At 43.0% G+C, this 65,207-nt stretch overlaps 1 protein-coding gene across 1 annotated transcript; it reads left to right on the top strand.

The window, feature by feature from the left end:
* Positions 1-4,602: 4,602 nt before the first annotated feature.
* LOC125888362 (gap junction delta-2 protein) lies at positions 4,603-41,192 on the top strand. The gene is made up of 2 exons (XM_049575676.1): positions 4,603-5,708; positions 39,993-41,192. Exons 1-2 carry the CDS (start codon positions 5,638-5,640, stop codon positions 40,840-40,842), a joined length of 921 nt encoding a protein of 306 aa, XP_049431633.1. The 5' UTR covers positions 4,603-5,637; the 3' UTR covers positions 40,843-41,192.
* The last annotated feature ends 24,015 nt before the right edge of the window (positions 41,193-65,207 follow it).

The following is a 65,207-nucleotide window of genomic DNA, read 5'->3' as shown; positions in this document are numbered from 1 at the left end:
GCGTGAAAATGTAATCTTTTACCTTCAGAATCTGCAGGAGCCCCCACCCATCCTCCCACCCACCTAGCCACCTCAATCAGTTGATCTGCCTCCTGCCCTCGTCACAAGACAAAGTGTGCAGTGAACCCTGGAGCACCTCCCATTTCAGCGGCTTATCAATGTTTTAATGCCAACTACCCGCTGATGAATTAACCTGCAGCCTCATAAAACCAGTTTGTCTCTAAGGAACCCAATTCATTACTTTCCTACTTAAAGGATTTAGTGCAGAATATACATGACGTTGAGGCTATCATCAGCCCTTTACAACAGCCACCACACTATTTTATAGTAAATGAAGTAATAATGAGACGCTATTCGTATTATTGATTCAAACTCACTGGAAGTCCAGTAATGTACCCTTGGATAAAATACGTATTTTTGTAAATTTGTAACCCCCAATACCAGCTCACTTTTATGGATGTCTGATTTCCACTTCCTTATCTCTGCACAATCTCTGCAGGCCCTGGATGTCAGATTGATGTCAGACAGATGTTACATTTTGATTGGAATGAAAATCATATAAATGTCTCTTGACGTTAGAATTTCAGGTTGTGTGGATGTTGTAATGTTTTGCAGACATTGGGTATCATTCATGAAACGCAAGCAGAATGAATTTGTGTATAAACTGTTGGTAGAAGGAAATGTTCGTAGTTACTAACAAAATCTACACCGGCTTCTGGCTGCTCGTAGTGTCTGTGTAAATAAGAAATTGCACATATGTCATTGCCCTCTTTACGCACTGCAGCCCCAAACTGCATGTCATTTTGTTTAATTATCAGAGAATATCAACAACACACCAAATATCAATGTGTTGGCAAGCTGGGATGGGCTTTATACAAAAAGAAATAACCACAAAATCTTCATTATGTGGCAAGCAACTGCAATTCTATGTGATACCATGATAAAATGTGTTAAAGTGTTCATATTTGTGCTTTGTGACAGGATAAAGCCACAGCTGTGCCAGCAGATCAGAGGCTTTACTCGCTAATGTTGGCATGATAGCATGCTCACAGTAACAAAGCAAACACTGATGTTTAACAAGTATAATATTCACCATCTTAGTTTAGCTTGTTGCATACTAACGTGTTGATAAAAGGAGAAAAAGGACTGACTAAGGCTCATGGAAATATTGTGAGTGTTCAGATATCTGATCCTAAACCAAAGCATTGGGACAAATATAAATCTTAACATGATGACAACAAATGAAAAGTCAGGGGATCACGAAAACTAGTAGGGTCCATCCTCTGGATCCTGATGCTAAGTCTGTGCAAGATTTAATGACAATCTAATCAATAGTTGAGATATTTTCAGTCTGGCCTAAATCCGTCACCTGAACATTCAGTAATAATTCAGAAATGATATATTTTGAGAGTTCTCAAGAAGAACAGAAAGTGACTTTATATCTTTCAAGGATATCAGGAGGTTAAAGAAATATGTTAGTGTCTTCTGTATGCTCATGCCAGACGGAGGCAGACTGCACCCCCCCCCTCTTTCCCTACTCTCTTCACGTGTGAGACACGGTGCTGCCAGATTGTCTTGGCATGGGGTAGGAAGGATTTTGTGTGTGTGTGTGCGCAGTCACTCCTTACCTCCTTAAGAATAGATTACTACTCTTCCAGTCTTTGGGATCCTGGGAGTGACAGAGAAGCCACTAAAACACTTATCCACACTACATGGAGATGGTGCTCTGTGTGTGTGTGTGTGTGTGTGTGTGTGTGTGTGTGTGTGTGTGTGTGTGTGTGTTTGAGTATTGTCATGTGATCTAATGCTTGTTTGCTGTAAAGTGACGTGCATTTGCCTGGCGGCCCAGTGCTCCCCTGCCTGTCTCTCATAGATGCTTTAGTTGGGCACAGGTAGAGGCACGTGGTCTCACTCAAGTTTGGGCTGCAAGCTAGCTGAGGGCACATCCCAGCATGGTTCACCTTAAAGGTGACATTCATACATAAAAATAAGACGATGGGTATAAAAAATAGTCTACAACAGATTTTTTTAGCCACCCGGGGGCAGTGGGAAAGAAAAAAAAGGAGTGTCTGTTTGCGCCTGTGTGAGAATAGGCACAGTGCAGCTATTAGACTATTTACACCCATACCTATGATGAGTTATGATGGATCCCATTGTGTGCTGTGACACCCAGTACTCATCACCTTGACGTTCTGAGGTTGGAGGTTAGGGCAATGAGTTCGTGGTTAGGGCTAACACTATCCAATCTTGGATATTCTCTGAGAATAAAGTGGTGAATTTTCGAGAGAAATCTGACAAATGTACTCCCAGAAGGTCAGGTGACTTGGTATAGAAAGTGACAATCCACAGAGGGAGTAAGACATAGTGGATGAATGGACCAAACACAGGACTTTCTCCAGGAGACTGGGGTTTGTGTCTTGTGTGACACTTTCCTGGGATCTCATTTATAAAACAGTGCGTAGGATCCATACTTACATACAGATGGGGCGCTCACTAGCTCACCTGGTAGAGCAGGCTTTGTTCAAAGGCTGTGTCTTTGCCGCAGCGGCTGCAGGTTCAAGGTCCTTTGCTGCATGTCATCCCCCACCTCTCCCCCTTTCATGCTATAGCTGTCCTGTCAAATAAAGGCAAAAAGCCCCCAAAAATATCTAAAATATATGTATAATGTATACATATTGACAAGAGCCAAAATATATTCGACAATTTCTACAATCAGGCTTCTACTTTACCATCTGCGTGGCCAATTTCCCGTCTTCAAAATGTTCCTAAGCATGGGTCAAGTCTTCTCCCATCAAGTCTAGCTTTATAGATCACAACATTTCCATGGGAGGTGGCGTGCGCCTCTTACAAGCTTCGTTTTGTGTGTACACATATTTATAAATGAAACATATTTCGATGTTGTGAGGACACTCAGTAATACATACACCTGGGTGTATACAGCATTGTTGGTGACTGACACCTGGGTGCTACCAGTATCTGTCAAAACAACCTGTTGACATAACATATAGATATTATCACCATATGTTAACTTAATAGATTTAGACATCCAGCAGACACAAAACAGAGTTGATCTGTAGTAATTCACCTGGTGAATATAATTAACCAGCTGTTGGCAGATTGGCTGCAAAAGCGCCTTCGCTGGCTATTACAGTATAAAAAATAAAATTCCAATATTAACACTTAATACAAGTGATGAAGCTAATGTTGTAGCAGCTATAGTCTGTGTGCGGTTTCACTTGGTAACCAACTGCAACAAGTAGTCTACGTACCTCCTGTCAAAGTTTACATGAATGCAGAATTAGTCGAATTCACTCCCCTTTAACCAAACTGTTGCACCACTGAAATCATTTGTATCTGAGTTTCTTCTACAAGTTGTGTTCTGCTCGTCCCTCCCCCTATGCACCTGTTTGGAAATAGATGGCAGAGTATTTCTTTGTTTCTGAGCTTTTTGGTCTCCACTAACTCCTGAGGGAAATATCTGACTCTTAAGTCACTAAATGCTCCGCTATGTTCCCCAGTTAGTCTGCGTGCTGTTTAGTGTTACGCAGGTAGTGCACAGTTTTCTCTGAAAACAGCTTCCTGCTGTGGCTGAAAACAATGCTATAAGGAAGACAAAAAATACATAAAAAGAAAGAGGAACCATCAAGTCGAATGAAATTCTTAACGTATCATTCATTCATAATATACAAAAATAACATGTATTATAGCTGTTTCAATTCAGTTATCAAGTAAACATACCAAACATTTGCTGATTCCAGCTCCTCCGATCTGAGTATTTGCACATTTTCTGTTTTTAATTTCACTGCAAACTGAACATAATTTGGGTTTAGTTCGCACAAAACATGCTGAAGACCCCATTGTTAGTAACGTAGCCTGTCGTTTTAGAGGAGTCCTCCAACCACCCCACCCCATGGGATTTGCCAAATATATTTTGGGCCTAAAAAAGTCCAATTTAAGAGTCTAGACTCTTCTTAATCAGGTGTAATCAGTCTGTAACAGTAGCTGTCCTCGAGTGGCCCTATGCAAGATTTTAAATAAATAATCCAAAAATAATCAACAGATTAATCGATGAAAGTAATCTGGCCCTCAGTGATACCTTGTAATTATTGTTCATCTCTAGAAAAAATGACTTGTGATTACAGTGTGTGTGTGTGTGTGTGTGTGTGTGTGTGTGTGAGTGAGTGAGTGCATCCAACCCATCCCACAAATTGCTCTAAATCTTGATGACTGTCACTAATTCCATTTCCATCTCTCCCTCTCGTACACACACTCACTCATGCTATGCATAGCCTCTGCATAGCAATGCCTTACATGTCTGGGTGTGTGTGTGTGTGTGTGTGTGTGTGTGTGTGTGTGTGTGTGTGTGTTAACAGCAAAGATCATCCTTGCTACAGTAGGTATCAGTGCACACAGACATGGAGATGATAAAAACACAGATGAAAGACAAAATGATGAGCAATGTGCTGAGGGAGAGAAGAGTAGAAAATGGTTTGTGTTGTTGGTGGTGGAGCAGTAAGAGATGAAGAGGAGGAGGAGGAGAAGGGGGGATAAACACAGTGATGGAGAGTGAGTGAGAGGGGGGAGGAGCAGAGAGATGATTCCTCTCTAATCCTCTAGACACACGCTCGGTCTGGCTGCCTACTGGCTCAGAGAGAGAGACGGAGGCAGGTGGAGGGCGCAAACGGAGAGAGAAAGAGAGAGAAACCAAGTGGGAAGGGAAAAACAAGATGAAGGGAAGAGAGGAAAGGAGAGCTGCCTCTCGTAAACCACGCTGACAGAAACGCGGAGAGAAGGAGGGAGGCAGTGAGGACGAGGAGGACTGGAGAAGCCAGTGACTCTCGCACGGTTTCAAGCAGAGGGAAGGAGACGGTGGAAGAGGAGGAAGAGGAGTGCGATGCTTCAGTCCAGCGCTGCCTGAACCAAACCAGAAGAGAAGGAGAGGAGCAACAGAGAGGAGGAGAAGGAATCCATTGGGTGGAAGAAATGAAGAGAATGGAGGAGCAGAGAACGAGCAGAGACACAGATCCCCGGTTACTCAGGCTCACATGAGTGTACGGACCTGAGCCTGCCCAGAGTTACTACAAGATGCTGTCAAAGAACCAGTGTGTGAGGGCGGAGTGATGGATGCCTGTTTGCACAAACTACCTTGAAACTCAGTAGAAGTAGATGAGCGCTGGTGTGTCTGCATGCTGGAGCAGGTGTGTGTGTCAGTGCGAGAACATATGACAGAGCAGCTGTTGTAGGAGGTGACAGGGTCCGGTGCACCCAGAGAAGGGACACAAGGAGGGAGGCAGGAAGACAGACACATGGACGAAGAATAACACACTCAACGATGAGTGTGTGTGCAGCGAGCAAGTAGACGAGCTTCAGTCCAACCATCTCAGGTGCAGTTAAGGGCGTGTGCGTACTTTGGGACAGCACCTAAAGAAAAGAAGCTCACAATGAGGTGTCACTGAGCTCCTTCGAGGTTGACTCCTCTTTAAACACCGGACAAGCCACCTGACGCCGCTCCCTACCTCATTGCAACCCAACAAGTGGACTTGAAGACTCAGAAGAAGGGACCAGCTCCGGTGCCCTGCTGACTGGAAAACCCCCAGCTGATTTCCTGTGCCCAGTGGATGCCTCCTGACTCCAACCATGGGAGAATGGACCATCCTAGAGCGCCTCCTAGAGGCCGCTGTGCAGCAGCACTCTACTATGATCGGAAGGTGAGTTCTTGTCAGAGTGCAGTGTTCGATTGCTGTCATGTGCATGTGTCCTTATGTTTCTGCTGTACGTCCATGCATGCATACAGTATTCAAAATACAAGTATGCCAATGCATGTGCAGGATATGAATCCTTCCCCGCACCACTCTCAGTCATTAATCCCTCTGACTGACAGTGACGGGAGGGTTAAGCGACCAGGAGGGACACTGTGTGCACACAAAGGCTTTGGACATCCAAAGCAGTGTGACGATACCTCACCTTAAAGTCTACAATGCCTTTATTGCTGTCATTCATTTTCTGCTGCACCTCGCCACGCTGATGTCTTCTTTCTCCCTCCTTTTTCCTCTCGTCAACTCTGCTTCAGATGCCATCCCAAGCCTCATTTCAGCTTTCCCACAATCCAACCCCTCCCTCCCGCCTTCCCTCTTATCTTTCGCTTTCTTTCTCTGTCAAGTATGAAGTCATTCCGCAACCTAAAAAAACTAGTCACGAGCGCAAGGTCAGGGCAGTTATGATTTATGCATCACTATACATGCCGGGATGTCTTGTATTTTAGTTTGAATAACTCATTCCCGTTGGCCGCAGGACGAGCAATTATTGATGAGCGTTTTAGCCACAGAGGCGCATCAGCTTTGGAGATGGTATTAAACATGATTTCACATCTAGTAAAGGACACATTTCTGAGTTTGGGGTTTTCTTGGGACATGTTTGAAAACCACAGGTTCAGCATGGGTTCATTAGAGACTGTCTGAATTAGCAGTTTAAGCCAATCCCCTGTAGCCACTGACTCACTCGCACTAGTGGTACTCTTGAATTATTGAGTGAATAAATGTCAGCCAGTTAACGAAGTGACTGATGTGGAGAAACATCCTTTTTTTGGCAGGAAATGAGTCTTCTTCTGCTGACAAAGCTCTGAGTGTGAATTTTGCCAGTTTATGAAACTGAAGTGATTTGGAGTGCTGCTCTGAGAGCATTCTGTGTCGGCTGGATGGTTAGATAGACTTGTTTCCTTTTGGTGTTATGATGGGATGATGGGTCAGCATTTGCTTCCCCTCATTCATGACACACTGGAGGAGCAGTGTCGCTCATCAACTGGACTAGTCATCCTGGCTGCAGGGTCTCAGCGGCAGCGAGAAAGAGACGAGAGCAGAAACAGAGGGTTTTTAAGGAGGATGAAGAGAAATAAAATCCCCAAAGGAAACTGAGGAAAAGATGGGGAAAGAAGGAGTTTGGTTGCAAAGTAGAGAAGCGATGAACTGAAATCCACAGAGTGCGAGATGTGAGAGACAGAGAGCAGATGATGGAGAAAGAGTAAAAAGACAGAGCGAAGGCGAGGGGCGGCGAGGAGCAGTTATTCACAGACAAGCGAGCAGACACATGGCCTCAGTCTGTAGGACGTTGGTAGGAAGCCAAGAGGACTGTCTCGTCACGAGATGGTGCTGCATGTCATGACCTAAGCAGGGCAACCAGGACACCCGGCGGCAAAAAGTCTCAGATCATCTTCACGCAGAATATATCTGTTGTCCAGACAGTTGAAATGTTCAGATGACGGGAGGAACTTTTTCAAAATACCAAAATTTACATGCAAGGTTTCCAGCAGCCCTGCACAGTGTAACATTTGTTTAGGCTCAATACATTTGGTTTCCATTCCCACTCACTGTCCAGCAATACCTCAGCTTTTATAATGTACACAGTGTTTCAGTAAACCAGTGAATTACAGCTTTTGAAATGCTTCCATCGTTCTGTGTAAAGTATCTGTCTGAGCAAACTCAGGTGGTGCATTTTTCCGGCAATATAAAACTGATTTTATGTGTGCAGGAAGTTCAGAGGTCAGGACAATATCAACAGCATCTCTTCAGCTAATAGGAAGCTATTCAGTGGTCGGCTCAAGGACACTTCAGCAGGGTGGATCCTCGCTGTCGAGTGGTTTGAGCTCAGGTTGACATGGTGAAGGATGTAGTGATAGCTGTAGCCTCTCAGTGCACAACAGTCAGACAGTATAACAGCCATTTAAAGTGCTTTTACAGGTAGTTGTTATTTAAGCTGTAAGTGAAACTCTTTTAGCAGCTGTAAACTGATTATTGATTAACTGTCCAATTGGCCAACTGATTGAGGACAGGCTTTCCTTTCTTTACTAACTCGACTAAGAGAATTATTGTAGTGGTTTCCATGGTAAAATAGCAAAGATAGGACCAAGTCATTGTTTTGCAAGGGTGCTTTCACACCTGCCCTGTTTGGTCTGGTTACAAACGAACTCTGGTGCGGTTCATTTGTGGTGAGAATGTGTTCCGACCTGGATCTGAACCAACTGCAGTCACGTGACACATTGTTTGGGTTAAACATGAGCATGTTACAGTCCTGGAGGATTATTAATGTGCACCTCCTCCTGTACTGCCTTAATATGCACATTCAGCACATCCAATGCATCAAAACATTGTTTTCTAGTTGGAGCCGCGCCTCATTTTCAAACTGTATGGTTTGACTAAAATGAACAATGACAGCAATATAGTCCACGATGAGCAGCGCTAAAATCAACCTGCATAATTGTCCCTCCATTGTGACATTAGAAAGTGTCACATTTATCTTGCAAGTGTAGTCTTCTTCTACGTTTGCTTTACTTCCTGGATTTTTCCCACATGGAAATTCTGACCAATCAAGAGCAGCTTTCTTGCACAAGGCATTTGATCTGGTCTGCTTGTAAATGCTGCCGTGAGAACATGAACCAACTCTAGGTAATAACGCAACTCTGGAACAAAATGAGTCCCTGATTCAGATTAAAGCAAGACAACTCTAGGTCTCAAGTCTCAAGTCTTTACACTCAAGTCCCAAGTTGAGTCCCAAGTCCTAAACATTGAGTCTGAAGTCCTGAACAAGTCATAATGTACTCGTCACCAAATGTAATGCCTTTTTAACAACAGGGTAATAATGTATTCAATTTAGAAAATGTAAGCTGATTCAAGAAATGAGGGGCATTAAGTTGTGGCACACTTTTCAAATTGCATACTTTTTAATCTTTGGGTATGGGGGAAGGTTTCAAGTATTTTCAAGTCAAAAGGCTCAAGTCTAAGTGAGGTCATGGGTCACTGGTGTAGAGGCCAAAGCTGAGTTGCAAGTCTTTTTAGATTTTTTTTTAAATTGAATGTAATTATCAAATTTGTGACTCGAGTTCATGTAATTTGACTCGAGTCTACACCTCTGTAAATTAGGCTGGTTGTTTGTTGGATGTTACCTTCACAACACAGCCCTGGGTATGCACAGGTATGTTTACTGGAAGTCTAAAAGGTGTTGCTGCTTGGACATACATGTGACATTTTACTAACTTAAAACACGGACAAACAGAGGGAGGATTTCATTCATGATATTTATTTATCCCTTGAAATGTGTTAATCAGAAGCTTTCCTATTCACTTAGTGCTCTTACTGATGATATGAAAAGAGCCAGTTGACCATTTTTAGCTTTAGTTTCTGTGTGACAGCCTGTACGTTCCCTCAGTAAAGTGCCTTCCCTGCATCTGGCTTTTCTACAGCTCAAAACCATCTAATCTGGGACATCACTGCTGACATGAATTTTTATAAACGCACGCTAATACTCCCTCAATCCTAAAACCTATTGGTCCCCCCGCTGGGATTTCACGCATTTCATTGGTCAGCGCAGGTGCCGTCCTGCCGGAGAAAGCGTTGGACAGGTTGCTGTCCGTGAGGTGATGCCAGCGTGTGTTCTCATGAGCCCACCATGACAACAGCCTGCAGCCCTGAGTGGATTCGTCATACATGAGTCACACACACATTAGGGGGAATGTAACACTTGTTTGTGTAAGATTACGAACAGCTCTAGAGATTCCCTTCTACGGTCAGGGTTGTGTGTGTGTGTGTGTGCAGAAACACTCCTGCTCCTGTGTACTGTCTTATTATCACACGTGCTTGGATGGGTTTCGGTCCTATCTGTGAGTGTGTGTTTGTGTATTCACCTGCTACCTGTGATTAATTCCTGCCATTACGGGCAGTGGGGCAGGTGTAAATCGACGGGGACCATCTGATGGACCGTGGGACCCCAGCGCCTGTTGGTACACACGGCCTCTGATGAGAAACCGTGATGAAGCACTCTCTACCTAACTACTGTCAACACATCACTCATGCTGTCTCTGTGGTCCAGCTCCCATAGGCTACAGTCCCATATGTGAGCTGCCATTGGTCGGCGTGGGCCCGCTAAACATGCAGGCGCATCCTCCCACAATCTGATATTGATCTCCAATAATGGAATAGGAAGTGGAGCTTGATAGAAGACAGGGCACTTAATGAAACAGTCTTTAGGCTTGTCCATTTGCAGTACAAATGGACTCATGGGTTGCAGCGACTGGAATGTTAAGTGAGTGATTAAAGCTGTAAGTACATCATTGACTTTTCTGCCTGTTAAAATAAAACATAAGAGTAATTAGCAGACCAAATATTTATACTGGCAATACCTTTCTTGACAAGTGAGCAGTGGTTAAACATCTTCAAGATGGATAAAAGTTACCCCTCAAAACTATTTGTCCAAGGATAACATACTGTTGATCATTAAAGCCTTTTTCTTGTAAAAGGGAATGGCAAAATACTTCCATAAAAAGCAGAGCATAAATTCTACGTTTGTGTTGCTCATCTATCAGTCACTCTCCTGTTGGGGACTGCACACTGCTCCAATGACCCAAAATTCTGAAACCCTATTTTGCCTATTTCACTTCTCCAACAGCAAGTAATGTTTCCCAGAAAATACACACTCCCTGCAATAAGACTGTCCAATTGCCAGAAAAAAATGTTCTCATTGTGCATTTCTCTAAACCAGGGACGGTTTTTGCTATGGGCAATGTGGGCGACCGCCCAGGGCGCAATCTATGTGAGGGCGCACGAGCGCCCTCCAAAAAAACCCCCCAAAAAACCCCAAAACTTGCCAGTTTTCTAGACTACTGCTCATTTCCACGTCAAGTTAGTGGAGTGGACGCTGGGGCGCCTCTATTATCACGTTTCAACCAGCAGCAGAAAGGAAAGGCGAATCCTGGCTTTTGTGGATTGAATGGGGGTCACAGACAGGAATATGGCAGAGGCTCATTGTGCTCTGTGGTGCAAGATAACAGCTTACCGGCAACAGAGAAGTCCGACTCCAGGTCCAGTAATTTCCTCTTTCGTTGGTGTCATGACTGCCCAGTAGTACCTGGACAACCGAGCCGTGGTGGCACACAGGTATGTGGTGTGTCAGAGGAGAAACGAGCCGTTCACATTTCTCTCTTTGTGGCAGGTAACGGCCCACACATCTCACCGCACTTTAGGGACTGTTCTTTACTTATGGAGGGACTGTTCTTTACTTGTCAGGGGAGGAGGGTGGCTGGCGCTGAGGGATGGTTCGCCCAGGGTGTAAAACTAGCCAGGACCGCTTCTGCTCTAAAGTATGGATACGTTAGATTTGTGCATTATTTTTAGCGGACATGTTGAAATTCCACGTCAACATCCCAGTATGTGAAGGTGTGGTAAGGTATAAGCATTAGCGTTAGCCTCCGACTTGTTGCTTCCTTGGCGACTTTTTGGCATTTTTCTCTCAGCAATTGAAAAGTTGTCGACTTAACTTACCTATAAAAACATGTAGGGTTGTAGAGAGTGGTTTAAAAAGAATAAATATATTGGTAGTCCCATGAGGAGCTCAACCAAACTCCATCTTCACATGGCGCTGCCCACACTGGAGGTCGTGGTAAGGTATAAGAATGAAAACCACTTGGTTATGGTTAGGAAAATATCACCTTTTGGCTTAAAACATCCACATTCGGTGGCTCAAACTCCGCTGGAAAATCGTAACTAACTGCAGAAAGTGTATTTTCAGAGAAATGAGACTTGGGAGCAATTGGCGGCTGTTTTTGGGATAACGGGCTGACACAGAAATGGGCTGTTAGTCCAGCAGGACATTTCTGGACTAATGGGGCTTCAGAATTTTGGGCTATTGGTATAGTGACATGGCACCTTCCCGTCAGATTCTAAGAGCAGTCAGAATGATTTTCTCTGGCTTTTTTGTCAGACTTCTTTTTGTCTTTTTGAATCATGACATCGCTGATTTTTGGCTGCTTGACAGATAATTTTGTTGCCAGTGTATTTTCTGCAGTAAAGACATCAAGAAAAAGGAATTTATTTCCTCCATGGCAGGAAAAAACAGACGTAGAGAAACTTGTTAGCTTAGCAACATCAAGGCTGCAAACAACCCTTAATGCAACACTTCATTCTCTCTACTAAAAAACGACATAGACTATGATATGTTCCTTTTTCTTCCACATAAATTTTCCAGAAAAAAATATATTACTTGGGCCAAAACGCTACTATAAAGGTCTCAGTATTCTACAGCTGAACTAGGCTGAAAGTTGGATAGCATTTTGTCTGACCATTCTGACAGCACAGATGTTTTTAAGCTGTTCTGAGTGGCCACATTCAAAATTACAGTTTTTTTTCTATACATTTAATGTCTCTGCTGAATGAATGTACAAATGGAGATAACATAACACACTCTCAAACCTTCTTCCCTCTGAAGCATTCATGGTGTTATACTCACTCACATACACAAAAAGTGATGGATGATCAAGAGAGTCGAACTTTGCCTATTGTCGCACGTCTTTGTACCTCTTCATACCTGGCCCACAGCTGCAGAAAGTGGGCAGAATTGTTGAAATGTGTGTTTTGGAAAGTTAACACCTACCTTATATCAGACAAAACTGTCATTTTTTCTTGACCAGTCACTAGAGACTAGAGACATATGCGCTTGAATCTAACATCATTTTAAGTCCACACTGATGCGTAGTCATGCCAACATATCTGTTTTTACCAGTTTTAAGAGCAGAGTATCGTCATTGTTGGTATTACTACCCATTGGTTCCAGCACACAGCTTGACAACTGCGTTCGACCTGCTGGTGGTGCTGATTGGCTAATCTCTAGTCCCCTCGTGGTGCTCATTGGATTGTTTCTGACTTTAAGCAACTGCTGCTTCATGTCATGATGCCAGATTAATCAGTCAACTTAGTGTAATGGGCGGATTCCAAGGTCTGGACCCAGTAAACGTCTGCAAAGGGGGTTTCTGACGCTGCGACGTGACCTGACATGCACTGTGTTTGAAGCATACTGAGGCCTTAAAACTGCTTTGAAGTACTAGGTGGGTGTTTTAAAATACTGTCCTTGCAGCTGTAGTTCATGTGGAGAGCTACACAGAACCCCTGAAGAAGAGATGGTTGAAGGTTTGCTTGTCTCTCAGCATGCTTTGCATATGTGCACTTTACAGGAGGCAATCAAGAGCGTGTGCAGGTGTGTTTCTGCAGGAGAGCTACAACTCATTCTTGACATAGGCCAGCTCGCTCAGCATGACTCCTCAGCACGGTTCCCCTGAGTCAAATAAGTGTCGTCACTCAGGAGCCATCAGCTTATCCGTCTCAGCATGTGCGTGTGTGTGTGTGTTTATGTCACATGCACTCTTTCAGCACAGCACAATGTACACACCAAGTCAAAACCAATATGTATTGGTGAGCAGTGTGTTCACGCGACTCCACGTGCCTGTGTTTGTCGACAGGTTACAGCTCTGTCGTCACATGACCTTTAGATCATCGCACTTTTATTTAGCGAGTCCCCGCGGAGCGCTCACAACCCCCACGGAGGTGATGGGTGATTTTGTTTGCACAGAATGAGGCTTATCTGGCAAATGTGTGCTATATTGCAGAAAAAAAGAAAGCGAGAAAGAGGCTGTGATATCGCCTCGCCTGCGGCAGATTCCCCAGAGAGATTGTTAAAAAGAGACACTTACAGAAGGCCATGCGAGACCTCAGACATCTATTCTCTCCATCCCTCTCAGTCTCTGCTTTCACACTTCCTCTATCCATATGTAATGGCCCCCGGGATGCTGTCGGATCTAGTGTCAGAGACTTCTCTGCGCTGCCATAAGAAACAGGTTATTAAAATGACCTCACATTTTCTATAATGAGATTATGAATCATATGAATGGGAGGTAGATGTAATTCCTGCTGCATCTCAGACTTTCAGAGCATACACTTGCTGATAAAACCTCAATTTATGGACTCTATCTGGCAAAATACTCATAATGTCAAGTTTATTATTAACGATGCTCCTCAAGTGTGCTTTAGAGTTCATGTCAGTGCTGATAGTGGGATTGATCTACTCTAGCTGCGTGCTAGAAAAACAGGCATCCTGGGAATGAGCCTCGAGAGCAGGAAAGAGCTGTTCTGTAGTTGCCTGCAGCCTTTCATGACTGGAGTACTACAACCAGCCTCCATAGGGACTGATGGAGAGCTGTAGCTGGGGGAGAAAGAGAGAGCAACCGCACATAATTATGCAGCTTGTGTTCTCATTTCTTTTTTGCTTACACCTCATATACACTTCCACTTATTCTCTCTCTGTTTCTCAGCTGCTTTTTCTCCTTCTCTTGAGCATCACAGTCCACATATGCTAAGATCAAGGCTGTCGTGGTGTAATCGATTCCTGTTGCAAATGTGTGTTAATTCAGGCCAATCACCAGCATAAATGTTGGCAATTATGTTTCTGCAAACCATGGATATGTAACATTTGCATCCTGTTATGTAGCAGCTATAGGTGCAAAAACCATGTGGTTAAGGTTAGGAAAAGATCATATTTTGGCTTAAAATACCCAGTTTTGGGGCCACAATCTCAGCTGGAAATGCAGAGGGACCAGTTTCGAAGCACGATCCTCGCTAGAAATGCAGCCATGGCTTGCTAAAAACAAGCAGTGTTGTTGTTTGTTGGTCTCAGACATTGGCAGCTGTCTCACTGAGTCAGCTTATACATGTAATCAGAACTAAGTCACTTTAGCAAACCTTGATATGACACGTATGAATGTACAAATGTAATGTATCCGTGGTTTACAGAAACGTACAATGCCAACATTTTTTCCTGGTGACTGGGCTGCTTCATCTGACACGTTGGAAGATAAACCTCCATCTTGATCCTGTGTTAACGCAGTCTTACATCAGCTGTATCATGATACAATTGCAGGGAAACACTGGCAGATAAACAGACTCAGGCGAGACCTAACCACACTACAATAACGTGATGGTCACGGAGAAGAAAAGAGAGGTAGAGGGATGAATGGATAAAGATAGGGAGATTAGGTTCAGGTGAAGGGGTTCGAGTTCAGGCAGATTTCACCTTGCAGGGCCTCGGGGAGAAACTGTCTCTGGCAGGGTGACTCAGTAAGGCTTACAGGTTTAGCGTTAGCACCTCTCTGGAGGACAGAGCAGGTCAGTGTTGGAATGATACCGGGGGGTTGGTTTAACCCGGACATTACCTTACACACACAAACACAGGAGATCAACCCTGTAAAAAATAGCCACCTGAGCCAGCCATGTAGTCATTTATGAAATATGTTTTCATTTTTAAGCATCAATGTAGAATTGAAACAGAGCCCTTGGAATGATTTTGAGTCTAGTGCAGTGAAACTTGCACTACACAACTGATATATTCTTAAGCCATCACTTTGATCATTCTGTTGACTTTTAAGTAGAAGTCACGTTTTTGTGAAGTGGTTGAAAGCAGGATCCAATTTGAAACCTCTCACCTGCTGGTGCATTCAGGGACCTGTTATCAGATCTGACATCCAAGGTATGAAAATCACCCGCCAAGGTCTGCAGTATGCTGTTAGAAAATCAATACCTGAACACACCAACATGAAAAGCACATCCTTGTACTCATCTGCATTACCACATGATGACAGCGGTGACGGGATGAATTATTAATCTCAGGCAGGTTTTACACCACCGCAAGATTATTTTCATACCTTGTTGACGCGAGCTGTATGGAAGGCAGACATACGGTAAATATATTGGCTGTTGGAGGTTGTGTTATACCAGCATATATATGGATATGTTAATGAAATATTAGTCATATAAATATTAAATGCCATCTTTATTAGAAAGTTGTCAGTTCTCATAAGGTCTAATAAGGCGAGGGATTTAATGTCAAGTAGTGTATAAATGAATTCCTAATGGGGTAGTGTAGTCACTGTGCTGAGGGTAATACAGTTTCTCTGAGGGCTCATTTATGTACGTCCGTTTCAAATATTGTAAATGTCACTGCCCTCATACTTCCATGCCTCATTTATGATTGCATAGATACAGCCTATAGATAGCACTAGAGGGCAGAGTCAAATGTTTCACAACAAACAACACATGATGAACGGTGGAGGTTGTAATAATGTACTTTTTGATGTAGTTGGTGGTGGTCTCTGAAGCCGTGTAAGACATAGCGCCTCTGGAAGGAGAATTCTTTTCACTATATTAATGATTCCCTCCATTTTTGAATTGTCATCGTAGTCTCCTACATTTGTATCTTGCTTAAACCTGGTGACACTGCCCCCATGATCTCCAGTGGTACTACTGCATTTCATCCGTATCTGTAAGCTTTCAGAAAACGTGCACAAGTACGGACAAAATGAACGCAGAGTAAAGAGAGAAGGCGTATCCAATGTGGAGCATAAGGCCCCAATCACACAGAACGTGTTTTAGCAGCTGGAGGCGGCTCTCTGTTATTGTTTATAATGAGAATGAAGCTTATTGCTCACTTTTTTGTGTTGCCATGTACCTTGCATTTCTGTGTTCTAGGCACCTTTTTTGCAGAAGTGTTCTGAACTTGAGTTGAAAAAACTCAGAGCGGAAAACACCCAGCGTCATCTCTGCTTTTATTCCCCATTGTTCAATCGGATGATTTGAGAGGCGGGCCTTCTATGGTGGTCACGACAACAAGTTTACATCTGGTAAACAACATTTTTGTAATGCTAGGCCTGACAACAGACAGCAGGTTGTCAGACTGCCCATGAGTCCTCCTAAAATATGCCTGTAAATGGCCATCATTGAGGAGAAGCTCCTGGACCAACTGGTGGTTCTCCCTGTGACTCACCCTCTTTTTTAGGGTCTCATGTACCCCCACAGATCTCTGTTTCCCTGTGCCCAACAAACCATTTGCAAGTAACCTCTGCTCTGCCTGTTCATTTTATTACCTAGCTCCTAATTACTGTGAAAGAAAAGGAAGACACAGGGATGCTAGGGTACGGAGGTGATGGAGTGGTTGCCAGGCAACAATAAAAAGGCACATCAAGCATTTTTGCCTCGTGTTTTGCAACCTGTGAAACGCTCTCTGTGATCGGGGCCTTAATGAACCTGTAGGATTAATATTCTCTAATCAATACCAACATGACAATGACTAACTTCACTCTTGTTTTTTACGTTAGACTCTTGACTTGTTCCCCCATTGCTGTTAGAGTCACAACTGTTGCCCTAAAATAACCCAACCAATAATTACGCTGAAGCAGTAACTAGCCTAAAGTGCACACATAATAATACACTGCGTGTGAAATTGCAAACTATGCACTACATACCCAACATGTGTGCTGTGTTCAACATATTTTTCATTTCATTTTACGTAACCACTCATCCTGTTGGAGGGTTGAAGGGGGCTGGAGCCTATCCCAGCTGACATTGGGTGAAAGGCAGGGTACACCCTGGACAGGTCATCAGACTATCACAGGGCTGACACATAGAGACAGACCATTCACACTCACATTCACACCTACGGACAATTTAGAGTCACCAATTAACCTGCATGTCTTTGGACTGTGGGAGGAAGCTGGAGCACCTGGAGGAAACCCACGCTGACACGGGGAGAACATGCAAACTTCATACAGAAGTAGCCTAGTATCTTTTTCATCACACTGAGCTGTAATTACCACATCACTTCATGAGAGCCTTGTTGCCTGTCTCCAGTAGTGCTATGGCAGAAGATGTGAGAAAGTGAGACTGTGGTGTAATGGTAAGTACGTGTCATTAGACTCATGCTGAAGTGGCTGTGCTCACTGGGAGAAAAATGTCTGACCCTCTTATAAAGTCAGTTAGAAATAAAGATAAAATACGAGCAATGACATTAAAACACATAACCAACTTTGATCTTTGTTTCATACAAAGCAACGCTGCAGCTCAAGTTTTCTCAGTCTATTTGTGTGAGCTCATGGCTGTGAGATCGCTGCCTTATTTATAAAATCTACTTCTATTATGCATGACCAACAGCATTTCAACACAGGCATCGTAAAGCTGACATTCTCCTTTTGTTTGATTGATGATTGTTTGTCCGCTGATGTTCTGATACAAGCCACTCCACCACATATCTCCATGCATGTCTCTTCTGTTCTTTTTCACTCTGCCTCCTCACTTTATCTCCCTCCATCTCGTTGTTTGAAGATGAAAAGGGCCCTCTTCTGCCATTGATTTATCCTCCTTATCCCCACCCGCCCAGACTCCCATCATCGGCTGCATCTTCACACTTTACTGCGGTCTCTAATGAACAAGCTGACGGTGTAAGAGTCACTTAGACAACAGTGCATTCATCTCTTTCAGCATGTTTAAGTGTGTGTGTTTGTGACGACTCTTCCTCGGAGGCAGTATCAGCTTGTGCACAGTGTGATCGACTCAACATGAATAAAAAATCGTGAGCACACCGAGTCACACCTTGCTAAAATGCACAACATCTTCACCAGGACCAACACGCGATAATGAGACATCTGATTCACTGCCCTCTCACAAGTGTACACGCACACACACACACACACACACACACACACACACACACACTCTTTACCAGATGGTCATCCAAATATACAAACATGTGCGTAAGCAAACTTGCAGCATGGTTAATATATTTATACTCATTACTGAGGGCGGAAACATACACATAGACACGCTTCCTCACACATACGCACACATACTGCCAAAGCTGTCACAGCACTCGTCTTTGCATATGAGCATCCAGATAGAGTGTGACAATGCATTCACACCTCACACACACACACACACACACACAATCCCATTCGCAGATTCTTCAATTAAGCAGTGAAGTCACGCTGCAGGGTGTGTGTCTGACTCTCGGCAATATGCTGCACTCACACCGCTCTCTTAGCTAATTATGAACAAGCTACTTGGTAGACAAACAGATAAATTTAGCCTTCACAGCCTGTAGAATGACAGCAGCACGACTTGTAGGTTGGCGGCTATTTACCAGAGGAAGCTATACGTCCCAACAGGCATAAGTGTCACATTATGATGCTGCAGTCTTGTTATAGCAGATAGATGATGAGCACCACAGATAGGGCCTGACATAAAAATATTACTCACTTCAAGAAAGAGTTCCATGGTAATGTCTGTCCATCAAATATTAAGAGGAGCCAGGAGAAATGCTGCTTAGCGTAGCACTTAGCATGAAAACAGGGGAAACAGCTAACGGCTCCAAGTAACTGCGCTTGGCTAAGAAACAGTTGAGCACCAAATTCCCCTGTAAAACCTCAACTTTTTTATGTAACAGTTTGAAAACTGAATAAACAGATGATATATATTGCCTCACAGTGAACTTCATAGGTGCTGCTGTGTGGATTTTGCCACCAGGCTAGCTGTTCCCCTCCTTTTCCAGTTTAGTTTCAAGCTTTTAGGTGTCAAATGCTGCAGGGGAAACTCAGGATTTGATGTGCATGATCCAAAGGAGTTTCACAAGGGTCATTAAAGGAATACTTCACCCACAAAATGACCACTTGCATATCAAATACTCACCCTGTGTCATATTCAATTCCTAAAAAAGTTTCTCGAATGCCTTCACGGTGAACGAAGAATCCAAAAACAGAGAATATTCTTGATGAATTGCAAAAAAGCAACAACAAAACTATTTCAAAACATCTGTTACAACTCGACAACTAAAATCCAAGTCTCATTTATCCAGTCGTACGATCACAACTTCCCAAGCACATGAATTTCCACTTAAATCTAACTGTTTAAAACACTTCAGCTCATGCACAGATGAGTAGCGCACCTGGACGTTTAAACTCTGCTCAGTGGAATACACGTGCAGAGTTCGAATGCACCTGGTTGCCCATTCCTGCAACTCAGTAAATGAGATTTGGGTTACACCAGTGGTTCCCAAAATGTAGGTTGTGGGTACATTCTGAATGAACCACAAGTGACTTGCAAACTAGTCAAGTTTGTAAAAAACACACCTTATTTTGAAGTACAGTGCATTTCCAGCACACAGCTTTCATTTTGAAGTGCCATTTCCTGTTGTAGAGTGAGTGAGACAGCAATCTAACTCAACAACATGGACAAACACAAGCATGACACTGTACGTATTAAACTGTGTGGACCTTGAACTAATGATTACAAAGAAATCTGGACCCTGTGGCTGGACCAGTTGGGAACCTCTGGGTTATATTACATGATTTGTGTGAGTGTTTGTTAATGGATAATGGTTACATGGGGTAAATAACTGATATACAAGTGATCATTTTGAGGGTGAAGTATAAAGAATTATTATTCTAATTTGAAAGAAAACCAACAGAATGTTTGTGATTATAACTTCAAGTCTTGATACACTGATTATCTACATGCTGGATTTGTCAGACAGTGAAGTTTTTGGTCGCACACAACATGAACCCAAATTAACTGGCGAAGCAATGGCACCACAAGGTCCACTACGTAGCTTTTCTGGAGCTTTTGATCATATCACATGATTTCTTCAACAGATGGAGCTTGGCCAGTTGTTATGGAGCTGTAGAGGTTTAAGCAAAGGTGTAGGATTTTCCATTTTTTTGGAGCACTTTGTGATGGCTTTAGAGTTGAGATTGAAAGCTGTAGATATTAGCACCGTTACTGAGTGGACCTTATGGTGAGACTGTTCTGGAAATTTCTGGACATGTCCTAAAAATGGAAATACCCAAGTGAGGTACAAATGTCTCATAACCCTACTGAAATACAGTACTTAATCTACTAAATTACATTCCCTCACTTCCCATTCTGGACATGAGACCTGTGTAAAATGTTTTTTTATGTGAGATCAGAAACACTGTATAAAAATAGGAGGCCTATAGATGTGTTTTCTGTTGGTTTGGGATGTTCCCTGCACAGCCATGTGCTGTCTGCTTGTGTGTCATGGAGGCTCCCTGCATGTGCCAGAGCGGCTGATTTGGGTTGGAGCTTGGCACGGGGAGAGTCGCAGTGGGTGGGGAGTTGGCATGGATGCGGCGGGCCTAACTCGGGATTGTCCAAAACCCAACGTTTTAATCCGGATTACCGCCATCATTTCTCCCTCTCTCACTCTCTTTCTGTATTTCCCTCCGTTGACCCCCCTCCATCCCTCCTTTTCCCGCCCACGCATTCGCTCTCTTCCTCTCTCCTGCTGCTCTTTCTCCTGCTCACGCCTCACCCCTACATCACAACCTTACAACCTGCCCAAAAAACCAATAACGCGCCACACTGGTTGCCATGGTGACCACTCATGCCAATTCTTTTCACTCCTGCCAATGATCCGCTCTGAATGATCACTCAGAGAGTAGATTTTTAGAAAGTCTATTTTTAATGTCTGGGCTCCCATTTAACTCTTACTTGATTGCCTTGTCTGTTGCCAAGGTAACTGCCACAGTTATTATCGTCCTTATGGAGACCCTTGCATTCAGTGCACTTGTGCACCAGTGCTCTGGTAGGAAAATGGGATACATTTAACCTCTCTCCGGATCAGGCTCTTCAAAAAGATTGTATTTTATAGTCATTAGGTAGGGGTGTAATGGGTATACATCATGTGGCTTTACAGATTACAGATGATGAATACACAACTGGACATTTGCATGTGTGTGTGTGTGTGTGTGTGTGTGTGTGTGTGTGTGTGTGTGTGTGTGCACATGTGTGCATAAGATACTGTTTTAACTTTGAATGAATCACTGCCTCAGTAGGGCTATGATTTTCATCAATGTATCTCCAGAGCCCTTCAGCTCACATTCATCAACACGACACTTAAATACCTCTGTGTGCATGTGTGTGTGCGTGTGTGTGTGTCTGAGAGAGGGAGAGGGATGGGGAGATGGAGAGATAAGTGAACAGTATTAGAATATGCTATTATTAGATTTCCATTTTAGGAGCTTACAGACCCAGGATTACACATGGAGGCTATACCATTATTAAAGAATACTGTCTTTAACCACTGTATTATTCAGCAGAAATACACAGTACAGTGTAGCAGTGCATGGAGAAGATACATTACTAACATGTACTATATTGGTACTTAAGTAAAAATACAGAAGTATTATCATCTATCAGTCTACATAAAGCTTTCTTACTTAAATCAAAAATGAAAGTACCTCTTTCTTGAGGAGATTGGCCCCTGTGACTACCATAGCCATTAACCATTAGGCTACATATTACGTTATTAGATGATTATTCAGCCTCTCTAGGATGTTGCAATCACCAATACCTGTGAATTCTGCACAACCTAGCAATTTTGTCAAATCACTGCAACTTTACTTTGATTATTTAAAACGGGCAAGCGTAACCGTTATTGTAGAGCTGCGCAGAATGTCTTGATTGGCTCAGCACCCTCTTGCTCCGGTCTCTGTGTCTCTCTGTTTATCATGAGACTACTGCTGTCGTTAAATGGCCAGTGTGTAATATTTGGCATGGTTTATTGTCAATCTGAATCTGAATCTGAATCTGAATATTCTACCCATGAATCTGAATATTCTATGTTTATACAAGTGTATGATCGCTATAAAATAAAATTCGTTTGGTTTTCGTAGCCTTATAATTATGCTTTTATATATATATATAGCAAGGGCCTTGCTTTAGAGAGATCGCCATCTTGCGCCGCCACGTATGTACGGCAGACCGAGCGGACAATCCAGCCAGCCAGAGAACGCGTTTCGCGTATATAAATGAACCAACGAAGACAGCGGAAGGAAGGAAGAAGGAGGAGGAAACAGCAGAGAGTGTTAGTAGTTCGTCGATAGAGAGTAGTGAAAAGTTTTTTTAGTTATAAAGTTTGCGAATGGACCACACTTACCACGCAGCAGGAGAGAATGAACCCGAACCGTCATCTGCGAGGAAAAGAAGATGCAACTTCACTCCTTATGATGCACTCTCTGCGGCGATTTTCTCCTGGTGATATATCTCCCCAACGATGGTAGCAGTAGCACCGAATCCCATTCTGCGCATTCAGCCTGTCTTCTCGCCCGCTCAGCATCAAACACATGGAGTTCCTCATCTGTATGCTCCGGCTCAAACAGGTATGGCTCTGGGTCTGTGTCCGCTACAAGAAACTCAAAATCACGTTCAAAGTCGTCCATTGCAGCTACTATAGTCCGGAGATATCGCTAGGCTAAATAAACAGCTGAGCTCTGTTTACCGGCTACGCTGTCAGTCAGTGTGCGGGCTGGAGATTGGCGGAGCAGAGAGGGGAGGGGGTCCCCACTCGGTATGGTAAACGAGTATGTGTGTAAAGTTATGAAGTGTGTTTGTTACGCTAGAAGAGTCAGAGTTTGGGACGGAGTGGAGTGTTACCGGAGTTTCTGGACTGCCCAAATAAACTGGCCTTTTTCCCGAACGCTCCTCTGGTCTCCTGCTTGTGAGGGATTCATTACAATATCGTAACATGGTTTAGATTTCTAAATAAACATTCACCTCGTTGCAAGATAGACCTACTCCTGAAAAACTCATGCGCAAGGCTTTTTGTCCCTACGAGGCCACCGTCATTTACATGATGGGAGGGGTGAGCGAGTGAGCCCTGCAATCTAGAATTTGACCACTGATGTCAGTGTTTTCAACCCATTTTACACACTGGCCCTTTAAACTACTGGTTAACGAGTCGAGACGTTTTGGTGTCATTGTGAGATTAACTGCTCAGTGTCGGATGTTAACCGCTGCTTCTATGTTATGTCAAGCTAACTGGGCAGAGAGAGTAGGAGGAGAGCGACTCACAGGGACAGTCCTAACATCACTTCGAGCATCAACAGCTGATCGTCGGCGGGTCTCGGTGCCGCCCCATATCGTATCCAGAAATAAAAATCTTGTCAGCCCAATCAGGGATCTGCAGCAGAGCTGAAAACGTAAGCATTCAATCAGGGACTGCGTCATAGTTTATGACGTAAAATGCGTGCCGCAGTTTGCTGAACAATAATGGTGGCTCCCGAAGCAACAAGCGCTAACTCCAACAAAAGTAGATTAAACACCACAATAAATGAAGTCATTGCAGAAATATTGTCAAAAACAACAAAAACAAGAACAAGAATCCACTTGCAGAGTTTAACAGATTAAAAGACATTCTTTACCATTCTGCCAACTGGATTTGCAAAAGCTTAATTCATCAACTGGCTCTGCTGGTGATGAAATAGATGTTCCCCACTGTTTTGTTACAGTGATTGTCTGAAGCAGTTTGTCTGTCAAGGCGAGTACCCCCGCCCACTGAAAGTGTTTGGAGTGGCAGTCCAGACTGATACAGAGAGCGAAACAGAATGTTGAGCTCATGTCATCAGGATGGTCTTACCAGGCTACATCCCCCCTATGAGCACAAATAGATTCTAATTCTGTGGTAAACTTCAAATACTTAATAAAGTCTCTAAATCCAAGACAGTATTGCAACTATTCAGTTATCACTTGCCTCTGCAGTTTAATCTCAAAAATCTCAAAAAAAAGGTGTAAAACTTTGCAATATTTGCATTTTAGAAAAGCTGACGTGCACTCAGGTATTTCAGGCTGCAACACTGTGAAGGCGCTGATTATTAATGTTGCATCCGTGCACACATGGCATTTTACTGTTGCAGTTGGTCAGTGTGGAGGTTTAACTGCTTTATATACCGAAGCTTAGTCCAGTGTTTTCCAACCTGAGGGTCGAGCCCCTTCCAAAGGGTCAATCTGAGGGGGCGTGAGATGATTAAACGGTGAAACTCGTAGACATCTGAAACATGACAAGAGGCCCCTGAAATAACAAGCGACCAAAGCTGTCAAATGAATAAGAGGAGTAAGTTGTTGAGTAGATGTAGCATAAAATGGAAATACCTGAATTAAATCCAAATACTTTAAAATTGTTCTTCAATACAGTACTGCAGTTGCACATGAACGTACTGCACATTTTCCAAATTTATCTTCCTGGCTTTCTGGCTCCATAAATATTTCTGGTTCAATCTGTCACTGAACCAAATTTAACCTGCAGCCACCTGCTCGGAGTTCAAAGGCTCGCGGGCTACACAATGGTAAAAGCATTATTACTGGTTGGTATGATAGAAATTCATCTTCATCTCCTGAGAGGATGGAACTAACACCCGGCAATGTCAGACACAATCGGCTTTGTGACGCCCTGCAACAGCTGGAAGAATGTGTGTGTCTGTGATTAAAATGTGTGTGTGTGTGTGTGTGTGTGCGTGTGCATGGAGAGGTGTCCTTAGAGATTTCATTCTCTGATTCTGTCTAAATCTGTGTATATTTTTGGTATTAGCATGTGAGTGTGATAGTGAGTGTCTGTTTGTGTGTGTGTGTGTGTGTGTGTGTGTGTGTCAGTGCCTGTGTATGTGTGTTGGGTGGCCATGCAGGATAAAGGTCTGTCAGCGGGGGAGAGTGCAGCCCCCTCGCTCCTTCTGTCACTGGCTTGAGGCACCGGAACATCCCTTCTGGGTGTGTGTATTTGTGCGTGTGTGTTTCTCTGAGGGCTCCTGTGTGAGGTCGGATAAAACTCGGTGCCAGATGACCCGCCGTGAACTACGCGCTATTGATAAACCTTGGCAATGGATCACAGACTGGGAGAGAGAGAGAGTATGACAAGTGTCCATCCATATTTGATGTGACAGGATTGGATTTTATCAGAGCTGCTGGTGTGTTGTATTTAGGTTACCACCTGGCAGCCTTAAGACACGAGAGAGAGAGACAGAAGGTCAAAACACTGTGAGGGGAAAAGAGAAATAATAAGAAGAGAAGGAGGATAAAGGTTGGAGTAAACAGAAAGATGGATGAACTGAGGAGGGATTTTCCCAAACCGCTGCTAACACTGATGTGAAAAACATTGCTGTAAATCCCAAATCTCCACTACGCTGTCGTGTGGGCAGCTGACTTGTGCGCCAAGCAAGATGCTGGGTTGATTCAACTTCTGTCAGGAGGCGGGCTCAAAACAGACAGACTAAAATTACTGCCTCGCAGATGTGTGCCTCCTCCAGCCAGTGCCTCCTCCAAGTTGCAGTTTACATCCATGTCTGTCCAGACTCATATCATATTAAAAAAACATATATATTAAATGAAAGTTATCACTATATTGACATGTATGATTCCAGTGAATAATTTGCAGGGAAAAACACTAAAGATTATTTTTACAGAGGAGGACTGATGGAGAGCTTTCCCAGCTGGCACCAGACGTCAATATGACGTTGGACTGTTACAGTGGACAGATGTTACATTTTAGGTGAATGAAAATCCGATGGACAATATTCTAAATGTCTAATGATTAGAATTTCACATCGTGTAGACGTTAACATTGTGTTTTCCAGACAGTTGGTTCTGTTCTCCATAGTTTAGGACTAAATGTCTGTATTCCACGTCAAGATGACGTTGGCGTCAGATGATTGGAAGTTACTGGATTTTTGTAACTTAACAATGTAACTTAAATCCAACAAAATATCATCTTCATCCGTCTTCAGTATTCTACATCAAATTGCATTAGGTGTTGTCCTGACACTAAATTCAGTCACCTGATGTCACAACCTAAATTCAAATCCAAATATCCACATCTACTGACATTGGTGGCCAGCTAGGTTGTCACACAGTGCAACGACGATCACCTGAAGCTCAGTGTCAGCAAAAGCTCATAGTAGACGACCGGAGGAACAGGACAGAACACAAAGTTGTAGCCATGAAAGTTGACTTTAAATGTGCATGTTGCTGGAAAGAAGTTACAAATGTTAAAACATGGATGCTTCAAATACATCTTTAACTATGTTCTTGAAATATGTTGACGAGAATGGGCAAGCCAGAGTGCTGACCAGAATAAATGTTGGCATTTGATGTTTCTACAAACCATGGATATGTGACATTTATACATTAATATGTAGCGGATGTTGTCAAACTTTGTTTAGGCACAAAACCCACTTGGTTATGGTTAGGAAAAGATCATGTTTTATAAATGCCACCAAACACTTGGGTAACTGTATTGCCACACCAGCCACCATTTCCCTGATCTCCCGATGATCAAGTCAGCTTACATTCATGTGATCAGAACTTCATCACTTTAGAAATGTTGATATGAAATGTATGGAATGCAAAATCAGCGCTAACATTTTCCTCTGCTGACTGGGTTGGGCCATGGCAGTTACTGACATGGAGGCATAAAAACTTATGTATGTATGTATGTGTAAACTTATGTAAAATGTATGTGACATTTGCCTACATGCAGCCCAGAGAAGCGTAATTCCATTTTAAGAGGTTTTGCCATTGTAACAGTGCTGCCCTGATGTCAGCAAAATGTCAATAAAGTTTCATTTTAAAGGAATAGTTTTACATTTTTGGAAATTTGTTTATTTCTTGGAGAGAGTTAGATGAGAAGATTGGCCTCATATCTGATCTTAAAATATGAACCTGGAGCCAGGAGAAGGTAACCTTAGCTTAGCACAAAGACTGGAAGTTTGGGGAAACTGTAGGCTCTGTCTAAATGTAAAAAAAATCAACTCATCTTCCACCTCTGAAGCTCAATAATTGACATGTTATATTCTGTTATTTAATGCATATTAAAAACTAGTTAGTTGTTTCCTCATGTGTCCAGTCATTGTGCTAAGCGACCCATCTCCTGCCTTCATATTTAGCAAACATGTGATAATGAGTGGTATCTTCTCATCTAACCGTGGCAAGACATATGAGTGTATTTACCAAAAATTTAAACTGTTCTTTCAAGTGTTTGAGGAAGCAGCCGAAGTTGTTGTTCTAGTGAGGTTAGCCTTGCATTATCTTTGAGCCTTGAACAGCGGCTCATTTCATGTTTTCTGATTTGGCATGTTTCACATTTCATGATTTTATTCATCATGTTCTGCTTTAGCTTGCCAGCTACCTCAGTGTTTACAACCATTGGGATATCATGAGATACTAGTCAGATGCTAAAAAATTTATAGACACATCAAGTAATATTCCTCACCTGACGACCAACAGTCTTCCTTTTTGCCTTCTCTAATTCATACATGTTTATGTGGTGACTGGCCCAATAATCTGAAAGTCAGTTTAAGGAAGAGCAATCCTGCGTAATTGCATTCCATTACTTTGGCTAACATTTGCATTTACTGCAACATTTTACATTGCCCATCTGGCTCACATGGCCTTCACAATCCCATGGTGTCGTGCTCACAGTTAAATGTGCTGAGCCTCTGAAAAAGTGAGAAACTGCTCCCTTTAAGAAATTGCGTCTTGTGTGTTACAACAATCAGATGCTTGATTTCAAACCTCTGACTTTAAAAATGAAGTGAAATGAAAAGCAATCTTAGATTATCAGACTAAGTAAGCATCATACGTCGGAGCCTGCCTGGTGACATTTATGAAGAAAAAAAAATATTGCATGGCTAATGCATGGAGAGGAGATCCTATTCAGTGGCCATGACCTTTTTAATGCGAGATCATTAAGTCGTGGCCACGCTTTAATAAGATGTGGAAACCAGATAATTCAAGTTCCAGATGTGATGTGATGTTTCGTTAACCACAAAAAACACTCACACTGGAGAGGCATGAGCCATTGGTGCGAGTTGTGAGCTGTAATCCAGCAGTATACAATCAGCCGTGTGTGTCTGACTGTGGATGGTGGAAGTGGTGGATGCATTTGTGGAGTTTGTTATGTGCAGCAGTGGCTGTTAGCAGCTCTGCTTATTAGCAGCTGAACAGCAGCAAATCCATCTCAGGTCTCAGGAAGGTTGATAGCTTTGATTACTGATTGACAGGCAGGCAGAAAGCTCAATTATCTGTGAATGTAGCTGTACTATAAAACAGTCTGAAAGACATACAAGTTTGTAAGTGTGCAGAAATTATTGGTTGTTGTAAAAAAAAAAAAATGCCTAACTGGGTTAGTGTAAAGATAAAAAAAACATATAGACTAAAATGTTTTGAATTTTCGTTGACTAAAACTAAAAACTATGCAGGATAAAAATGACTAAACTGTGACTAAAACTATTAGCATTTTCATCACAAAACAGAGACTAAATCTAAAATAGCTGTCAAAATTAACACTGGAATAAAGTGTCTCTTGCTGAGAATGACTCCAACCTTCCTGCAAGTGACTTGAGTGTGTCATTCTAATTTGTTCCTAGATTGAAAACAAATGAAACCAGTTCAAATTCACCCATGTTTTCAGGCAGCTAAAGCTAGTTAATCAACGAACAACAAAAATTTTCTTGTGGCAATGCAAAATTATTTAATTAAAGCTTGGCAGCTTAATGATCTTGTTCCCACACATAATTAATTTGTGGCCACACATTTTTTTTTTTCAGTCACAAATGTCCCCAGGCGGGCTCCGTAGCAAATAGTTCAGAGGTAGTAAAACACAAGATGGTGAATATTTTAGAGACAGGAACTGGGATGTAAATTAACTAGAGATGCAGGTTGTAGATGTGAGTTGTAGTGAAAACAGAGGTGCAGCAGGTATGGAAGTAGTAGTAGTAGTGTAGAAAGGGGGGGGAAGGGAGCTGTGCAGAGAAAAAGCAGAGCTTAACAGTGAAGGGACAGGTATTGATGGAGGCTAAAGGTGAGGCTCTGAAAAGGATTAGCAGGTCAGCCATAACATTGGACTTGTTTACATCACTGTCAGGAGCAGTGAACAGACTTCTGAGCCTGCAGGAAGCTAAGAGGTGTGCTTTTTACTGATTATCCCTCATACAAACATCATCCAACATCCAAAAAATGGAAAATCAGCATTTCAAAAACACAAATTTTAGATGATGTATCCATATTTCAAAATGGTTCCTGTGTCTCATTTGGAAAATAACCTAGATGCTGAGTTTCTTTTCTCTTAAAGGGAGCCAACATGTTGTGGTTTTCTTCACGGCATTATCTTCTAAGTAACTTACACACAGTAGCATCATTTGGCTTGCTGGCATAATTTGCTGTGAACTCCTCTTCAGGCTTTCACATAAAGTAAACAAGCACTGAGCTCTTTGAGGCACCTAAGCCACGCTCTAACTGCTGCAACAAATCTGCAGAAACATGCTGCTTCTTTAGTTGACTTAGCTGCTAGTCGGCACACTTCTCGCTCCCTTCATCTCCCTTCGTTTTCTGCCCCCTCGCCTGTTGCCGTGGTAACCAGCGAAGGGGAGTTGAGCGGAGGGGAGATTGAAGGGAGAGAGGGAGGAGAGATGAGAGGAATGGAGATGGGGGGGTGGGAGGGGGGTTGTTTCGGGTTTCTGGGTAAAGGAACCACGGCCGCTCTTCCTCCACCCTTCTTCCCTTCCTCCCTCCCTCTTATCTCTTCTGACACATCTTCCAATCTCTCCAAAAACCTTACGCTCCTTATCGATCCCTCGACAATTATTTCCTGTCCTTTGCCTCCTCTTCCTCATTATCCTCACCAGTGTTGCCTGCTTCTGGTTTAAATTCTTCTTCTGTTATCTTCCTCCTTGAATGTTGTGCTTTTCCACGTGATCTCAAACACTGTCCTCGTCTCTGTGGCATATCAGTGGAGAACAACATATGTGCTCTGTGTGCTTTGCAGTGGACACGATACTTTAAAGTGCCTAACAACACTACAAGTGTGTGCACTCTCCATATGCTTTGCGCAACTCAACTTCAGCTCTTCCTACTGAGCTACACACAACTCTTACCTCAGCTCTGCTATTTTTATGGAGCTCATCCTCTCCACTTACCATGTAAACACTGCTGAGGGTTTCATTAAAAGAGAGTGACATTAAACACATAATGTAAGATCTGCAGTGATATCAGGGAAAGCTGCTCTGTGAATGGCATTTCATTTTCTCTGGAAGTCGAATAATGCAGACCGCTGGAGCAGCAACACCAACGTGCATGTATGTGCATGCATACGGAGGGGGCAGATGGAGCCAGTTATCTCCTGTCACATGCGGAACCTATGATTATTTTTTCACATTACTGTACACGATTAATTTCTTCAGTTAATCTCATGTCCATAATGACAGGTTTGAACATGACAAATGCCTCCTCAGTGCAAGGTATCCGCCGTCAGATAATGAGGAGGACAAATAGAAAAAGGCAGCGGGTCGGGGACACACAATTGCTGCAGGAGAAGAGGCGTTTTGGACTTGGGCTGGCATAATATTTTCTGCATAATCACCACCGTCTGTGTGATAACAGGCAACATATTAGTCAAAGGGAACAACAAACAGTGTCTGCTGTGAGTGCTAATACGTCTGCCATGTTTGATACAGTGGCCGACGAAGGCAGATGCTCAACGGCCTAAAAATGAAAAAAACATAAAATACAGAAATGATGCAAAGTCAAGCATAGCTAATCTTTTACAATATGAAAAAAAGAACAAATTTAAGTAGCTAGCGTTAGTATGCTAGAGATGCTATGTTTATATGTCAGGTCAAATGTATAAAAGAACACATACCTTTTATGTTTCCCCTTCACTCAACTTCTCTTCCCGCTGCAAACTCAAACACAATCTCTCGTCTGATGTTTCTCTTTCGGGTCAAACATCAAGCTGTTCCTGAGAGGCTAGAGAACTTACATTGTGTTGACTGGAGGTGCACTGTGTCTCTATTCTTTTACCTTTATTTAACCAGGAAGTCCCATTGACATTGGAAATCTCTCTTACAAGAGAGACCTGGCTGAGGTAGCAGCCAATCAAAACATATTAAAATGCAACAAATACAACATAAAATACAAAAATCCACCATGAAACAACAACTACTCAAACATTCTCTGTTGTTTTTCTTTTGGTAGTTTGCGTGTTTTGATTCTGACTCACTGAAAGTAGTCTGTGGCTATAAACCTGCCACTGGGTGCTGATTTCAGTCGGCATTCTCCCTTCCTTCCACTATGAGCATGTTACCATTTCTAAATTCCCTTCGGAAAGCAAAAATTACCTCCGAGCTAACAACTTATACAGGCTTAAAGTGGCACGTTTTGATGAAGATTCGGATCATGCAATACGGCATGCCTGCTTTGTTCTTGCAGTGAATTGTTGTAAAGATCTACAATGAGTAAAATGACTTGTAACTACACGTTGGAAAAGCCCAGACTCCATCTCGCAGGAGTCTCCTGTCTGATGTTGATCCAATTTGTGACACGTCCAATCAGAGTTGATTTGCCACATTTTTTAAGTCAGCAGGAGCAGCAGCAGTGGCAATGATTTCAGTGTCACGATCTGTTCCACTTCACGTTAGCTTCTGTGATATCGTCGTAATAATGATCTACTAGAGCCATGTACAGCCAGCAAATCCTCTGTGGTTTTAACGGGTCCAGTGAGTTCCATCAGAGCTAAACTATAGTCAGACTTGACCTCTCAGGCACCGATTATCAAATTATATTTGTCTGTTTTTTTTATCACTAAATGTGGAATCACACAGTGGTGACTGTTACTTCTTTTGTGGGGCCATTTTAATGACAGTGCTCGCCTCCTCACGTGCAAATGTTCCACCAAAACAAGTTCACCCCCGACACCATTTTGCAGGAGCACCATTGCTGCACCAGGGTTCAGTGGCGGCCAAGATGATTGTGATTGGTTTAAAGAAACAAAAACAAACCTTAGCTTTTTTCCCCTATAGCAGAAAGATGTTCAGTGATCTCAGACCTTTCTGTAGCACAGACAGCACTGGGGAGATGGACCGGTGTGTTTCTGACTTTGTATTGCTTCCCTACTATTTGCGTTTGCTGCTTATGTTTTTGTTTTGGCTTCCTGCAGCACATTTCCTTTGTTTTTTAAAATTTGAACTTTTCGTATGTGTTTTTGAATTGGCAACAGTTTTGAGGCTGCAGCATGTTTCTTCTGATGGAAATGTATTGGGCATTTGTAGGAGACATCTATAGCTACAGCCACATTCTTTTTGATGCCATATGACACACCCCTACAAACTGCGCCCACAGTATAAGACAAACCCTCCATTGCGACGGTTATTTGAACCAGGCAACAACACGGTGTTGTAGTAAATACTTAGGCTGAACATAGCATTAATCCGCTTAATTCATTACACATGAAGATGTGATTCACTTAAGGTAACAAGATCTAACCCTAACCCTAACCCTTACCTCAACTGCCTCTCTTTTAACCCGTCACTTCATAGCTGCCTAGATGTGATGAAATATTGCGTTTTCTTCAGGGCTCCTGCTTCCAGACCAAAGAGTGAAGAGGGCTGATCGTGTAGATATGGTGGGCAAATCATGTAACTGCTCCGGCTGCAGCTATAGCTTGTGTTGTAGCCCATATGCCCTTGTTGACCACTGTAGGTTGAAGTATACATTTTCAACATAGAGCTGTGCCAGTGATTTTTGGTTCTTTTTTGTTTGTTTGTTATTTTGTAGATGAATTCATGACAAATTGAATCAATAAAATGTGAAAATTCACAACACTGCCATCAACCAATCCAGCAGGGACCAATGTGTTGTTAATGGTGTAGGTTTCCACAAGAGTACGAGTGTGCCGACACAATTAGAGAGTGCATTAGACAGACTTTGGTGTGGTGTTTTCCGTATTAGCGGGAGGCCACTGGCAATTTAAATGTCTCCCGAGTGCTCTCAGAGAAAGGAGGCTCTTCATAGAAAACTACAGACACAAGCTGGAGATTATTCCTGACAGAAAGAGGGGGTGGGGGGGTCACAGAGAGAGAGAGAGAGAGAGAGAGTGAGTGAGAGAGAGAGAGAAAGGGCCATGGCGGGAGCTGTGGGAGTGCAAATGAATGAAAGAAAAAACAGGAAGATGCTCTAGAGAGGAGAGAAAAAACAGGTGGGGGTTTGCTGCGTGGCGTACGATAATCTAAAGCTATTCGATGGCATTAACAACAAAAAAAAAACCTAATGCAAGAATCCTCCCTTGGCCCAGCCACAGATTACAGCAGTGGGTTTGCGTGTGGAAGCTATTATATAATTCATTCTCTATGATGAGATTTTCCTCCATTGCTGGTTTTCCTTTCTCGCACTCCGTCCCAGCACTGGCAGGTTTCTCTTTTAATTTAAGGCAGAGATGTCCGAGCCACACTGTTTTTCTGTGACTTTATAATCTTTTTATCCCTGTCTGGAACTAATTCATCTTAAACAGCAATTTGATGTCTTTCAGTGCTCAGTTAAATTTAAACGCTCACTGTCTGGATGGTGTTTTGTTGCATGGATATGTGCGCGAGCGTGCATGTGTGTGGCCGCACAGAATACATGTACTGTATGTGTGTTTGTGTGCACACGTGCGCCCATTTAGTGCAATACCCTCTTGCTCTGGTATTGTGAATTCTCTGCTCACTAAGCTCCTTAATGGAGTCACTACAAGGGCAAAAGCACTTTCATTTTTTTCCTATTTATTTTTTCCTCTCTCCCTTCTTCCCTCCCTCTCCGCATGCCAGCTGATCACAGGTGGGCAGATTGGCATTAAGTCCTTTATTTTTCATTTTGGAGGTCATCAATGATGACCTGCAGTTTTGATGAGAGGTACATGTGAACCACACGCCGTCAGACTCTGGAAAGGATTAACTCTGCCCTTCGACTCCACATCTGCGCCATGCAAGACTGGCAAAGCTACTGTGTGATTGGTAGATTACCCTTCACACAGCCAAATGCCATCTAATGATTATCTGGCAGCGTCTAAGGTGCAGTGCGGTGGGCCTCCCCCTCTGGATCTACTATACAGTCACAATGGTGTCCACATAAACACATCTTCTAACTGAGTTTGATAAATCTATACTGTGCACAAATAGTACTCTCTCTATGAAATGCAGTGGATCGACCTGAGGTGAATTCAGGTGACAGCTTTGATCTCTCGTTGATTTTGTGTAATAAATCCGGACTTATCTTGAGGGAGAGCTGCTGGTGAAGTGGAGGAAAGAGGTTAAGGTGGGATTTGAAATGGAAAGCTGCCTGCTGAGGCTGCTGTCAGAGGAGAAAGGGGATGAGAAATGTCTCTGTATAAATATTGATCGATCTTGCAAGAAGCTTGAGGGACTCAGAACCGATGTTTGAAGTTTTTAGATCGCTAAATCAGAAATAGAACATAGAAATAGAAAGCCTTTATTGTCATTGTACAAAGACTATATGACAAGAATAGGAGTACTACATCTGATCAGGTGCCAACTAGTCATTAAAACAAGCAAGTAAAAAATAGACATACATCATCATCACCATTCATAAAATTGGAAATAAATAGTGTAAAATAAAATAAAATAAAGAGACTGTAACAAGCTGTTACACATTTAAAATAAATAGGGGATTGCACTTTTTAATAAATAGTTTTTTAGTCTATTTGTGCTTGACTTTAAGCTCCTGTATTTCCTACCAGAGGGTAGGAGAGAGCACAGTTTGTGACCCGGGTATTTTATTATGAAACCCTACATTGTCAGATACAATCTTTATCCAGCCGTTTATCTACTGACATAATAAAAATACACCATCAGACAAAATAAGCTAAATGCTCATGTGTGTGCCCTCGAGATCCAGTGATGTATCTGACCTTAAGTGGCAATGTTTCCTCGTTATTCGTACTTGAGCTGTGTAGAAAATGTCTTACACTTACGCGGACCTGGAGTCCTTTCAGACGCCAGTACATGTTATATGTGTAAAATTGGTGTGGCAGTTCTATCTCACACAGCTGCCCTTTACTGGACTCTATGGGTAATACTCTCCTTTAATCACAAGCATTCATTCACCCACCGAAATTTGCATAAATGCAGCCAATCAGGATGTGCCTACTCTAATATGTGCGGAGCCCACAGTACATACAGCAACCTTCCTGTCAGGCTCCTTTTCATGTCTGTGCTCACTAGAATGACACAGGACTAGTGGCAGTGGTTGGGTGTATGTCAGCTGTGTTGCACCTGACTCAACTCTGAGCGTGATACATCAACGTTTAGGGTTGAGCCAAATACTCGGATGAAATGAGTATCCAGTACAGATAATGTACTTTTTATGAGTACGAGTATCATAGGAATAGAATGTGTCATTATCTGTACTCATGATAAATGAAAATCCTCATTTGAGTAACTTTGTTTAATCTGTTAGTCTTGTGATAAAAAAAAAAAAAATGTCTAGAGATCTTATTTTTGAGGCTGTTCTGTAAATACTTTTCTAGTAGGTAGTAAATATTGCAACTTCTAATTCATTCATATAAATTTCAGGTTTAAACTCTGCCCATTCTGACTGAGTACAGATACACATGGTGTACTCACTCCTCCCTACCAACATGTTCCTGTGCTCCCTCATGACATGTGATATGTGGTGTGCAGGGTGTCTATTGCTTGTCTTTCGACCCCTGCAAAGTTAGGCCAACTCCACCCAGTTTGGTTGCTCACCACCTGGGTTGGCTGGGACCCACTATGTCTCCACTGTGGCGGCCTAAGTTGTAAAGAAGTAGGCAGGCTACAGTGACTAACCTTTAGCTGGTTAGGATCAGTGTGGCTGGGTCGATGTTATATTACAATAGGGTGTTCATTTATTGGGCTCCACCCACTGTGCCCATAGAGTCTAGTAGAGGGCGGAGCCTGTGTGAGATAGAACAAATGTTATGATATTGTAACCCTAGCTCTATTAGCACAGACAATCCCTCTACCTAGGGCCCCTGTCGCTCCTACGCCACTTGCTGAAGAGGGTGTAGCATGCTGATGCTGTCATATGGCTCCTTCATATCATGTGGGCTCCGCATATATTGTGTATTATGATTAGCCAGCTGTGTGTATGCAAATTTTAGTGGGTGAATGCACACTTGTGATTGGAAGATTTACCCATAGAGTCCAGGATAGTGAAGGAATGGTGCACCTTACTCTGCCTCTGACACTTTACCCCAACCCTAACCAGTTTTACTCCTTTTGACTAAACCTACTAACCAATCCAACCATCGAAGGCAACAAGTACTAGCTAGTCATAAGGAGAGTAGGGCAGATGATTTCCTTGTTATCCTAGGAAATGCAAATTCACATCCAGTAGAGGGCTCTGCCTGTGCTAGTAGAACTGGGGTTACAATATCATAACCTTTGTTATGTTTTACCACTGAAATCGGAGAGGCGCTTACAGTATGTTTAAATTGAAATGACATTTTCTAAGGAATTAGTGACTCTTCCTGCAGCACGCTGTACTGCCCATTAACACTGCCTCCAAAGCCATTTTTATACGTCACAATCTATTGACTTGCATGCTCTTGTATAAAAGCCCATAAATCCGTGATGAATGTAATGAGGTCAGCTTTTGATGCGCTACCGTAATGGTGTCTACTGTGGGTTCACGAGAAGCAAGGACAGCGATTTATCATAGCGTTATTTATGGGATTATCGTTATTATAAATGGCGGTGATTAGTGAGAGCTGATCTTACAGTATGCAGAACTCGTTATCTATGGGACTGAACTAAAAGGCAGCAATCAATCAACAGATTAACAATGTCCAGGCCTGTCTGCGCTCTGCAGCCGCGTTCCAGACTTGAGTCACAGATTACAGCGTGAGACAGCCAACAGGCTGGCACACACGGCGAAAGGCAAAAAGCCTGCTATCTAAAGTGCTTGCTTGGTCTCTGATCTGAAAAATAAATGAGGGATGAGTAAAGTAAGAATAGAACAAAGAGAGGGATGTCTGAAAGAAAGGAGGGGGGAGGAACTGGAACGTGTGAGTCCAACTCATGAAGCACACAGACACACGAAGAGTACAGAAATGCCAAGTCAGCGCATCTGTACGCTTAAATAGACGCACGTTAGCATGCACACACACACACAAAGAGAATTGAAGTGAACCCAATTTCAGCAACAATAATCTCTCTGTCTCACCACACGCAGAAATAACACCTAATCTGCAAACAGCCTTCATCTCAGTGTCACCTGTTGCCAGGGCGGTGAAAGTAGAGTACATCTGTGCTAATAACAAAGTTAACAACTGACAGATTACACTGTACGATCGTGTGTGTGTGTGTGTAGAAACTGATCACAGCTCCAATTTAAGTGAGTCTAATCCAAGGTTGCCATGGTAACTGTGCCTAATGATGCAGAAGACACTAAAATTAGACCAGATCTCACCTCCTTTTACCTGTAAACACCCTCACAACACACACTTACTGCGTCTCGAACCGCTGATGACAGGCCGTGAGTTATGGGCGCTGACGACACATCGAGGCTCCGCTCACAACCGTTCTTCTTCTTCTGGAGTGTTTACTCTGGCTGATAAATGGGATTTTGAGCACTCTTCTTCTCTGGCTCTTATCAGGAGGAACAGTGACTTAACAGTGACACAATGTCCCTCTCCATCATTAGTGCAGTCTTCTCTCTTTTCTCTGCCTCTGCAGCTTCTCTCTCACCTCTCTTTTCTAATTAAGGAGTTCAAAGTCCTTCGTGAGGCTCCCTGCTGTGATTACAACTTCAAATCCCTCCACTCGACCTTGATTCTGACTTTTTTTATTCATGCTTTGTATCCTGTCTTGAATTTCCTTCCTAATTCTCCAGCCCTTTCATGTACAGTTTTTAAGGCGAGTCGAGAGGTGCAATTTGCTTCGCCTTCCTTTTAACTCTTGCCTACATTCCACTTCTCTGTTTAGTTCTCATATTAGTCGCATGTTTAACATATTTAAACATATTTCTCATAAAAGAATGATGGAGGGCAAATAAATTCTACTGTGATACATTTGTGATGTTGCTCATAAATAGGCCCACACATACCAGTGGTAAGTGGTACGGTTAATTTCATCCGTGCATCTTTGTGACATAGGCAAGCAGCTAACATGATAGCACGCTTTAAATAACATTGTTTACAGTAACTTCTGTGTAGAAAATCCCAGCATCACATACATAAAATGAAATGTCGCAGAGCAGATGCGCCCTCAGTTGGGTAGTTTTTAGCCACCTAAGAAAGGTCCACCAGACTCCACTGACAAAAACCGTCATTTAAGAACGCAGGAGTTGCTGATCTACCTCTGCCTCGATCAGTTAAGCCCAGTTCAGACCAATGATTTGCAAAAAGGCGATGCAAAGAAAAGTTGCAGTGGTGTGAACTGGCTGACTTATGCCATCAAAACACCAGCAGTTGGTTTTAGAACAAAAAGCTCATCACCTGTTTCACCATCCAATCAACTTTTAGTGAAGTCCAACGGTCAAGTCAAAATGACCGCAGATGGTGTGTTCGCTTGGTGCGGCAGGTGCTCCGTCCCCGCCCTCTGTTTCCATCCCCACAGTGTGCCGATGTCGGACGGTGGGCCGCTGCTGCTGCTCGCTGTATGTGCTTATGCCCAACCACACACACATTCTCATTGACTGATTAATTGGCGCTGCTTACTTTTGTTTTTGTGGCATATTAATTATAAATACAGTCCATCTGTTGCTCATTTTGTTCCTGTTTTTTTTTCGTCACTACAAATGCATCTGTAGCCAGTATCTCACTATCACTATCCTCATTCATATTTTAAGAAGCTAGAGATTATATTCAGCAACAAAATAAGCCCGAAAAGCTGCAAACAGAGCAGAAGTACAGAGAGTTGTTGCATAGAGATGATACACCATTTCATCTAGTTGCATTGGTGTGAACTGGCAGGTTTTAGAACGTTGCAGAACAGCATGTTGCAATTAATTGCATGTCTCAGCTTTGGTCTGAACTGGGCTTTAGTGTGTGAGGTAAAAGGATGACATTCCCAATATTCCTAATATAGCGTACACTTTAGCTGATATTGATCGAGGCTAAAATCCATTTTGTACATTGCCGAGCCTCTGCTGGTAGATATGGTTTCTCAAAAACACTAGCAGAGCAGCACAGTACACAAAATAAGTTCAGCAGAAACATCAGACAGGTCAGACACTGCGTTTAATTATGTTTCTTTAAACATCACATTTATGCTAAAAAAGACAGCACAAGTTTGCCAAATTCACATCTAATTACCAGTTGTCAACCTGAAAGTGTGTGAAACGTCACAGTGATTCGGTTTATATCTCCCTGAGCTGCTCTTTATTTACTCTGTACTGTAACTGTTACAGATTTGTGTTAAATGAAGGTGTCATTGGGTGTTTAAGGTTTTGCTTTTAAAAACTAATAATAGTGCAGAGAGTATTTTTACACAGACATTTTTGACGCTGCACTATTTTTATTCTTTTCAAAGCTGATTATTTAAAATTCTCCACTGAATAGCTTCCTTCTGTACATTTTTTCTGGCTGTCTTATCTCTGTTATTCGTCTTCTCTGCTTTCTCGCACTGTCCTTTCATACTCAGCACATCTGTAGAACCATTGCTGGGAAGGATATCTGAGGACATCTCATCCTTCCTGGCACAGTAAATCACTGTGCGTCTCAGACTATTAACCCCATTTATCTCTTTCTTTCTCCTCTAGGATCCTGCTGACAGTAGTGGTGATCTTCCGTATCCTGATCGTCGCCATTGTGGGTGAGACTGTGTACGAGGACGAGCAAACCATGTTCATTTGCAACACTCTGCAGCCAGGTTGCAACCAGGCCTGCTATGACAAGGCCTTCCCCATTTCCCACATTCGCTACTGGGTCTTCCAGATCATACTGGTGTGCACACCCAGCCTCTGCTTCATCACCTACTCCGTCCACCAGTCGGCCAAACAGAAAGACCGGCGCTACTCTTTTCTCTATCCCATAATGGAGAGGGACTACGGGGGAAGAGACGGGGCTCGGAAGCTCCGCAACATTAACGGAATTCTAGTGCAACATGGCGGTGATGGTGGAGGAGGGAAAGAAGAACCAGACTGCCTGGAGGTGAAGGAGATCCCCAACGCCCCGCGGGGCCTCACCCACGGGAAGAGCTCCAAGGTTCGCCGGCAAGAAGGGATCTCCCGCTTTTACATCATTCAGGTGGTGTTCAGAAACGCACTGGAGATTGGCTTCTTGGCAGGCCAATACTTCCTTTACGGCTTTAGTGTGCCTGGGATTTTCGAGTGTGACCGCTACCCATGTCTGAAGGAGGTGGAGTGCTACGTGTCCCGTCCCACAGAAAAAACGGTTTTCCTGGTGTTCATGTTTGCGGTGAGCGGCATCTGCGTGGTGCTCAACCTGGCCGAGCTCAACCATCTGGGCTGGCGCAAGATCAAGGCCGCCATCAGGGGCGTCCAGGCCCGCAGGAAGTCTATCTGTGAGATCAGGAAGAAGGACATGGCGCATCTGTCCCAGCCGCCCAACCTGGGACGCACGCAGTCCAGCGAATCAGCCTACGTCTGATGATGAAGAGAAGAAAAAAAAGAGGAGGTGTGGGGTGAATGTGCAAGAGCGAGGATGAATTAATTATGATTTTAATTTAATGAAGACGGAGTGGAGACGGCCCCTCCTCTGCGATGATGTGAAACAGAATGTAAAAAGACCAAACCTCCGGCTCTACGACTTTGAGAGTCGAGGAGGAGGAGGAGGAGGGGAAGAAGAAAATGAGAAAAAAAGCATAGAGAGACGATAAAGGAGGACAAAAAGTTCAGTTCTGTAAATGAACACGTTTTGGTCTCATGGGGGAGATATTCCAACTGCCATTTTATACTTTTGTCTTTCTTTTTTAAACTAATTAACTTCTTCTCTGCCCCTCAATTCTTCTAAAGTGGGGAATTAAATCCTCAAGGGGCTGGAGAGGGAAGGACTAGCGATGAGACGATGAGGAGCAGGGAGAGGAGAGCAGATGAGAGGCTGTTTTGTATTCTTTGGGGATATTGGAAGATGACGGCGGCGTTTGATGCATCCCATGGTGCTTTACTTCTGGATTGTGTCAGCCTCAATGAAAAAGGGAGGACTAGTTTGGGGATGGGATCGAGAGGATGAGCAGCAACATCATTAAAAGAGGAGCGGAAGAACTGTCAAAGCCATGACGGACTCTAGAGAACGAAGGCGAGTTTGTAAAGGGAGGGAGAGTAGGTGGGAAATATCACACTCTGGGAAAAGCATATGATACACCCGAGGAGGGAGAGAAGAGAGTTTTTCTTTCACTTCCTCTCCTCGCCGGAGACTTGAGTTTGTCCGAAGCCAAGAGAGAAAGAGCTGCCTCTGATCAGTGTCACCTCACCTCCGTTGGAACATCGTCACAAGCCAAAACCAAGAGAAAAAGACTGACGATGTTTATGTTTTGTCTCTTGGCAAAAGATGATTTTAACACAAACACAGCGAGTACCATAAACACTTTTTTTTTCTTTCCTCCCCCCATCTCTCGCTCTCTCTGCTCCGCGGTTGGCAGCTATATAGACCCCAGGGGCTTCTGATGACAGTAATGACTCTCGCTGCTCTCCTTCTGCGTAAACTTTGGAAAGGAACTAATGAACAAATGGACAAACAGCGTGTAAACGTCAAGTCTCTCCTAAAGCACAAACCAAACTTCCCTCCTTCCAGCATTCCAGTGTGCTGAGAGACAAAGGAGAGACAGAAAGAGAGGGGAGGAGAGAAAAGGGAACGGGAGCTTGTAGAGTATAGGGAACAGATCACTTTATTACAACTTTAAACAAATTTTATAAAATATATCACCATGAGTTATGTTTTTTTTTCTTTTTTTTTGAGAAAGCGATGGTGCCATCCTTGAGATATTTAATTATTGTTGAAAAGTTATGTAGAGTATATCATGGTAATATTATTTATCCATTTAGAATATATCCAAATAGATTTATTTATCTTTGCGTGCGGGTTGGTTGGGACATCATGTTGCTGTTTTTTTTTTTTCAAATGTATAAACTGTCTGTCTTTTTTTTAATTTTTTGTTTAGTTTAAAGCATTTCTCACTGAAGGAACTGATTCATGGCATGTACGGGGGGTGGGGAGGGACAAGTTTGTGAGCTTCGTTTTTGAATTGAGGCTGTGCAGCTGACTTTTTTATTCGTAGAAACCTGCATTGCAATTGTTATTTAATTGCAGTCAAAGTGTAGAACGAAGCGTCTTCATGCATATTCTACAGAGAGCCTTGGGTTCCTTCGAAATCAGCTGTACAGCTTCAGACAATTAAGGCCTGCGAGCCATTTGAAAAAGGCATGTTTACATGATGCAATGTTTCTTGAATGATCAAGCTGTGTAGCTGATGAGTAGTAACTCGCTAGGGACAGTTGTGTTTTTTGAATCTCAGTGGTTTTCATTTTGCATTTCTTTTTCCTGACTGGATTTCAGCATGCATGCCTTGTAAGAGAAAAAGAACGACATGAAAGAAAAAAAAAATGATAAAGATGACAGAGAGTGTTGCACCTTGATTAATGCAGACGAGTGGGAGAGTGGCAGACTGAAGGAACTCGAGTTGGCAGCGCGAAGGCTGCTTTGTCGGACACACTCGGTACATAATTTAAAATGGGGAACTCTCACACTGCAAGCTTGTGAAACCAGACATAGAGACAGTTCAGTGGACCTCATGTGGTGTCTTTGAAGGAAAAAGTTGTTATTTAACTGACATGAGCACACACCCACACACCTGTTCCTCACTGTGGTTCATGTTTGTTGATCCTGTTGCAGAGACTAAGATATTGGTGTTCTGGTAATCAGCTAACTAAGGAAAAATCTAACACTGGTCTAAACATACTGTCACAGATCAGTAGTCTGAGCTTTAGCCCTTCCACTGCAAACTAAATGGCCTTATAGCTCAACACTGCAGTAGCTTAACACTGCCACGTTTGAGGCTTTGACTCCTACAGGGGCCACCCGTGCACTACTGCCACTCACACGGCATTTGTATGACTACTGTGGATAAACACATTAGCAGACATGTTATACCAAACTGCAGCTACAGTATATATTGTGCTACCTTTTCAACCTCTGCCACTAGATAGTAGCATTAACTGTTGAAAATGTGAAGAAAACACCGTTGTAAGAATCTTTGTGATTTAAAATTCCGTTGTATCCTCTTCCCTGCAACTTGCCTTATCTGCTTGTGCTTCGATTAGCGACTTCCTACATTACTAACAATACCTTTGGAAAGCTCCCTGGTCAATATGCTAAGAATAGATACAAAAAAATTAGCTCACCCCAACAAAAATGCTAAATAAATTGCACCTGATTGCAAATGTATTTTTAATAAATCAAGTGCAGCATTGCAGCTGTTCTGGAAATACCTTGACAGCACCACGAATACACTGGAGCAACTGTAACAGCTGACGTAGCAGAAGAAATCCCCCCAACTTTCTGTTACTCCATTCACTCCCACTGTCATAATCTCCATGATTCTTACAGGTGATTATCCCCAGATTTAGACTGAAGATCTCTGTGGGGCTCAATGGCATCGGTGCGGTCTACTGTACGCACTAGGAAGGACGAATACGCTGAAAGGGCACGCCAGAATGCCTAATAATAGAGGTTGAGTCATGGCTTCCCTCAGTTAGTGAGAGCTTGTGCTTCTAGCGAAGGCTTAAACGCTGACCTTGAGCTTAAAGGCCAAGCCGATGTCCTGTACTATACGCAGTCACTGCGAGCTGCAGCACTGATCTAATCTGCACAGAGCACAGGTCAATGCTGGTGTGAGGTCTATTTTTAGTGACTTGTAGATACACACATGCTGAACATACATTCATTTTAGGAAAAACAACCACGTCTTGAACGTGAGAAGAGTGGTGTGAGTTCCTCCTCTTGGATTCTGTTGTTATGTCTGGTTTCATTCAAGACGGAAACATACACACACAGCGTGAGGACGTCGAGGGCCATAAATGTGTCCTGGTCTTCTTCGGTTTACATTCATCCAGCGTTCATTAGTGACTCACGACTCCTGCAGTTAGACACTCAGTGGGTACACCAAAGTAAAAGCAGGCCCCAGTTCTTCCAACAGTCCACTACTCTCCACAGTCTACTTTTCTATTTGTCAATGTGAAATTAATTATGCAACTTTTTTTTTCTCATTTGCTTCTCTTTTTGACTTGTGGGTTCATTTTGTTGTCTGTTGCTCTTTTTGTGCAGTGACATATCAAAAAAAAGAAAGATTTTTTTTTCTATGTAAAGGAACAAAAAGTTTTTCAATGTGTAAAACCAAGGGTAGAATGTTGAAATATAAGACTAGCAGAAAAATATGTTATATTTCCTCCCTTGCCAAAGTGATATGCAAAATTTCATTCATTTTCAAAGATTTTTTATCTGCATGTGTAACAGCTAGACTAAGCATGTTTCTATGTTTTCTTCAGCAGAATCTTTAAAGAAAGACTTTTTTTAGCTCCAATCTACGAAGCAAAGCTATTACATCTTGATGCCAAGTGTGTATATTAATTACCCAGTTCTTCAGACGGTACAGAGCCAGGCAGACAACTCAGTGATGTTAAAACTTCCTGTTAAAGTTTATCACTCTCAGTTTCAACTCCCAAAAGATTTTGAAAACAGCTCCATACAGTAAATCTTCTACTTTAAGAAATTTGCACATGAATATATACCTTTATAATCTGCTGTAGAAGATGATTATAAGCCAATCAGTCTACTGTAAAACACAGGGTACACAAGAATATAAGCATACAGGTTAAAGACTGGCACCATGAGATGCCAGACGCCAGAACATTCCAGGGTTTAGTCCCCAGCACAATGTGTAATTAACCTCCAATTTACAGCCTCTTTATGTGTTAAATATAATTAAGTCCTCAGTGAAACTCCTCATGGACACCTGTTAGAGAACAGTACAGTGACACTCAGGAAAGACAACAATGCTGATCTTTTAAATCTTTTCTAGTAAAAACAAAAATGCTGTTTCTACATTAACACACAAGAACGCTCTCAGAGAAATGGTATCACGACATGTCAGCATACTTTCCATTGACCATCCTAACCCTGTACTGTAAAGCCCACCCAAGACAATTCTCTCAAAGCCTGATTATTTTACCTGTTGGTGCTAATGACTTCGGACTCTTAACCAAAAACATGAACTCAGATACATTCCCTTGTCTTGAGCACACATCTGCTGCCCCACATATCACAGGTCATGTAGCAAAGCAGGTCTCCTTAAAACTCAAGCCGTTAACTCTTGACTGTTACTAACCATGTCCGCAACAGCAGGTAATGAGATCATTTCCATTAAAACCCTTCGCTGACCTTGTTCTGCAGATGAGTAGCAAACAATTTGATTCCTCAGGAATGCAGCAAGTAATTGAGCTGCGTCATTCATTAACACAAAGCTACCACATTACTCTACTGCCAAAACGATGCTAGATTAACTTAGTAATTATGTAGCCAATCCTAAGGGCTGCTTGGAGGCCCTCAAGCAAGTTTTGGAAGCACCCCTCTTATACATTAAGGGCTTCGTACTTATTACAAACAAGCCATAAATTAAAAAAAAGAAAAAAGATTTCCAACTTGACTTGGCGCATTACTTTGAAAGAAACGTGCACTCATGGGCCAAGATTAATCACATTTAAATGATTAAGTGATCGTTTTTGCATTCAAACTGAAAATTAGACGTTAAAATGAAAAGCTTTCTACTATGTTTAATCGAATGAGAAAAACATGTAAGTTATAAAGCTCCTTTTATCCAGATGTTCAGCTTCAATTTTCATTTTAGAAATAAAATGCTCCCTCCTCCCCCTTCCCTCCTGCCCTGTCTGATACTGGTGCTGCCGCCGCACTGTAGAGGCTAGATTATAACCATTTCAGGGTTCAGAGAAGGACCTCTTAACCTCTCGCTAATCTGTCATGATATCAATCGTGATTACTTTGTCTAATTACACTGAGTGGCAGATACAGGCAGGGTGGGATTTAAACCACCATCCGGATTTGACCAAATACCCCCGTGCATCTCTCTCATCTCTCTCTCACCGGCTCTGCAGCCACCTCCTGCCAGCAGGTTGTGGAAGTGAGATTATGACCTGAGATAGCTTCAGTCTGTGTCTCTAAAATTCAATAATTTGCAGACTGTTGATTCATAGTTTTAATTAGAAAAGGGGCAAGACTATCTCCTCGTGATCTTAGACCAGGTCACCTATATGTCGACTGTGTGAGGAGCCAGATGTTACAATGAGAGGGGTGAATGGTGACGTGTCAGGGGAGCGGGGGAGCAACGTCAAGTTTAGCCAATATTTGGCATCCTATCTTATCATATTTAATACACAGTAAGAGATGATATTTAAGGGATCAGAAAAAGGGAAAATAGTTAAATATCTTAGCCCTAGAAACTTGTCGTTCTTAAGCTTAGCTTCTACTGTGACATCTGCACGGATGTAAAAGCATGGACTGAAAACGAAGAAACAGACACTTCAAACACACTCACGCTTTGTAACCTTCATCTGAAACTCTGTCGTTTTCCGACTGCAGATTTTATGGTGTACCTGACGGACCTTCTCTGAAGGTTCACTGTATATTTCTGACTGGTGTACTGTATGTAAAGACTGAATAAAACCTTGAATGTTACATCAAGCCTGGAGTGGCCTCGTGCCTGCTGATTTATGACCTGTGAGTGTGTGTGTTCATGCATTATGTGCATGTATTGTTTCTTGAACAATGTGATGTGTGTAAGAAAAGAAAACGTGAGTGGGAGGGTTTTTTGAGCACGTGGCAGTGATGGGATTTAGGAAATAAAAAAGCCCTCTGTGATGTGAGGGAAACCGAACAAAGGTGGCTGCAATTCATATTGATACAGTGCTATATATAGCTGCCTGAAAACAATATTTGCAGAGAGCTGCGTGCAGCCCAGCTGGTTGGCGACATTTTTGAACCCAATAGGTGACACTGAAACCTTTCAGCTGGATTAAAACCTTTAGACCATAGTACTGATGAGAGGAGACGAGGCATGCATGCATGTGTGTGTGTGTGTGTGTGAGCACAGTCATATTTCCTCTTAAACCCCCCTCTCATTAAATGCACACTTCATGCGTTCTAACAAAACGCCGTATATGCACGCACACACCATATCACCAAATTATGGAGTGTCCATGTTGTGTGTGTGTGTGTGTTTGTGTGTGCGTGCGCGCGCTCGCGTGCATGTGAGTGTCCAACCCCCACCCACCTTCCTCAGCAAGGTCACATGGTGGCTACGCTGGACTGGGATTGAAGGCTTGTTGCCACGGCGATAAGCCAGCCGGTAATATCTCTAAGCACAGCCAGGATTAATCTGCCGACAGATGGCTGGCTGCTCAGCGTCACTTCCTGAAACACACACACACACACACACACACACACACACACACACACACACACACAGAGGATTCATATTCACCATCATCATCCTCCTCATCATCATTGTCCTCTTATCCTTTAACATTAACACCACCTTCACTTCCCATGCATGCAATCATACACACACACACACACACACACATACAAAGAGCATAATTTCCCCCACACCAGCACCATTATCGAAGCCATCCACCCTGGCCGCATCGTCTTCGGCATTATCATCCTAACTGCAGCAGCCTTCCTCATCACCATCATTACTCATCATCCTCATCATGACCATACTCTTCCTCACCTGCCACCTACCACCTATCTCCTTCCCCTCACCATCACATCCATTACCACCACTATCATCTGAAGCACCATGGTCATTACTGAAAAAACGCCTTCGCCCCACAGGGATCAATACGCAAGGCGGCTGTTAAATCACCCTGGGTGCCTTTACATTCAGCTCCCTGATTCATCAACGCAGTCTCATGATAATAGAAGCAGGACCTTAGTTCATGGTTCAGGGGGTGCGCTCATCCACACAGCGACTTCTTTATTTACTCACCAGGGAATTTCCACAAGCTTAGAAGTGAGAACATTGGAAATGAAACGCTGTGCACTTTTAACCTGAATCAGATTGTCGTCAGATCTAAGGTAGCATCCACTGTTGCATAAGTGTACTGTTTTTGTGGTAACTGTGTGGATCTTTGTCCTAACAAGCTTCTGCTGAGGGTCATCAAGTTCATTCACAGGTAGCTGATTTGTCCTGTCCTTTTCTACAGTACAGTCTGTACAGTGTATGATGCAACAAAATGCAATAAGCATGAGCGGGGCTGTACATTAGACACATGCAGAGGTACAGAGGTTCAAGTGCCCTCTTTTGCTGACGGAAGGAGACCCTGAGGCGAGATATTCTGTCAGTTGTTCTTTATTATTAAAGACAACCTCCTGCTTTAAGCAATCAGTTGTGTTCTTCCCACAAAAACATGTACAATCTACTCCTTCTCCTCGATTGAATAAATCAATAATCCTTAATTATGCAAATACTGTGTGGTTCATTTCAAAGGTTTGACTCCTGGACACAAGATGTCTCCTATTTTACTGAGAATCAATTCTCAGTGTGTGTGCACTGGGTGTTTCGAGTTTACACATCATGCTTGTTAAATTTGTGTTAAATTCAGATTTAAGAAGAGCACAGAAAAACAAAGTTCCCCCTTCAGCAAAAAGGCATCCAATGTAAAACTGCACATACATCGTTCTGCACAGCGAAACGCAAACAACCAAATGAACAAACTGCAAGCGAAGCACATTTGTGAGTGGAGGGAGGCTTTAAGCAGGTGATTTACTCAGCAGTTATAATTGGTTTGCATGTTAGCCTGAAACTAAGACTCTGACGACGTGGTCAGCGATTTGCATCTGTTAGGGCTTGTCACAAAAGCTACTGTCACAACTAAATTTGAACTAAAATTCATTACAGGATGAGCTAAGTGTAACCACCCCTCCGTTCCAATAGGTGTGCCTGTTTTTCTGTCTGTTCTTTCAGCTACAGGATGCAGGTCAAGGCAAAGGGTCATCGTTAGTCTCATGAGCCACACCTGGGCCCTTGTGTGCTTCATGATATAAAAACTCATCACCTTCCAACACAATATCCCTCTTCCCTCACTGCACAGCTGTTGTTCTTTTGGTTTTTCTACAGACATTTCCACACACCCATACACGCAGATTTATTCAGTTATCGTTATTTTGTAAATTAATAAACTTTAAACTCTTTGTTGGAGCCTAAGAGCCAGGTTGTAACATAATCTATGCACTCCAGACAACTCTGAGCTCAAACCACTGTAAGAACAGACTGAACAATGAGACGGGATACTATAACTGTGTGCGACAGATCCCAGTATCACAAATCAATTGATTTTAATTAAATTGAACTGATCATAGAATTTGCTTCTGGAGGCTAATAGTAAGCCAAGTTCAACTAATTCAAACTGTCTTGTCAATCTATATTATTAGCTTGGTGTAGCATCCAATTTTATACAATCAAGCTCTGCTGAACATAAAGCAGCACCAGTGGGAGCTTTCTTATTCGTATGTTGCAACAGCTCAGTTGCCAGAATGAAATGTTGGCATTGTACATTTCTGCAAACCAGGGATATGTTACATATTTAAGTTTCATATGCATGACGTAGCTCACATTACCAGACTGTTCTCATGCACTGTTTGTATGTTTCCTATGAAAAGTAATGCACCAAATTTTGTACATGTACTATGCGATCATGAGCCAGTAATTTGTGTGAGACATATTTGGGAAGACTGCAATCACGTGACCGATGCACTGCAGTTAAAAGGTAGCTGGAGTCTGGTGTTTGGAACTATGAGTCATTGTTACGTACATCAGCACCATGTTTCTTTTCCTACACCTAACCACAGTTACATTACTCACCTAAACCTAATCTTCATAATTTTATGTTAATTATATAACTTTACATTATGGACATAACATCATTCATGGGGCACTAAATTGTAGGGTATCATACAAACTGTTGCATGAGGATATGTTGAGCTGAGAAGGATTAAATAGCTGCTGAGTATCAGACCACTCTTTGACAACAACAAAGCAGGTGTTTTTAACAACAGTTTGAGACATGTCTAACACAGTTTATAGCGACCAAACAGGGTATCTTAGGCCAAAATATAATGTTTTCCTAATCCTAACCAAGTGCTTTTTGGGTCTAAACCTAACCACACATTAACTACAATGCTCTCACAACATGAAATTGAGAACTGAAACGTAAACATTGTTACGGCGGTCGTTTAGGACCCAAAAGCAGACACGAACAAAGCGGGTAGTTTGTAGAAGGTTAGGGAGATTTATTGAGGAACCGGGGGAAGGGATGAGGGGTGCTGATGGTGGCAGGGGACAGGCAGGCAGATGAGCTGGGTGAATGGATGGAGGAATGAGCTCGAGTGAAGTTGTAGATGGCAAATGCCGAGGGGAAGGCGCTGGAATCCTGGAGCACAGGAGAAACACTTCTCAGGTAATATTGAATGGCCGATATAGTACTACATAGCTGGCTGAACAATCTGGCGCTGAGTGGCTGCGAAGCTGGCTTCTTAAGTTGGTTGCTGATGAGGTGACTGAGAGCAGGTGAAGAGTTTCACCAGGTGCCAGACGAGGTAGCCGCACCCACAACACACACACACCCACACACAGGAGGAGGAGACACAGGGAAAACAGGGGGAAACACAAGGGAAAAAACTGTAGTCCCAGTCTGGGCCATGACAAAAATATTTGCTACATATGAAACGTACAAATATAAAATATCCGTGGTTTGCAGAAATGTACAATGCCAACATTTATTCTGGCGAGTGGCCTGGCTGCAAACAAAACTAGCCACAGCCTTCTGTAGCCACTGCAGAAGTCAAATCACCAAGCTTCCAGCAAGAGACTAGTTTCGCTGACACTTTCTGGTGGGACTGGACATTTAGCCATAAACCCCTATAGTCTGTTAAGATGTTTAAATGCTCCATATCTATGACTATATTGTGAAAAAGTTGTATTAATGATCAGATGATATTAGATACCTTTGAGTTCACACAGCAGCTTTTTACCACTGTAGCAGACTGACTGTTCACTGTAAAAAGATGCGATGACTGAAGCTTCATATTGTCTTCAGTGACAGACACCACAGAGAGACAACAGAAGCAGAGAGACACCTCAGCATGAGCTGAGATGCAACTGAAAGGAGCTGCTTTCAAATCAGCTGAATCACTATGACTGAAATATCTAGCAGCCACTTCCTACACACTTACTGAACTCCGATAAGTGTTTATGTCTGTTCTGTCTTTCATTTAAATGAGCGTACTTTCATTCTTTCTGCTGCCCCTCGAAGTGCTGCACATGATGTGACAAGGCTGTGGGCAAAGTAAGGAGGCAAGAAAGTCATTACCATAAACATGAACCCATATGTGATGCTGATAAAAACCACACGAGCAAGGAGGGAGAAGGTGATGAGAATCAAGGAGTAAACAAAAACTGAGTAGAGCAAAGAGGGGGATTGGTGGAGAGTTGGTTTGATGCTGAGCGGAGAGGAAGCAAAGAGAGAAGGAGGCAGAGAAGCCATTCTGTTAGTGGTAGAAACACAGGGGGGGGAATGAGAGTAGGGAAGAGGGCTTGAGGAAGAGAGAAACAAGAATGGCCTCAAGCAATGTTTAGCTTTGAAGGGGGATAGAGGGAGAGATGCAAGGACCAGGGATAAAGCCTCGAGGCAAGTGAAGAGTAAGAAGAAGGAAAGAAGGAAAGTGGATGAATGGAAAATGAGGAAGTGTAGCAAAGAGAAAAAATTAAAATGTAAGAATGGAGATGCCAAAAAACACAATGTGTGCTGAGGAAAATGAAGCATGGGGGAGAATAATGGGGTGATGGGGAGAGAAACGGAGAGGTTTAAGAGGGCTGCTGCAGCCGCAGAGCTGGAGTAAGAGAACATGGGAACATGCTGGCTGTTCTGCCTGGCTGCATCTGCTCTGTCTTCAGGGAGAGCAGCTGAGGAGGAGGAGAGGAACAGGGTGAGGAATAGGGGGAGGATGGGGAGGAAGGGGGTTGCTTAAGGATTGAATACAGAGCAGATACGGAAAGAGAAAGAGGTTAGGGAGAGGAAGACATTTGAGGGGTTGAAGGCAAGAGGAAGCGAGAGGTGAGGAAATACTTCATCGAGGATGATGAACTGGCTGTCAAGTTGTTAAAATAAAAGTGGTCCTCTGAGAGGTAAAAGGGGAGAGCAGAGAGAGACAAATGGACAAAGACTCGGGGGAAAAGAAGCACTAGTGGACCTAAAATGGAAACACAGAGGAATAAGACTAAGTGGAAAAAGTAAAAAAGACAATAAAGAATGAAATGGGAGCAGAGATGCAGGAGGCGCTTCAAGAGAGAGGAGTAGGACAACGAAAAGACAAAGTAAGATGGACAGTGAGTCACGAGAGGAGAACAACAGAGAGAGAGAAGACGCAGAAAAATAAGGAGAAGAGAGGGAATCGTGTCAGAGTGATTGTGTGAGACGGCGAGGCAGTAGCTCTGGGCAGGGTGAGAGGAAGTGATGCGTACGCTAACAGGAAGAAGCAGATCTCGGCAGCACGCGCCAATCAAACACCAGTCCTCCCAGGCGCCCTCCTTGACCGCCAGCACAGACACACATTCATTACCAGCATGAACACACGCACGCGCGCACACATTATGAAGCAATGAGGGGGATCCTGGAACCACTTTGCTGGTACACACTTGAACAGACATCAACACACACACACACACACACACACACACACACATAAAATAGAGGATTGGCAGGAGCGTCGTGTAACCTCACATGATGGGTTCACACACGCACACACACACACACACACACACACACACACAAACAGGTCAGTTGGCAGGCCCTCAGTGGCATGACACGGTGTCCAGGCGATGTCTGGCCAGCTCCTCGAGCACCACCGAGTCACAGTCCCTGTCACTTCACACACGCAATCCGTATAATATATAGCTGTTAAGTGGGCTGTGCGTCAGTAAAGACTTTTAAGTAAAGTAGTAAGTAAAGTCAAACTGCTAACAGATACTATGCATGTAAAGTACTGGGGGTAGAAATGTTACAGTATTTATTTTTTTAATATTATATGTTCTTAAATTGTTCACTTAAAGGGAAACGGCACCTGTCATGGTGGTATGATACGCTGTTGGTTGGCCATACGTCACCTCTCACAGCAATATGAGACGCAGACAGGTGGTATCAGTTAATAAAGCAGCCAGGCGGCACCTGTCACAGCTGTATGATACGCCGCTGGACAGTTTTCATTTGAAACACTGCTGATGATGATGTAATATAAGGACGTGGAAAGTCCCTATAGGGTGGGCAGGAGGGGCGGTAGATGTGTCCAACAAACCCTGCACTTTCAGTCAGGAGGCCAGTGATTGCCAAACCATGATGTTTTTTCTAAACCCAACCACATGCTTGTGTTGCACAGTGTAGATTGATGCGCTGTCCTGAAACCTCAACAACAAACCCAAGAAGATAGCTAGCGTGTAATATGTAGACTTAAACAGCACTGACCAAGTGGTGATATGTGATGAGCTGGGATGAAAACAGGTTTTCTATCATAACAATGTGGGTAGTATATGTGTAAATGAACTTTAAACTTCTCTACATTTCACCAGCACCAAAATCACCCTACTCATCTCCCAGCTTAAATCTGCTGGATGATGCATTTTTCGCTGGCTCTGCCACCCCACCCTCGAGACACAGTCGGCCCTCATCCCCACTAGTTCTTTGATGTTGGTTTGGAGTGTCTGGGCCTTAAGCCCCTCCTACAGACTTTGTCAATACACATTAGCCCTTTTTAGATAGGAATTGTGTAAATTCGCAGGAAAGCCCAATCAGTCTTTTTTCAGCATTGGCAGTATAAAAACAAAATCGGGGAGTCCAGCAAAATGCCCCCTGCCTACTTTTGTTCATACAGAATGTGCCTTTTTCGGGGCAATGGGGGGCGTGAGCAAGTAACAAAACGTGTAGCTCAGCGTGTGATGTAAACAGTGACGTGGGAGGGAAGCCGCGGCTGGTCAGTCCTTTGGCGATTCTCTCGTAAGTCGGCCCGTCCTTCACTGTTCCCGTCATCTGATGGTTAATGGCCTCTTCGTTTGTGAGGCCAAGGAGAGCGCGCAATTCTTTGTCTCCCCAGTTCCCCATCTTTACAGTGTCTGTCAGGTTTGCGTTTCCGTCTTGCTACTAGCTGCTTGCTAATTCCTGCTATCAGCTGTTTCCTGTTTATCCACCGCCAGTGGGTCGCGCGTGCAGTGTCATCAAGAGCTCCTCCCACAAGTCTTCAACAGCCCCTCCCGTTTCGGAAGGCCGCCTCGGTCTGTTTAAACTAAAAAGGTTCCGCCAATATGTCTACCCTACGAGGTGGAAAATTGAGCACCTCGGATCAACTCGCCAATCCGGCTCTGTGTGTCTAAACGTTAGCAGCTTGCCAGCAAAATGGCCCAACATTCACCGAAAATCATGCAGTGTAAAAGGGGCTTTTGTCAATAGACAACGTCATGCATGTGCAAAAAGGTCTGCCATCTTAAACAGTTAACCAAACCACCAACTCAACGGCAATTTGTGACATTGGGCGAGAGGCAGAGTACACCCTGGACAGGTCGCCAGACTATCGCAGGGCTGACGCATAGAGACAGACAACCATTCACGCTCACATTCACACCTATGGACAATTTAGAGTTATCAATTAACCTAGTCCCCAATCTGCATGTCTTTGGACTGTGGGAGGAAGCCGGAGTGCCCGGAGAGAACCCACGCTGACACGGGGAGAACATGCAAACTCCGCACAGAGGGGCTCCCACGCCCGGGATCGAACCCGCAACCATCTTGCTGTGAGGCGAGGGTGCTAACCACCCCACCACCGTGCCGCCCCCTAATGAACTTTATTTCTAAAAAATACAAGTAATGTCATTTTTCCTCATGGTGAATGTGGCCAGAGGTTTGTAGGGTCAGCTCTACCTGCTGTTGTGAATTTTATTTTATTTTTTCAGCTCTGGGCTGCAGCCTCTGATTCCCTGCAGCATTACACACTATTAGAAGAACAACTCACTTTCTTACTAAAACAACTGCAGGTTTCACTGACTGACCTTACTTACCAGTGTTTTATCAAATTTATGTCAATGATGGAGGAGGAAACAAGACAACTCAGAAAAAAACACATTTAAGTATTTATTTGTACCAGATCTTCTCTAGGTGGGTGGCCATCTGCTGCGACCGGCTGGGAACAGAGAGAAAGAAGGAGACATAATCATTTTTAATTCAATAATGCATGCGCGACTCACATCTATGGTTGAAACTCACATTGTGAGATGTGGTTTGTCCAAGTGGTGTATGGTGCAGTAGGTAGCTGTCCAAAATGGCGGACCTTTTTGCACATGTGTGACTCTCATTCTGTATTGACACAATTCATACTGTAACCTGTACAAGTAACCTCGTTGTCACTGCTTGATCTGCACCACTATTTCTGAGTGAATCATTATACACTGATAGTCTCTAGGGGTAAATTATCAGCTAACTAAAACTATGTGTGTCACTATAGACGTTCAGTCAAACCCATATTATGTTGCTGGAAACTGAGGTGCACAAGTTAAATGTTCCGTTATTTTTAATGGTGTATATATGATACATTTTGTAGCCTGGCAGTTCTACGCATAAGTACAGTTCTGTCATCACTTTTTCCACATTAACTATTTGAATCTGTGGTTTAGAAATAAAGATAAGCATTACTGTAAGACACAGACCAACACCACAGCATCTGACAGGCTAACAAAGGCATACACACTATATTTTATAACATGTATACATAAAAATGTTATGTATACAATGAGATCCTGTCATGCACAGGAACATGTGCACAGCAGTTGCTAACAGTTTATTTACAGAAGATGTAAGAGCAAAGACTTGGTTGGACACCAGAGAATAAACCAAAGGAAGTTTATGCTGGCAGCGACAAAATTTAATCATTTGTAGTGAAATAACGAGAAATTCCTCATCCACAAACAGTCTTAAAGATCAGTCAGTGACGCACGACCTGTTCATCATGGACCAGGAACCTAAATGTAAACAGAACAACGTGCCAGGACCCATGACACTCTTTAAACAATGTATAAGCCACCAGAGATACAGCACCTTCTGTTGTCACATGAGATGCCCCGTGACTGTATTATTTGATCTTTTCATTCACATTTATTGGTTTGATTTTTTTTTAATATGTATATGGGCTTTAAAAGTGTATCAAAACATTAACACTGCACATGAAAGTGTTTGTTTTTTGCTTGCTTATCATATTAAATCCTCTTATGTGACCTTCATGGTGTTATATAGGCTTCAAATGGCAGGTTGTAATGCATTGCACAAATATGGCATATTCAACCTGACATGCCCTTTAAAGCAGCCCGACTCTAAATGTCTCCAGCAGACACTTACACTGCATACTGTTTAAGTCATGAATATGAATAAAGCCTGTGATTTATGACCTCTTTTTCTAATGTTATTACCATTATGATTGCTTATCATGTGTCCTCTGTGCAGTCCTGTTTAAGTCTTCAAACTACTACGTCTTAAGAAAGTGTCTCAGTGAATTATTGACTGTTTCTGAACGAGTCTGTGTATTCATGGTGATGTCATTGCAATGTAGGCTCCCTGTTGTGACCTACACACAATGGACCTCAATGATAAAATGTTCCAACTCGTGCTTACAATCTAAATCCATCCCAAAGTTATGATTTAATATAAAAAGAAATATTTAATGTGATTGAAAGCACAGAGCTAACTTAAATTAGAGCTGTGTTTTCTAAATTAAGAAAAGGCCTTTTAATAGACTTTTGCAGTGCCTTTGATGTCTATTCTCCCCACACTGTTAACAGAGGAGCCTTTGTATTTCCAAAGAGCTGACATGCTGTAATCTTGTTCTGCTATGTTTAGGATTTCCAAATTTAGTCACCTATCAAAAGCTAAAAGCAAATTCAAGCCTTGCCCGAGGTACTGCGCTGCACGTCTGCAACTGATATCTTATTTCTTTTGTCATCACAGTTGTTGAAATGATTGCACGATAAAATCCAGGATAAAGTCAGAGAGCCTGTTTTATAAATGAGGCCCCAGTGTTTCCTTACATAATGCCCAGGAACAGAGGGACGGTGGACATTAGACAGGAGCTTTTTACAGGACCGCTGGACTTTGTCTGCTAAGTGCTTTCAGAGGGTGACTTACACCGACAAGCGCACATATACAAGTGTACACACAGACATATGTATCTGTACACAACTACACATGCATGCACCCATCCCTGTTCCCATTGAACTTACCCCCCCCCCCCCCCCACACACACACACACACACACACACACACATACACAAACCACAGAGATACACCATCCATCTACATGACACACTCTCCTTATATAATCCTCACCACTAGAGATCATTACAGAGGCTTTAAAGCTCCAATCCGTCACTTTAACAGCATCTCGAGCCCCTGCCACTTTGTTTAGGGTAAGCTGAGGGATGTGGCACTGGCAAAAAAATCTTGGAAGCCGGTGCTACGTACGGTGCCAGGAAAGTTGCTCTCATGACGTTACTCATGCAGCACAGTTTAATACATCACAATACAGAGAATGAACAAAGAGACAAAAACCTGAAGTGTAATCCTTCAATGCTTGACTTTTTAAATACTGTTTACCATCAGGCCAATCAGGATAAAGCCCAGTTCAGACGAGATGAAACCACTCTAGAGCGCTGCATAGATAAGTTGCAGTGGTGTGAACTGGCTGGTCTGAGCTCGACTCAAGATGGTGTCAACTCAGCTGGTCCAATCACCGGCGGTTGGTTTTACAATGTAAAGCACGTCACCTGTTTCAACAGCCAATCGGCTTGTAGTGAAGTCCATTGGTCAAGTCAAAATGACTGCAGATGGCTTGTTTGCTTGCTGTGGGAGGTGCTCCGTCCCCAATGAGCCCTGTTTTCGTCCTCATGGTGTGCCGGTGTTGGACAGTGGGTCGCTGCTGCTGCTCACTGAATGTGCTTATGCCCCCACACATATACATTCTCACTGACTGATTGATTAGTGCTGGTTATTTACATTATTGTGGCATATTTATTATGATGCTGATGCTCGTTTTGTTTCTGTTTTTTGTGTTCATCACTACTACAAATGCAGCTGTAGCCAGTATCTCACTATCACTATCCTCATTCATATTTTAAGGAGCTACAAATTATATTCAGCTACACAACAAGCCTGAAAAGCTGCAAATCAGAACAGAAATACAGAGTTGTTGCATAGAGATGATACACCATCTCATCTAGTTGCATTGGTGTGAACCGGCAGGTTTTTAACTTAACTCGTCTCATTGCAAATCTTTGGTCTGTGTGGCATTTGTTGCCTACATACATGTAGATAGGAGAGTTGACAGGAAGTAAGGGGAGAGAGAAAGGGGCAGTGGTGGAAGACGTACACAAATCCTTGACTGAAGTAAAAGTACTAATACGAAAATGTAAAAATACTCCATTGCAAGGAAAACCTCATATTTAAGTAAGTACAGAAGTATTATCAGCAAAATACAGGCTACTTGAAGTATCAAAAATAAAAGTACTCGTTCTGCAATACGAATGATAACCATGACTGGAGGCATTCTGTTTTCGGGTTGTCTGCCTCTCCGCACTACCATGCCATTCTTGTGAACATTGTATCTCAAGACGTGAACGCAATATTTCAAGAATGCCTCAAGGGCATTTCTTCAACGTCCACTTGGACCTAGCGATGAACTGATTAGATTTTGGTGGTCATAGGTCAAAGGTCAGGGTCACTGTGACCTCATCCGTCTCATTCGTGTGAGTGAAATACCTCAAGAACAGCTTGAGGGATTTTTTTTTTTTTTCAAATTTGGCACAAACGTTTGCTTGGACTTAACAATGAACTGATTAGACATTTGAAGACTGAAATGTCGAGGTCAGTGCAACCTTGTGTCCATCTTGTTCTCGTGAATGCAATGTCTCAAGAACACCTTGAGGAAGTTTGGCACAAACGTCAACTTGGACTTAAGAATGAACTGATTAGAATTTAGTGGTTGAAGGTCAAGGATCAAGGTCAGTGTGACAAGAATTCATACGCTAATTATGGGAAAATTGTACACAAATGTCAAATAGGATATAGGATGTGATGATATTTTGTATCCAGAAGGTCAAAGGTCAACGTCCATTTAACATGACTTTGGCCATTACAGGCCCTTTCTCAATGTCATAACTGAGTAGGGGTGACTTTTGGTGGGATACTGAATTGGTGACCCTATCTTGGGTGTCCACCTTTAAACTGTGCTGACTGTATAGATCTTCTGTTCTGCTGGGTGATGATGTGAGTCATCTGTGTTTTCACAGACATGGAGGTGAACTGTATGTGCAACTTGAGTGGTTCATGAAGGTACACAACCATGAGGTGGTAATTCTAAAAAATGTTGGTGGTTATGTTTGTCTCTTGAACGAAATGTTTTTTCCTGTACATAGGGACAGTATCTGTCACGTCCCCTCTCTGTGATTTCACAGATAGTCTGTCGGCATCAGCAGTTAGTCATCTGACTTTGGACGTAGCTATGAGCAAAAGCACCATCAATAATTCTTTCCCTCCAGGGCAATGGAAGTAAGATAGGCAGACGGATGGACAGATGAGTCAGCCACTTCTGAAACAGGAAAAAGCTGAATGTCAGGAATAACTGGGAGCACTACTGTATTAATGAGATTTGTGTGTGGTTGACCTAAACTCGGAGACGAAGGTGAGTCCAGGTAGATTAGTCAGGCAACACTCAATCTGTCAGTGTACAGTCCAAACCCCACTGCACATTCATACATATTCATTTCCAAATGTTTGTCTAACATTAGGACGAAGTTAGTGCCACTGGAATAAAAGGACACTGTACACACTGAAAACATTGTATCGCTTCCAATCCCAGTAGATATGTTATAAATATGTATATAACATGTAACAGATATAGGAATATGATTGATTTTCACAGTGCAGCCTGCTCCAGCATATGCTGCCCTTCCAGCCTCCACTGAATCACTGGGACACTCCACAGGCCATCAGCAAGGACAATGCAGTGCCACAGTCTGACTGTACTGTCAGTCACAAGTGTACACCTTTAGCCTGCATCTGCTCATCCAGCAGATGGTGTGTGTGCGAGGTCAAAGGGCTGAAGATGTGGTTCTTTATGCATGGGTGCATACACGAACATGTGCTGTCATCTGTCCGTCTGTGTGAATGTGTGGTACCATTGCAGCGTGGTTATAATAAAGTTTTATCATGTATAATTTACACATTTACATTTAAATCCAAACATCATATTTCCCTTCCTCATGCATTATTAATAGAAGTGATGTTTGTAGGATTCAGTCGGGTTCATTTTGAAGTCGCTGTGTATGGTGAGTGCGCTCTTGTTTGACACCAGAATATATACAAACAGATTCTAGAGACAGAGTAAATCACGTGTGGGGTGAGTAGGCAGACCAAACTCTCGTGGCTTATGTTCTTTTGACTGTTTAGACTGTACGGAAGCTGAGTATGCGAGCATGAGGGAAAAATGAAGAACTGGCAACATTAAAGCTGCAATATTCAGCTCTTTATTGACGCTTTAAAGAAGAACAGATAAATATGATGTGTGGTCCAGTATCAGCCTGTTGCTGTTTGTAATGCTGTGCATGTACGTGCTGGATGAATTGCAGGTTTCAGTGATGTCAAGGTAAATGACTGTGTACCATTTGCTGCGGCTGTGTCTATAGTGGTGAGTTGGGCTGTCAAGATGATGTAAGCAGCGGCGGCCATGAAGGGAAAAAACTGTACCAAAAGGTGAGTGAAAAACAGGGAAAGAGACCACACTGTTCCTTCTATAATACAAGACCTGATGTAGGAAATTATGACATAACCTATGCATTTTCTTACCAAACCATTTCACCCATCGCACGGTCAGAGAAAATGGGCTTGCTTTGAGAAAAAGCAATTTCCCCTGCTATTTAAATAAACATCCCACCAGAATGCATTTAGAGGAATCAAACATCATTCTGAATCAGTGGGGGAGTGTGATTTCCCCTTTCTTTTCTTTCTCTTTACACACACTAAGTCAAAATCATTGAGGAGTGATTTTAAAAGACGACAAAAGGAAATTCAAAGGAAAAAATAGCACAAAATACAAACCAGTCTGCACATATGTAATATACAACTCAACTTACCATTTACAGTTTTTACAGGAAGGATGGTCGTTGGAGATGAGACAAGAAAGAAGAAGAGGAGATGAGCAAGGGGAACGGAGGCTAGTTATACTACCTACATGTAATCTCTATGAACAGATATGTGTAGACAACAGGTCAAGATTTTAGCATGGGAAGCGTTCTGGTTTCTGTTTGCAGTCTGATTACTGTTGACTGATCATGTCTGAGCGTCAGATAAGCAGTCTGTAGACAACAAAAGAGGTGCAGCAAAGCAGGAACCTCTGGGGCTGCAGTTCTTTGAATCGGCACTTGAGGCTGGCTCCAGAAGCAACACATTCTCACTCGTCACTTATCGGCATATGGTCATGGACTTTCCACATCCAGATACGACCTGCAAGGTATCCTGGGTGCGTTGGTTGTTGACGTTCTGGGGTGGCATGTCAAGTTCTGCCTGTTACATGCATTGTCGTCCTTCAAAATACACTTCCATTTTCACAGGAAATTTACCCTTCACATACAGACTCTTTCAAATTAAATGCACCACATTGGTTCAACAACACACATGGTTGGGCTTAAGAAAAAAAGAACAGGGTTTGGCTTTATAATCTTAAAGGACGTGAGATGAAAGTCGGTGTTTGTTGGACCCATCCACCAACGCTCCCACTTGCCTGCCCCACTTACACTTTCACTGCCTTATAGCCTAGTTTACATTACACGATTTTCACCGCGATTTTGACGTCACCGAGGATCTTGAGAGCCACCTTGGGTCGGAGGTGATTCGGCATATAGACTGCCCTCATGTGTGAACAACCCTCCGAGCCAGTCGCCCCCTCGTCTGTGACTAGGACTGGATATCTGGCATGCTAGAAAACTGGAGAGGTGTGACACGACTGACAAAGCATCAGCCAGTAAGAGGCGGGATACGTCCCACGTCAGCACACAGGAGGATGGAATAAATGTGAGGAAGACAAGCCGGCAAGCAACAACAATAGCAGCGTCCACAGGAGCGCGAAGTGCGCGTTGTGTTTGGACCCAGGCTCTGGAGGCAGATCTTATTCATTTATTTTTACTTCCACCCAGTTTAAATAACCCACCTGAAGCCAGATAGCTCAGGGTCAAGGACAGACATTCTCTAGGGGATATGGCAAGCCTAAATCTGGTGTCTTTCCTTGCGATGTACGGCTCTACCAGTCCCAGCAAGAAATCAGAGTCCTCCGCTGTCATCTGTAGCATTTCCCGAAAACCCATTCGATCATTCAGCTATGAAAGGTACAATAAACTGGGTCAGAATACATGCATGGACTACAGTACGATGAAAACTAATAGGCTAGCGGCACAGTGGCAACTGAGTTTCATTCATAACTCACCTCCAACTCTCTCTGCAGAGTTGTCAACCCACGCAATCTGCGTGTAGCAACCCGTTCCTCTACCCAAATCCCTTTCTTCTTTTCCTGTCTCTTCTCAGAGCAGAGCAGGGCACAAACAACAGGTATGAACACTGAAAAGATCTCCGCGACTCAAGATTGGTCGGCCAGTTGTGTAATGTGAACAAGGCTTAACTTTCATTCTTGTCCCGCCAGGTTTCCCCCTGATGCTACCGACCAGACGTGTATAATGCCAAAGTTATAGGATGGCTTTCTTTGTCTGTGTCTGATGCTGCAAGTCACTGCTCAAGCCTTGGATTTCGATGACTTCAGAGTGAGATCAAGTTGATAGAAGTGAGTCAGTCCTCATAGACCACCATGTTGAAATGCCGCATTGAATTTACAGCAGAAATAAACATGATTACTGCTTGGTACAGAAAGGTGTCATCATCCATTTTCACAAGGCTTGAGGTAAGCATATTTAAGTGAAAGGCTGTGTACGAGGCATTGCTGTCTATGAGTCAGATCCACCCGTCACTCCTCCAAATCTCCAATGGCCAAAATGCCTTCAGCAGTTGACAGACCAGTGGGTGACATCACAGTAGCTACGTCTATTATTCATACAGGCAGAATATAGTGGCCGATATGCAACCTTGGAACCCATCAGCAATTATCTGACGACCATTCAGCTTTTTTAAATTCTAAACTCTAAATCTTCATTCATATGCAGATACCCGTATATAAAGATTACACAAGATGACCACCCCAGGGAACAGAAAGCCTTTGCCAGGATATCCATTTGCACCAGACCTCCCAAAATAATCGTCACTGTTGCCCCCAAAGGCCTAACATCATCAAACCAATGGGTTCCGACATTGCACCGAAAGTTGACCAAACATTGCTCGATATGCTCTGTATAAATATCAGGTTTTTGTTTAGCATCTTGCAAAAGAAGAGCACACAAGGGGACAAGATGAGATAGGAGGGGAGAAAGGGATGATGAGGAGGGAGTGGCGAGGAAGGGGAATGATGCAATTATGCATTCAAGAGGTGGATCAACTTTGACCTTCATAAGACCAATGACCCGAGTAGGAATCGATTATTTTTTCAATAATAAATTTAACCTCAGAAAACATAACCTCTTATAACATACAGTACAGATGTGGTGCTTTTTTTCTAGTGTGTGAATGAATGTCAAAAAGAACTTTGCTTGCCATAAAATGACCAAAAACAGGTGGTTGAATTCAGCGGAGAAAGAAAAAACTATTTAAAATATGGAAGAAAGGAGTCCAGAGCACAGAAATAACGCAACCTTTAAAAACTGACAGAACAAAAAGGACAGACAGAGGTGACGGGAGATGAAGTACAGTAGAGGAAGACGAGAAAGATGAGTAGAAAGGCTGACGACTGCAATACACGCTACTTCCATTCTGTTGCCTGACTCGCGTGACACGAAAATCACGGCTGAGCACATAATAAGTACGAGCCTCGTTAATTAGCTTTCAACCTCTGTGCTTCAACATGATAAAGTAGGCTCTGATGGTATGCATGGATGGAGCGTGCGAGCTGTGGGATGAAGAGACGCAGCGCTGTAGAGAGGAAAGAAAAGAGGCAGAGAAGCTTATGTGTGATTCTGAATTTGCAAGCAGTGGTCGTTTTTTGTGTTTGTGCTCAAAGTACAATTTCCAATAAATCCCACTACAGTGATATGAACACACAAGGCAGTGAGTGATGGAGAGGAGGGTGAAGCAGATGAGGAGGGTTGAGCTGCATGGATGGATGGGTGCACGGTTGGGTGAAGGGTGAAAAAGGAAATTAAAGGGACATTATGGGTATGTCAGAGGGAATAAATGAGCAGAGGAAGAGGAGGAAAGGACAATGATAAAGCTGAGGGAGGGGTGTGAAGGACGAAGACTGTCAGATAGATAAGGATATTGGGAAATGGGAGAGGACAGAGAGTGAGTGCCATAGATGAGGATTGACTTTGTTTACGCTGCTATCTGTTTGCATGCGGCCAATCACACCCCACGACCATCATTAGGAGCGATGTTGTGGTGCAGAGTTGTTTTTATGTCACAGTGTATGAGATCTAAAATACATTAATTTGACGTATTATGTTTTGTGTGGAGTTCAGCCAGCAGTCACATTAAGAATCAGTGAATCATAAAATGACATATAATACTTCTTGAAGAGTAAAAATAACAAATTGCTCTCCTCTTGGCTAACGCTTCCCCTTCCTCCCTGCATCCTGTCGCTCTGCATTTACCGAACACAGACACACACAGCCGCTTTGCTTTGCTTCACCACACATTCAAATACACTTATTGATCATCTGATGGATTGCAAATCCCCTTCAGTGTCAAAGCTGTCTGGATTTTAGGCCA

Source organism: Epinephelus fuscoguttatus, linkage group LG5 (genome assembly GCF_011397635.1).
Source record: "Epinephelus fuscoguttatus linkage group LG5, E.fuscoguttatus.final_Chr_v1".
NCBI lineage: Eukaryota > Metazoa > Chordata > Actinopteri > Perciformes > Serranidae > Epinephelus > Epinephelus fuscoguttatus.
The sequence above is the reverse complement of the archived record's forward strand: the minus strand, read 5'-3'. Positions and strand labels throughout refer to the sequence as shown.

Bases quoted from the DNA above. Each gene is read 5' to 3' on its own strand.
- LOC125888362 (XM_049575676.1), top strand. From the start codon at position 5,638: ATGGGAGAATGGACCATCCTAGAGCGCCTCCTAGAGGCCGCTGTGCAG. The intron at 5,709-39,992 runs GTGAGTTCTTGT...TTTCTCCTCTAG, and splicing joins CACTCTACTATGATCGGAAG to GATCCTGCTGACAGTAGTGG.